General features: G+C 44.3%; 1 protein-coding gene and 1 long non-coding RNA gene across 2 annotated transcripts; both read left to right on the forward strand.

The window, feature by feature from the left end:
* The first annotated feature begins 3,657 nt into the window (after positions 1 to 3,657).
* Positions 3,658 to 35,929, forward strand: NOC4L (nucleolar complex associated 4 homolog). The gene is made up of 15 exons (XM_077293341.1): positions 3,658 to 4,008; positions 8,934 to 9,054; positions 17,474 to 17,580; positions 18,678 to 18,785; positions 19,738 to 19,887; positions 20,430 to 20,529; positions 23,978 to 24,012; positions 24,087 to 24,137; positions 24,226 to 24,337; positions 24,429 to 24,489; positions 24,673 to 24,783; positions 24,892 to 25,052; positions 26,069 to 26,151; positions 34,497 to 34,610; positions 35,378 to 35,929. The coding sequence occupies exons 1-15, from the start codon at positions 3,862 to 3,864 to the stop codon at positions 35,489 to 35,491; spliced, it is 1,575 nt and encodes a 524-aa protein (XP_077149456.1). The 5' UTR covers positions 3,658 to 3,861; the 3' UTR covers positions 35,492 to 35,929.
* Positions 35,930 to 43,100: 7,171 nt separating this feature from the next.
* LOC143812880 (uncharacterized) lies at positions 43,101 to 47,861 on the forward strand. Its single transcript, XR_013223598.1, has 3 exons — positions 43,101 to 43,954; positions 44,151 to 44,566; positions 47,113 to 47,861. It is a non-coding gene; the product is annotated as an uncharacterized LOC143812880 (long non-coding RNA).
* Positions 47,862 to 72,089: the final 24,228 nt, after the last annotated feature.

Below are 72,089 nucleotides of genomic sequence, written 5' to 3' on the forward strand. Positions count from 1 at the left end.
TTTTTTCTTGCCATAATACAAATTCTAACAGTCTATTTAGTAGGACTATCAGCTGTGTATCCACCAAACTTCTGCACAACACAACTGATGGTCCCAACCCCATTTATAAGGCAAGAAATCCCACTTATTAAACCTGACAGGGCACACCTGTGAATTGAAAACCATTCCCGGTGACTACCTCTTGAAGCTCATCAAGAGAATGCCAAGAGTGTGCAAAGCAGTCATTACAGCAAAAGGTGGCTACTTTGAAGAACCTAGAATATAAGACATAATTTCAGTTGTTTCACACTTTTTTGTTAAGTTTATATAATTAACAAATTATGTAGAATTATATTTCCACATGTGTTAATTCATAGTTTTGATGCCTTCAGTGTGAATGTACAATTTTCAGTCATGAAAATACAGAGAAATCTTTAAATGAGGTGTGTCCAAACTTTTGGTCTGTACTGTATATACACTGCTCAAAAAAATAAAGGGAACACTAAAATCCCACATCCTAGATATCACTGAATGAAATATTCCAGTTGTAAATCTTTATTGATTACATTGTGGAATGTGATGAGAACAATAAAACCTAAAAATGATCAACGTAAATCACAACTAATAACCCACGGAGGTCTGGAGTTAGAATGATGCTCAAAATCAAAGTGGAAAATGAAGTTACAGGCTGATCCAACTTCAGTGGAAATGCCTCAAGACAAGGAAATAATGCTCAGTAGTGTGTGTGGCCTCCACGAGCCTGTATGACCTCCCGCCAACGCCTGGGCATGCTCCTGATGAGGCGGCAGATGGTCTCCTGAGGGATCTCCTCCCAGACCTGGACTAAAGCATCCGCCAATTCCTGGACAGTCTGTGGTGCAACGTGATGTTGGTGGATGGTGCGAGACATGATGTCCCAGATGTGTTTAATCAGATTCAGGTCTGGGGAATGGGCAGGCCAGTCCATAGCTTCAATGCCTTCATCTTGCAGGAACTGCTGACACACTCCAGCCACATGAGGTCTGGCATTGTCCTGCATTAGGAGGAACCCAGGACCAACCGCACCAGCATATGGTCTCACAAGGGGTCTGAGGATCTCATCTCGGTACCTAATGGCAGTCAGGCTACCTCTGGCGAGCACATGGAGGGCTGTGCGGCCCTCCAAAGAAATGCCACCCCACATCATTACTGATCCACTGCCAAACCAGTCATGCTGAAGGATGTTGCAGGCAGCAGATCGCTCTCCACGGCGTCTCCAGACTCTGTCACATATGCTCAGTGCAAACCTGCTTTCATCTGTGAAGAGCACAGGGCGGCAGTGGCGAATTTGCCAATCCTGGTGTACTGTGGCAAATGCCAAGCGTCCTGCACAGTGTTGGGCTGTGAGTACAACCTCCATCTGTTGACGTCAGGCACTCAGGCCATCCTCATGGAGTGGGTTTCTAACCGTTTGTGCAGACACATGCACATTTGTGGCCTGCTGGAGGTCATTTTGCAGGGCTCTGGCATTGCTGTTTCTCCTTGCAAAGGCTGAGGTAGCAGTCCTGCTGCTGGGTTGTTGCCCTCCTACGGCCCCCTCCACGTCTCCTGATAGCGCCTCCAGCTTCTGGACACTACACTGACAGACACAGCAAACCTTCTTGCCACAGTTCGCATTTATGTGCCATCCTGGATGAGCTGCACTACCTGAGCCACTTGTGTGGCTTGTAGAGTCCGTCTCACGCTACCACGAGTGTGAAAGCACAACCAACATTCAAAAGTTACCAAAACATCAGCCAGAAAGCATTGGTACTGAGATGTGGGGGGTGGTCCCCACCTGCAGAACCACTCCTTTATTGTGTCTTGATAATCGCCAATAATCTCTATGTGTTGCCTATTCCATTTGCACAACAGCATGTGAAATTGATTGTCAAACAGTGTTGCTTCCTAAGTGGACAGTTTAATTTCACAGAAGTTTGATTTATTTTGAGTTATAGTCTGTTGTTTAAGTCTTTCCTTAATTTATTTGAGCAGTGTATATATGTATGTCCCCAATCCTGGTATACATGTCCCTTATTCTGGGCTCCATCCTGATATACAGTTCTGGCAAAAATTAAGAGACCATTACAAAATGTTCAGTTTGTCTGATTTTTCTCTTTATAGGTATATTTTGAGTAAAATGTTAATTGTTCTTTTATTCTATAAACTTCTGACATGTCTCCGAATTTCCAAGCAATACATTTTTTATTTTTTTCTGAAAAGGAGAAATGGTCAAACTTAAAAAAAACCCAGTGCTTTCAGAACTCAATGCAAAGAAAACCAGTTCATAATCATTTAGAAACAATACTAATGTTTTAACTCAGGGAGAGTTCAGAAATCAATATTTTGTGGAATAACCAAGATTTTTAATCAGAGCTTTCATGCGTCTTGGCATGCTTTCCACCAGTCTTTCACACTGCTTCTGGCACAAAAATTAAAGCAGCTCTTTGTTTGATGGCTTGTGACTATCCATCATGCTCTTGATTACATTCCAGAGGTTTTCACTGGGGTTCAGGTATGGAGACTGGGCTGCCCATGACAGGGTTTTGATTTGGTGGTTTCTTAATTTTTGCCAGAGCTGTATATGTTCCCTATTCTGCCACTGTAATTTACTGTATAGAAAAAAATAAACCACTATACCCATCTCCCATCCGCTCTCTGCCACGTGACGCCCTCTTCTGAAACTGGCAGACCACTTCAGCGTGCAAGCGGCGGGAGCGCATGACGTCATTGCCATGCGCCCCCAGCCACGTGCACGCCGACCTAAGCTGCTGGACTCCGATTGGGTCTCTACCCTGCAATATACACTTCAGCTGAATGTGCGTCCGGTGATGCACATCCAGCTGAAGTATTTGCTGATGTCATCGGGCCCATCACCGCCGGGCCCGATCGCAATGACGACCTCTGTGACCGCAGCAGTGCGCCCGTGTATCATATGTGCAGTGCAAGTATGGATGTACGTATCATGTCTACATACAACGCTAAGCATAATTGAGTCCCCCCCCTATTTGAAATAGTGAGATATTTAATAAATTCTTATAATTGCAAGAAAAATTTCCAAAATTTTGAAGACTGAGTTTTATGGAACATTTTTTAACCCATAACATGAATGTAAGGTTAATAATGTAACTTTCGTTACAGAATCTTCAGTTTTACTCCGATTACCCAATGTTTGGCCACGCAGGGGCGAATCGGACGCCTGCACTTGGTATTAACAGTCCGGAAAGGTTTATGGATAAAGCATAATAAAGACATGACGGGGACACAGTGTCACTTAGGCCGGTGTTCTCCTGTCCGCAGCATTTACTACGAGCAGGGAAATTATGACAGGTTCTGCACATTCACCATCTGCTTAAAAAATCGCAGACATCTCTTTTTTTTTCGTGGACTTTAGGACGTTTTTTTCTATCTTTACTGGAATTAGTGCAGTGTGGGCAGCCCTGATGGCGACCCCGCGCCCCAGGGTGTGCCATATAAATACCCACAGGGCAGCGCAGGCACTTGGCATAGCCATCAGGTTTTCATAATGCCCTGAACCCATTTGAAACTGACAACCTTCCAGATGATCTTTAGTAAAGGGGTCGGTCTGGAGACAAGCTATTGCTCTCTGCTATCAGCCATAACACTGGCATTATGGATGACGGCTCCACCACCTCTGCTAGCTGACACAGCTCCAATGCTGGACATGTGTATATGTGGGTGCTGTTCCACTTCCTAGCATCTCCCCGCTCTGAGCTCTCGCACACAACAGCCGGCGGATAACACCGGACACATTGCTGTTCCTTGGCTATAGCCGCCATACTGCTGTAAGCCACCCGCGCATGCGCATCAAAGAAGGCGGCTACATCCTCCACGTGACCAAACATGGCGGCGCGCAAGGTAAAACGTGCAAACCGGCTCCGGGGCCAGGACGGCGACTCCGTGAGGCAGGAGCTGGACACGAAGCTCAGGGAGGTGCTACAGAGCCGGGCGAATGCCAACTATGTGTTTGATATCCTCGAACACCTTGAGGTAAGAGAGAATGTGAGGCGGTGATGTGCGAGTCCTGTGCGCCTCCATTACCCCCTGCAGACCAGTGCAGAGACTTGTCCACAGTCCTCATTACCAGGGCTGTGCTTGGCGTACGGCTAAGATGGCTGCCGGGGTCCCACAGAAGGGACAGTGAACCCCAAGAAGGGGACTGCAGCCTGCAGGCATTGGTGGGACTCTCTCTGGATCATTGACGTATTGTGCCCCCTGTTAGGAAACCTCAGAGGGCTCTTGGGGACTGATAGCTAATTGGAGAGAGTGGAGTTGTCTCCATGGGATGGAGAAGCCCCCCATTAATGAATCACGTCCTGATCTGTGGGAAGGCTAGGTTTTCCCTATCCCCCATTCCATCGCTATCTGCTTGTGTGGCTTAGTATGCTAATGGGAGTGGGGGAGGGAAACCTTGCCAAAAATCCAAAATATGCAGTGTTCATAGGAAAATGTGCAAAGTTAGATTAGGGACATTAAACGCAAATACACAAAGGGCCAAAATTAAACTTGGACAAAGTCGTGGACCAACCTTAATATTAATGAAAAGTCTACAATTGAGGAAGTTTCTTTTATCCTAAAATATAACGTCAAACCTTTTCATATGTAAGCAATTAGAGGTTATTTCATTAACAAAGTACATTTTAAGTAGTAGAAGATATGAATATGTTCACACTAGGTGTTTTTTGTTTTTTGTTTTTTTTTTTGCCTGCAGCAAAATCTGATCTCTTGGCAGGAAAGAGGCTGCGGAAGAAGAAAAATATTTTTATATTTTTTTGGGATTCGTGTTTCACAGCGGTTATGGCATGCTGATAAAGTTTAGTGATGAGGAAAAAGCCCTATTCCATAGAATCATATTTTGGCACAAAAAGTAGCAAAACCTGTGAAAGACGTGAAATGCTCTATGAAAAGAAAAAAAAAAAGTGCAAAGCACAAAATCCTGATATAAAAAAAAAAATGGGTGCATGAGACTTCTGAAATCTCAAACTTTGCTAGTACTGTACACTGTGTGCAGAATTATTAGGCAGGTTGTATTTTAGAGGATTATTTTTTATTATTGATCAACAACTATGTTCTCAACCAACCCAAAAGACTCAAATATCAAAGCTTAATATTTTTGGAAGTTGGAGTGGTTTTTTTGGGGGGGATTTGGCTATCTTAGGAGGATATCTGTTTGTGCCGGTAACTATTACTGTGCAGAATTATTAGGCAACTTAATAAAAACCAAATATTCCCATCTCACTTGTTTATTTTAACCAGGTAAACCAATATAACTGCACAAAATTTAGAAATAAACATTTGACATGGAAAAACAAAACTCCCCAAATTAGTGACCAATATAGCCACCTTTCTGTATGATGACACTCAGCAGCCTTCCATCCATAGATTCTGTCAGTTGCTTGATCTGTTTACGATCAACATTGCATGCAGCAGCCACCACAGCCTCCCAGACACTGTTCCGAGAGGTGGACTGTTTTCCCTCCCTGTAGATCTCACATTTTATGAGGGACCACAGGTTCTCTGTGGGGTTCAGATCAGGTGAACAAGGGGGCCATGTCATTATTTTTTTCTTCTTTGAGACCTTTACTGGCCAGCGGCACTGTGGAGTAGATGGAGGCATGTGATGGAGCATTGTCCTGCATGAAAATCATGTTTTTCTTGAACGATACCGACTTCTTCCTGTACCACTGCTTGAAGAAGTTGTCTTCTAGAAACTGGCAGTAGGTCTGGGAGTTGAGCTTCACTCCTTCCTCAACCCGAAAAGGTCCCACAAGTTCATCTTTGATACTAGCTCATACCAGTACCCCACCTCCACCTTGCTGGTGTCTGAGTCGGAATGGAGCTCTCTGGCCCATCAAGAGTCACGCTCATTTCATCAGTCCATAAAACCTCTGAAAAGTCAGTCTTAAGATATTTCTTGGCCCAGTCTTGACGTTTTATCTTATGTTTCTTGTTCAAAGGTGGTCGTTTTTCAGCCTTCCTTACCTTGGCCATGTCCCTGAGTATTGCACACCTTGTGCTTTTTGTTACTCCAGTAACGTTGCAACTCTGAAATATGGCAAAACTGGTGGCAAATGGCATCTTGGCATCTTCACGCTTGATTTTCCTCAGTTCATGGGCAGTTATTTTGCGCCTTTTTTGCCCAACACGCTTCTTGCGACCCTGTTGGCTATTTGCCATGAAACGCTTGATTGTTCGGTGATCACGCTTTAAATGTTTGGTAATTTCAAGACTGCTGCATCCCTCTGCAAGACATCTCACAATTTTGGACTTTTCAGAGCCCGTCAAATCTCTCTTCTTCTCTTCAAAGTGCCCCCCAAACACAGTAGGACGGCTTCCTCCATCCATCATTACTGTCAACTGTATTGGCATCCATCTAGATCTATATGTCTCCATAGTTGGGCATCATAATATTGAAAACCAATTGTGTTTTTGTATTTATAGCTACAGTATTTTACAATGCGTTGAGGCACATTTACACAGGAAAGTACCGTATATACTCGAGTATAAGCCGAGATTTTCAGCCCATTTTTTTTTTTTTTATTTTTTTTTTTTAAGCTGAAAGTGCCCCTCTCAGCTTATACTCGAGTGATTGTCCCAGGGGGGTCGGGGGAGGAGGAGCAGCAGCTGTGACATACTCACCTGCTCCTGGCGAGGTCCCTGCATCTCCGGGCGTTGACAGCTTCTTCCAACGTTGAGCGGTCACATGGTACCGCTCATTACAGTAATGAATATGAACCCATAGGGGTGGAGCCACAAATTCATTACTGTAATGAGCGGTAACTGTGACCGCTCAACGCTGGAAGAAGCTGTCAGCGCCCAGAGAAGACCATCAGGGAAGTTGCCAGGGACCGTGCCGGGAGCAGGTGAGTATAATGAGGAGGGGAGCACTGCGTGATATTCACCTGTCCCACATTCCACTGTCGGCGCCGCTGTGTCTTCCGCCTCCTCTGCAGTGACGCTCAGGTCAGAGGGCGCAATGACGTGGTTAGTGCGCGCCCTCTGCCTGAACGTTAGTGCAGAGGACACGGAAGACACATCGGTGAACGAGGACCGGTGAGTACTGCAAGTGCTGGGGGCCTGAGAGGCGAGTATGTCAATTTTTATTTATTTATTTAATTTTTTTAAAATCGCAGCAGCATATGGGGCAAATGTCTCTGGAGCATCTTATGGGGCCATAATCAGCATTTGTGCAGCATTATATGGGGCAAATATCTCTATGGAGCATCATGGGGCCATAATCAACATTTGTGCAGCATTATATTGGGCAAATGTCTCTATGAAGCATCTTATGGAGCCCATATTAACCTTTATGCAGGATTATATGGGGCATATTTTAATATGGAGCATCTTATGGTGCCCATCATGAACTGTATGGAGCATTATATGGGGCTCCTGATTCAATATGGATATTCAAAAACACTTAACCTACCGATGTCTCAATTAATTTTACTTTTATTGGTACCTATTTTTACTTTTGACATTTACCGGTAGCTGCTTCATTTTCCACCCTAGGCTTATACTTAAGTCATTAAGTTTTCCCAGTTTTTTGTGGCAAAATTAGGGGGGTCGGCTGATACTCGGGTCGGCTGATACTCGGGTCGGCTGATACTCGGGTCGGCTGATACTCGGGTCGGCTGATACTCGGGTCGGCTGATACTCGGGTCGGCTGATACTCGGGTCGGCTGATACTCGGGTCGGCTGATACTCGGGTCGGCTGATACTCGGGTCGGCTGATACTCGGGTCGGCTGATACTCGGGTCGGCTGATACTCGGGTCGGCTGATACTCGAGCATATACGGTAATACAATCTGCCTGTTTGCACAAGCCGACCATGATATTAAATGAACGCTGACTTGCTGTTTCCAAGTCGATCAGCAGTTGTTAATAACCTGTTCAGACCAGAATTTTGGAGCACAGAACAATTGCTAATATTAGACATGGGGAAAACTGATTTGAAGCACTCCAATCCATCGGCCAGGTCAGTAAGGCTACGTTCACATTAGCGTCTTTGGGCGCAGCGTCGTCGACGCAACCCAAAACGCAATACACAACGCAGCGTTTTTTGACGCATGCGGTCAACGCAGAACAACCCAATAAAAATTAAATAAACCACCTTAAATTGCAAGAAAAAAAGTCACACACATAAAAAAAACAAACACACAAACCACAAACATTGCAAAGAATGAAAAAAATAAAATGGGCAGAGAAATTATATACTTACATCTCTTGAAGGCAGAGCTGTGTCTCATGTACTCTGTTTCCAGACGTGCAGGCAAGTGAAATACAATGCAATCACCCTTTTTTTTATATCTATGGGGTGGTCTTGTCACTGTCTAGACACTTCATCACTTGTTTTTCACTCAAAAGGCGCATGCGTCGAACAACGCGGGTCAACGCAGGCACCTGCGCCCTATGCGTTGTACATAGACAGTAATGTGGTTTTTTTTTTTGCGCATTTACGACGCAAGTGCGTTGCATGCGTTGTTTACCGGAAATGTGGCGCAGGAAAAATGCAACATGTAGCGTCGGCCGCGCCCTGTCTGGTGCGCCCAAATGACGCATGCGTCGTACAACACTTGACAACGCATACCGGCGCATGTCCATGCGCCCCCCATCTTAAAGATAGGGGCACATGACGCATGCGTTGGTATCCGTCGACGACGCTGCTCCCAAAGACGCTAATGTGAACGTAGCCTAAGCCTGCAAATCTTTACCGCCTAGCATTCCGGCTCTTGTTATGATTAGCCGGCTTCTGCTACATTGTGTGTGCACCACTCCACAATGATGATATTACGCTGGCCTGGTTATCCAAAAGAAGAGCTGGAAGCGAAATACTTCTGCATTAATCTCTCCTCTGCTTCGGTATCCTACACATCAACCTGCCATGAATAGTGTGTATTTTTTGCCTCTTGCAGTCAGAGAATGAAGATGACGTCCTTGTTGCAATTCGGACCTGCTCAAAACTCTTTGAATCTTTACTTGAGAAAGGAGAACTCCACATTGGCGACCTTCCAGCTGAAGACGAGAGCGTGTCAGGTGAGCACAACCTTCAAAGCTGCAGTAGAGTGAAACAACTCCATGCTGTTCCATTGATGTAAGGAAGATGGATCTAATCAAGATATAGCAGGGGAACCTTTCCCAAGTGTTTCAGTAGAAGGCATGACCTGACTGGACGAATGCTGCCGATTATTTGCCGGTTTGTGAGAGCAGTTCTGTTTTAAACTAATCTTTGTAACCAATGTCCAGATCGTACAGGTTATTCTGGTTAAATTAAGGGAGAAACTATCCAGCGGAAATAGAGGCTTTCTTTTAAAAGTAAAACTTAACTTATTTTTATACTTGAATAAATGTTAAAATACTGTTAACAGGACCTACTAGTTTCGACAGTCTTGTCTGACCATAAGTAAGACGGATTGTCAAAACTAGTTGGCCCTGTAACAGTACTTTATACTGCCTTGCCATGTATTTTTGGAGTTTTTTATTCTTTAATAAATAAGTTTTACTTATTAGAGAAGGCCTCTATTCCCGCTGGATCGTTTCTCCCTTCATTTTTTTGTACATGTGCAGCTGCTCTGACTGGATCTGTGAGTGGCTTCTGACAACTCCATTTCTCCTACGCCAAACTATTTGGTGAGCTGATCTAACAATTTTTATTTTTTTTCATTATGGTTAAATAACTAATAAAATTGATCCAACGCACAACAGAATGACAGGTTAGGGAATTGAGATCTTTCATTGCGAGGTGCGCTTGGGTAGTGCTAGGCAGCCCGCCTGATCTAAGAGTATGGGAGTCCATAATAGGCTGTAAGCCAGACACTGCGCTACATTTATCTGTGTGACTGGCGCCCTAAACAAGCCTTATCTGTGTGCGTTTAAAGTACTAGGCAACCTTTCCTTCTGTGAATAGCAGGCTTTTGAGTGGTTGTGATATCCGTAATTAGCGCCTGCGCTGCCTCTGCCTTTATTGTAGGGTCTGCTGAATCCTTTAGTGGTTTAGTATTGTCTAGCTGTTGGTAAATATCCTAACTGTAAAGAGAACCTGGCACAATGAATAATGCTGTTAACCTGCACATATGGTGTTTATCTGCAGGTTAACAGTGTTATGATGCTGCCCGGCAACCGCATGTAGCCGAATGCAGCAGGGAGAAAATGATTTTATTCTCCGTTCCCGCACTCAGTATTCATTCCTAAGGGCAAGGCGGCGCCTGATTCAGCCACCACTCTGTTTACTGCATGTAGAAAAGCCGCGGAGACACCATCACGTGTTTCTCAACGCAAGCAATGAATAGCCAGGTCTTTCACCGGGAAGGAACAACCACGGGAAGGGCAGCATCCAATAAAGGAAAACCACCTATGCCAAAACATGGTATCCATCCACAGACAGCTGTTTTGGGGTATTTGCCCCTCATCAGTGGGGAGTAGGAAACTGGCGATTAGGAGCAGTGCCTAGTGAAAAGGCTATGAAGGTACAGATGATTGACCTCGTGGAGACCAAAACATCCAACACTGCGGAGACACCATCACGTGTTTCTCAACGCAGTGATCCAGAACACTGCCCCCATCCCTAAAGGGAGATGTTTTGATCTCCCCGAGGTCATTCATCCTTATGTTTACACTCTTGTGTACTGAGCGGCTGCTGTAACCGCACCCCTGGCCCTGACTGACAGCCGGCCGCAATATAGAGCCGGTGTTGGTGTCAGGGCCGCTTTGTATACTCAGAGTGGTGACTGAACCGGCCCCACCCCATGACTGAATGCTGGTGGGGAGACTAAAGATCACTTTCTCTACGCTTCATTTGGCTACGTGCAGGTGCCGGACAGCATCATAACGCTGTTAACCTGCAGAAAACCCACATCTGCAGGTGAACAACATTATTCCTGGTGATAGGTTCCCTTTTAAAGTAAACCTGTCACGACATTTGACCTATCTATACTATTAATATGGGCATACAGGTCACAGAATGCAGAAAAAAGTTATCCCTGGATGCCCCATACCAGATGTTTTGTTGATAAATCATCTATCACCTTATCTAAATGACCTATTCCAGGCTATGGGGAGGATGGTGCCTTGAAGATTACTCTCCCTCCAGAGATTATTAAACATGAAGAGGGAGTTACCAGTGTCATATGTAACGGCCTCTCTCTGCTCTCCTGATCTCACTGCAGGGCTGTGCGTGATTATACCTGACACATCTGTAGGTTTCTCTGAGCTTCAGCTTCCAGGCAGACAGGGTTGCAATATTGTTACAATACAGCAGAGCTGAGAGAGAAGCAAACAATGTGTTTGCAAGAAGACAAATTCCAGTTCTCCTGTTCCGTGTTAGTTACATATCACACTGATATAGTCCATGAGCCGGGCCAGATATCGGTACCACCCGGAGTGACTAATTTTCTTTGGTATTTTTAGGTAGATGCATGTCTGTAGTTTATTTTTTGATATGATAGCCCTTACATATACGTAGCTTATTAACCCCTTCAGCCCTAGGCCTATTTGTACCCAAGTGCCTAAGCCAATCTGACCTGTGCCACTTCATGGGCTAATAACTTTGGAACGCTTTCACCTATCCAAGCCATTCTGAGATTGTTTTCTCGTGACATATTGTACTTCACGTCAGTGCTAAATGGGAGTCAATATATTTTACCTTTCTATATAAAAAAATGCTAAATATTCGGAAATTTTGGAAAAATCGGCAATTTTTTAACTTTGAAATTCTCTGCTTTTTACAAAAATACTGATACCCCCCATAATAGTTATTAATTTACACTCCCCACATGTTTACTTCATATTGGCATCATTTTGAAAATGAAACCTTATTGTTTTACGACGTAATAGGGCTTATAGTTTTATGCGCAATTTTTCACATTTACAGCAAAACCCACTTTTCAAAGGACCAAGTCACTTCTGAAGTCACTTTAAGGGGCTTACATAACAGAAACCACCCATAAATTACCCCATTTTGCAAACTACACCCCTCAAGCTGTTCAAAACTCATTTTTAAAAACTGTTAACCCTTTAGGTGTTCCACAGGAATTTTAGCAGAATGAAGGCGAAATTTCAAAATTTCATTTTTTTTCCAGATATTACATTGTAATCCAATTTTACCTGCAACCTAGCAAGGGTTAACGGCAAACCCAAACTTGGTTACCCTAATTCTGCAGTTTATAGAAACACCCCACATGTACTCGTAAACTAAAGTATGGGCACACAGCACAGCTCAACACGGAAGGAGCGCTATGTGGTTTTTGGGTGGCGGATTCACTGGAAGAAATCTAGGGGGCCATGTCACATTTGAAGGCTGCCTGAGGTACCCCCACAGTGGAAACACCAAAAAGTGACCCTATTTTGGAAACTACACCCCCAAGGAATCTTTTAGGGGGTATAGTGACCACTTTGACCCAACCAGTGTTTCACAGTAGTTGGAAACACTTGGTTGAGAAAATGGAAAAAGTGCATTTTTTACATGAAGGTGTCATTTTAGGCTCATTTTTTTATTTTTAAGAGGTGTACCAGCAAAAAATGCACCCCACTATTTGTTCACCAATCTCTCCCGAACACAACAACACCCGATATGTTGTCGTACACTGCAGTATTGGGGAACGGCAGGCCTCGGAAGGGAAGGAGCGCCAAATGACTTTTGGAGTGCAAATTTTACTGGAAGAAATCTAGGGGGCTATGTCACATTTGAAGACACCCTGAGGTGCCCCAACACACGCACACACACTGACACATACACGTACACACTGACACATACATGGTCGAGACCATGCTGGCCCTGGTTCGAGCTTCAAGAGAAGGCAACTGGATGCTTCACCTAGGAGCAATCCGACAGATGATACCATGGTGTTTTGCCTATGACAAGGTCAACTATGCCCGATACCTAACCTATTACTATGCCACAATGTCTCGGCTGCCCATAGAACACCCAGAGGTCCATGAATACTTCATGCAAGGTGGCTTTTCGGTCCAGATCGGTAGCAAGAATCCTTTTGGACGAATTCCTGTGGACCAGACCATTGAAGAGACAATCAACAAAGACACCCAGACACCAGGGGGCACAAAAGGCTTCAGCCTCAAAGTTGGAGCTGTTTCCAGGTTCTACCTGACATCAGAGTACCGCAGTATGTACTTGAGGCAGCTGAGGGCCCTGGTAGGCCAACAATATACTGACTTCAGCCATTCAGACCTACAGGTGTCTAGGATTAGAAGAGATGAAGCCGACGTCCAATCTTTCGTTCAACTGCTGGAGACAGGTTGGGTGAACCCCTTCAACAAAGAGCATAATGGTGAACTTATCAGTTTGTCAACAGCGACTGTAGCACCACCAGATGTAGCCAAAGACCTTCAAGGGGCATACAGTATAGGAGAGGATGCATATCAAACATTCAAGGATGAGCGTTTGGGTACCGATAAGCCAACTACATTGTTTCATGACAAGATGACGAAGAACAAACTTAAAACGTTCTCTAACATCCAAATGAAGACACGCAGACAAGGTCTTGGCAAGGAGGTAATTTTGAAGGCTGACAGAAACCTATTTGGCCAGATGATACTTGTAGCTGAGAACAGAAAGCTACAAATGAGTGATGTCTTGACTCATCTCCTGGGTCCATTGCCATGGGCACTTGCCAATGGTGATGGGTCTATCCGCAAGACCAACAAGGCTGCCCTCGCAAGGGAGTTGGAGAGGAATGCTCGTCCTGCAGAAGTGATCCCCGAGCCCTCTGCAACCATCATTGATGGGATGAGCCTGGTTCAGAAACTGAAGGGAAACAATGCAACATTTGGCCAGCTAGCAGGCACAGCAATGAGTCGCGCTATCCATGAGGGTGCTAAGAGCAAGCGCATTGATATTGTCTTTGACGTCTACAAGGAGACATCCATCAAAGATACAGAAAGAGTCAACAGATATGAAGGCACAGGGATCCATTTCAAGAACATTCAACATGGGCACAACATCCAGCAGTGGAAAAAGCTTCTAAGTAGTTCCTCCAACAAGGCAAGTCTCATAAAGTTTCTGGTAGAAGAATGGAAGGCGAAACACCACAGGGAGAAGCTTGAGGAGAAGGAGCTGTATGTCACATGTGAGCAGCTCTGCTTTAAGATCACCAAAGAACAGTGGGAAGAGGCTGCTGACCTTAAGTCAAATCAAGAAGAAGCAGACACACGCCTCCTTCTCCATGCTCTTCATGCAGCAGAATCTGGTTACAAGTCGGTCATCATCACTTCGGAGGATACTGATGTCATGGTCCTGTGTCTGGGCATGTGCCACAAAATCCCATCCCACCTGTTCCAGAAATGCGGTACACAGAACCGGACAAGATTCCTGGATATCACCACTCTGAGCCGAACATTGGGAGGCAGCGTATGTGATTCATTGATTGGTATGCATGCATTTACAGGCTGTGACACCGTCAGTGCATTCGCTGGCCGTGGGAAGATGACGACACTCAAGCAGTTGAAGATGAACAAGACATACCAGGATGCCTTTCAGGAAGTTGGTCGTTCATGGGAAGTGTCTACCGAACTTTTTGAGAAGTTACAGGAAATCACCTGCCACATGTACCTGCCAACTACCCAAACAACTGAGGTAAACAGGCTCCGTTATCAGCTGTTCTGTGCCAGACGTGGAGTGGTAGAGTCAAGTCAACTCCCTCCTTGCCAGGACTGCCTTTTCATGCATGCACTGCGTGCAAACTACCAGGCTGCGATCTGGAGGAGAAGTCTGCAGAGCCAGCCATGGGTTGCAAACCCAACAGACTGCGGTTGGATGATAGATAACGACGGAAAGCTTGTTGTCAAGTGGATGCAAGGGGCACCAGCACCAGAAGCTATTATACAGCTACTGTCCTGCAAGTGTGTGCGGTCATGTGAACTTCCTCAGTGTACTTGCCTCAGCAATGGCCTGAAGTGCACAGACATGTGCAGATTACAGACATGCCAGAACAAGGGTACTGAAGACGAGCCAGTAGAACAACAGTCAGATTCAGAGTCCGATGTTGAAGATATTATGGAGTAACATATATATATATATATATATATATATATATATATATATATATATATATATATATATATATATATATATATATATATATATATACATGACATGTTCAGTGTGTATTTACATAACTTGGATTAAATTTTGTTACAAATACTACATCTAGTCACTCCGGGTGGTACCGATATCGTCATATTTGGTTCTTGGCTCATGCTAAAATTCCTGTGGAACACCTAAAGGGTTAACAGTTTTTAAAAATGAGTTTTGAACAGCTTGAGGGGTGTAGTTTGCAAAATGGGGTAATTTATGGGTGGTTTCTGTTATGTAAGCCCCTTAAAGTGACTTCAGAAGTGACTTGGTCCTTTGAAAAGTGGGTTTTGCTGTAAATGTGAAAAATTGCGCATAAAACTATAAGCCCTATTACGTCGTAAAACAATAAGGTTTCATTTTCAAAATGATGCCAATATGAAGTAAACATGTGGGGAGTGTAAATTAATAACTATTATGGGGGGTATCAGTATTTTTGTAAAAAGCAGAGAATTTCAAAGTTAAAAAATTGCCGATTTTTCCAAAATTTCCGAATATTTAGCATTTTTTTATATAGAAAGGTAAAATATATTGACTCCCATTTAGCACTGACGTGAAGTACAATATGTCACGAGAAAACAATCTCAGAATGGCTTGGATAGGTGAAAGCGTTCCAAAGTTATTAGCCCATGAAGTGGCACAGGTCAGATTGGCTTAGGCACTTGGGTACAAATAGGCCTAGGGCTGAAGGGGTTAATAAGCTACGTATATGTAAGGGCTATCATATCAAAAAATAAACTACAGACATGCATCTACCTAAAAATACCAAAGAGAATTAGTCACTCCGCTTGGTACCGATATCGTCAAATTTGGTTCTTGGCTCATGGACTAATAACTCTGCCTCCAGAGCTTATTTTACATGAAGAGGAGCTATCTCCAGGCAGCCTCCTCCTCAGAGCCTGGAAGAGGTTATTTATGTAAAGTGATAAAAGATGATTTCTCAACAACAAGGCATCTGCTATGAGACACACAGCTAGGACTCATTGCCAGTCTATAACCTGTATGCCCATATTAATAGGTTAGATGGGTCAAATGTGGTGACAGATTCCCTTTAAGTGTTAATCCCGCTTTATTTGCCAGCAATTTGAATATTTGGTCATAGATTCTTCCTAAGATGTCTGGCCTGCTCTAACTGATTCTTGACATCGCCTTGGTTTTGAATTTTTAACAATTGTAGTTTTTCTCTATTAATTCTCCTTCTGACATACGTATTGTAACATGCAGAGGTGTGCTTGTGGCCCTCCGCCACAGACTTGACATAATGAGAAAATGGATGTCAGTTGAATAGTCATTTAAAGGGGTTGTCCGGTCCAAATCAATAAGTCTGCAGTCGCTCAGTGTGTCTGCAGCTTATGAATCCCCCAGCGCACACACTGTGCACTTCGGGGATTTGCCGGTTTCAGACCTGGCACCGGAGGGTATGTATGAGTTACACATACTCCCATGCAGTGTGTGAGGCCTCGCTCTCCATACAGTTGTTTGGAGCAAGGCTGAGCCCACTGCCCAGCAGTATGTATAGCTCGTGCATAATGTCTGAAACCGGCGAATCCCCGCAGCTCAGTGTGCACACGCTGCGGGGGATTCATAAGTCTGCACCGGACAACCCTGTTAAAGGGAACCTGTCGCCCCCAAATGGAAGTTGAGCTAAGCCCACCGGCATCAGGAGCATATCTCCAGCATTCTGTAATGCTGTAGATAAGCCCCCGATGTATCCTGAAAGATGAGAAAGAGGTTAGATTATACTCACCCAGGGGCGGTCCCGGTCCGGTTCTGGTCCGATGGGCATCGCAGTCCGGTCAGGGGCCTCCCGTCTTCTTACGATGACGTCGTCTTCTTGTCTTCACACTGCGGCTCCAGCGCAGGCGTATTTTGTCTGCCCTGTTGAGGGCAGAGCAAAGTACGGCAGTGCGCAGGCGCCGGGAAAGGTCAGAGAGGCCCTGTGCACTGCAGTACTTTGCTCTGCCCTCAACAGGGCAGACAAAGTACCCCTTCGCCGGAGCTGCAGCATGAAGACAAGAAGAGGACGTCATTGTAAGAACATGGGAGGCCCCGGACCGCGACACCCATCGGACCGCAGCGGGACCACCCCTGGGTGAGTATAATCTAACCTCTTTTTCTCATCTTTCAGGATACATCAGGGGCTTATCTACAGCATTCCAGAATGCTGTAGATAAGACCATGATGCCGGTGGGCTTAGCTCAACTTCCATTTTGGGGGTGACGGGTTCCCTTTTAACCTTTCTAGTTAAAGTGCTGTTTTCTTTCCAGATTGAGTTAGAAGGCTTATATGTTTGGTTTTATCTTGCTATCAAATATTTTTGGTTTATAATATATTTGTGTAAGTTAATTTTGGAAATCTTTGTATGGACAGAGTCGCTGAGTGCAGAAGAGAAGTACAAGATATGGATACGGCACCGCTACAACAGCTTTGTGTCCTGTCTAGTTGAGCTCCTTCATGCTGCTACTTTCCAGGTTCAGGTCGGTATGGCTGTGTAGATCTTGTGTTATTCCAGGAAGGTCTATCAGTAGTAAGGTTACTAAAGATGTTTTCCAACTTCATCTTTGTTCTTCTTTTGGCTAACCCCTGCCTCTACATTTCTGGCTCTGTCACTGCCCCCTGGTATTTGTTTACAAGGCTGCTGTGGTGATTTGACTACAGCATGTGTTAGCTGCAGCCAATCACTTGTATCATGTACATCCACTGATCCTTTGATGGACTGCAGTGGTCATGTGCTATAGCTATAGTCGTGATGTAACCACAACAACCTTGTAAATCAACAATGGGCAGAGATATAGGGTCATTCTGGTTTCCATTAAAAACTGGGGCCACTTCTCAAGGGTGATCAGTGTAACTGAGACCAATGCATATGGCCCTTACTGTGATAAAAAAAAAAAAAATAGTGGGGGCTATAATTGAAATGTTTTGTTTCATTCATTTTTCATCTTAAACCCCTCTGGGATTGTGATGGGGGTTAGGCCGGTTTCACATTTGCGTTTGTAGGAGCTGCGGAGGGCTGCGGACTTCCTCCATGAAGCCCCGCCCTCGGCCGCACCTCCGCCTCTAGCTCCACCTACTTCTGCATGCGGCCGGCATGCAGCCTGCGTACCTATCTTTAACATTAGGTACGCGGGTCGTGCCGCTGTATGCAGATGCTTCCGCATGCGTCGTTTTGACGATGCGGCGACCAGCGTAGAACGCAGCTTGTAGCAGTTTTTTTTTTTTTTTTTTTTTTCCGCATCGTCAAAACAACGCATGCGGAAACATCCGCATACAGCCGCACAACCTGCGTACCTAATGTTAAAGATAGGTACGCAGGCTGCATGCAGAAGTAGGCGGAGCTAGCGGCAGAGGTGCGGCTGAGGGCGGGGCTTCACGGAAGTCCGCAGCTCCTACAAACGCAAATGTGAAACTAGCCTTATAGAGTTTACTTTTCCTCCACAAAGGCTTAGAGTTTGAGACTTGCAGAATAAGTTGTTAGAGGCCACTAGTCTGTTCTTTTGTATACTTTAGTGTTATAAGGCATGTTAATGTAATATTGGATTAAGCTCCTACTGCCCTTTATGTCCTACTACAGGAATTGGCAATGTGCACACTTATGAAGGTTATTCAGCTTGAAGGAAAGTTCCCTTTGGAAAGCGCCATTTGGAGGGATAGTTACCGGTTTCCACGTCGCTTGTTGAAGGTAAGCCAGTTGTAAAGATCAGCAAGAATAAAGAGGGGCTGACAGCACTCACTCTATTGGGGCGCCCGTTCCATGTCCAGGGAACCTTCCTGGATACTCCAAGACCATCCAACTTCAAATGAACAGCGCTCCACTCGGGTGTAGAAATCTTCAAAAAGTGCTTTTATTAAGCCATGACACAACAGTTGTTAAGATCAGGGCTTCGGAGTCCTTTTGGTGGAGTCGGTATAAAATGGACAGACTCTGACTCCTAAAACATAATAAATTGGGTTCAGTAGTACAGTGTGGGATGTGCTGCAAATGTTTTCATTAGAATTTGGGAAAGTTGTGAAATGTCCTTTAAATGTCTGTTCTGTTCCTGATCTAAGGATCCCGACTTTTAGGTGAGATGAATCTGTGCTGCACTTCATGTACATGCTCAGTACTGAGGCAGGGCTGTGGGATCGGAGTCAGGGGTTTGGCTTTCCGACTCCATAGCCCTTGTAAAGATATAGCAGGTGAAATAAATGTTAAACATGTCACTGATTTCGTAAGTAAATATGTTTCTAAAGGTGCTATTGACATGAAATTCTCGCCAGATGTCTGTAACAACCCATCCAATTCACACAGGCAAATAAATCAAACCATAAATGTCCATAAAAGAAGTTGTGTAATACTGAGAAATGACACAGGGAAAAAGTATTGACACACTTACTGAAATGTAATACTTTGTACAGCAGCCTTTTGTTGGTAATGACAGCTTTGACACCTGTATGGAGAAACCAGTCACACAAAGGTGTGATCTTTGTCCCATTCTTCCACACACACTCTTCAAATCCTGAAGGTTCCTTGGTCTTCTTCTATGAACGCTGAACTTTAATTCCTTCAATAAAGTGCTGATGTTTTCAATATTTCATCCTCCATATTCCATGTCATTCTGATGCTATTTATGGATCTTCATTTTTTTCTGTAGCTTGCTGTAGATAGATTACTCCAAGAGGAGAAAGATTCTTCCCCTTTAATATCTCGGTTCCAAGAATACCTGGAATATGATGACGTCCGATACTACACCATGTCTGTTATCAATGAAAGAGTTACACAAGTACACCCGAACACCAAAGAGGTACGTTTTTGGACTGTGACCTTGGTAGCCGTTTTATTCTGGCTGTATTCACAAGTTTGACTTTGTTGCATTTTTTTTGCAATTATATTCCAAATGTGCTGCAGAAGCACTCTTGAGTTCATGATATTGCAGTAAAAACAATGTAAAAACCTTGACAGCAACAAGGGAACAGCCTTAATAGTAGTCAGTTTGATTGGAGTTGTGGGCAAGTTTCATACAGTCACTGAACAAGCATGGAGTGCTGGGAAGTGCTGAGAACCTCTCTGAATTTAGATCACTGCTGAGGCTGATATACTGACTGTAACAGTGGATCATTAGATTAAGAAAAGCAGTTTGTTTACAAATTTAAAGAACTTGTTGTGAACATGAAAATTGTGTAATGTTTTGGATTGTGGCCAACGCTCCTCTTGTTATATTGGTTAATGGAGTTTTCTCATGATGGCTTATTTTAAAGTCGGGAGGGTAATTACTGGGAATTTCTGCGGTGAAACAATTTCTTTAAGTTAATAAATGTTTAAAAATGTTGTCTTTTTACTTTTCAGCCTTTACCAACGTTTTTTCTGAACAATGTTTTTGGCCTTCTTTCATCCATTAACATGTCAGCAGAGAGTGAATTATCAAACTTCCTCATAGCTCAAAAAGGTAAGAATACGTTGTATGTAGAGTTTAAAGGGCACCTGTCACCCCGTTTTTTCCGTATGAGATAAAAATACTGTTAAATAGGGCCTGAGCTGTGCATTACGACAGTGTATTTTGTGGACCCCGATTCCCCACCTATGCTGCCAATATACGTTACCAAAGTAGCCGTTTTCGCCTGTCAATCAGGCTGGTCTGGTCAAAAGGGCGTGGTGTCTTCCCCCAGATCTTGCTTAGTTTTCCGTTGGTGGCGTAGTGGTGTGCGCATGTCCAAGGTCCCGAATCCACTGCACAGGGGAGTGAAGAGCGCGATGTGTGCTATTTCATTGGTGCTCGGTGGGGGCGGCCATCTTCCTTTGGCCGCGCGTGCGCAGAAGCGGCGCTCTGCTGGCCGCGGCTTCAGGAAAATGGCCCCGGGATGCCGCGCGTGCGCAGATGGAGATCGCGGCGGCCATTTTCCTGAAGCCGAGATGCAAATTCTGCTTCAAGTAAATGGCCGCCGCGATCTCCATCTGCGCACGCGCGGCATCCCGCGGCCATTTTCCTGAAGCCGCGGGCAGCAGAGCGCTCCATCTGCGCACGCGCGGCCAAGGGAAGATGGCCGCCCCCACCGAGCACCAATGAAATAGTGCGCATCGCGCTGTTTTAACTCCCCTGTGCAGTGGATTCGGGACCTTAAACATGCGCAAACCACTACGCCACCAACGGAAAACTAAGCAAGATCTGGGGGAAGACACCACGCCCTTTTGACCAGACCAGCCTGATTGACAGGCGAAAACTGCTACTTTGGTAACGTATTTTGGCAGCATAGGTGGGGAATCGGGGTCCACAAAATACACTGTTGTAATGCACAGCTCAGGCCCTATTTAACAGTATTTTTATCTCTATACTGAAAAAACGGGGTGACAGGTGCCCTTTAAACCATGATACTTCTGTCATTGAAGAAGACCCTTGGTAGTCAGTGATTTATGAAAACTAGTATGAGGGGAAAAGTGCGGGGCTTCACCATAGTAACCAGTTAACCCGCCATTGTCCTCTTTAGCCGGCATCTCATTGATTGCTGTGGGCAACGCCATAACTTTTCTCTTGTATGACTCGGCAAAATCCTGTTGTTATGATGAAAATCTTAATGTTTTCCCACAAGTAGTAAGGTAATGGTGACCTTACAACATACACGCTGCATTTCAAGCTCTGCTCACCTAGTTTTGTTTTTTATATGAAAGGCTCCAACTAGACATGAGACGGATATATTCGGGTATACAGGTACACTGACAAATTGTCCCAATAGATGCCAAAAGACACTCTTTTGGCATCTAAGTGCTCAGGGGCGTATTGGGAACATTAGAAAGAAATTCAGATTAGTGATGAGCAAACGGTCTCGGATAAGGTGTTATCTGATCATGTTTGTGTGATAACCGAGTGTTTTCAGCGTGCTCGAATAATATGTTCAAGGCCCTGTGACTACATGTCTCCCGGCTGTTCGACAGCCGTAACACGTGTAGGGATTGCCTAACAGCCGCGAGACATGCAGCTGCTTGGACTCGAACATATTATTCGAGTATGCCGAAGACACTCGGTTATCACACGAGCATGCTCAGATGACACCTTATCCCAGCACGTTCACTAATCCTAATGTCCTCTTGGAAATCTCCCATCACCATATTCAAATGACATGAACAAAAAAAATACACTCACTTAATGCTCCCCATTGTGAGGCTGGAGCATCAAGAAGCAGCACATTGAGAATTAGGGCTCATTTCCACATGCGAGGCACACGTCCGTGTCTCGCATGTGTAAACCAAGCTCTGGTGCCGGCACTTGGGAGCGGAGCGTGCGGCCGCATAGGAACACATGGAGCTGCACGCTCTGCTCTGGAGTGCCGGCACCAGAGCTTGGTTTCCACATGCGAGATACGGACATGTGCCTCGCATGTGGAAATGAGCCCTTAACACAAGCCTTTGCAGGTTTGAGGTGCCTTCATTCACTGCTTGCGAGGCTGCCATTGAGACCTGTTCAGGGACTGCCTAGCAAGGCTGCTTGCTCATGGGGCTTATTAACCCTAATGTTCTGTTCGGGTCATAGTGACCCGAACAGACTTTTTGCGGCCCTGTAGATTTTTTCTGTTAGTCTATAAAACTTGAGACTCCTTGACTTTTCCTCATTTGGGGAGACCTACCTATGAGTATTTTATTTTTTATTTTTTTCGTTTACTTTTTGCTACACGCAAAAAGTTACACTTGTTGTGTTCGGGTCATAGTGACCCGACATTGTTTTTTTTACAGCTGTGAGGCCATATTTTCAGTGAAATAAAGGATTTATAACCTCAGTTGGATCTATTCATTGCATCTACTATTATATATCAATTGATTTATTTCCTAAATTATTTCAATGGGGTCGTACACGCGCTCTACCGGGGGTATGCATTGAGATCTGCGCACCATAAAAATGGCTTTATATTGATTATTTTTGGTGCGCAGTCTATTCTAAAATGTAGAGTGCATCTGGAGAGATCACTAGGTGTGCACTACACGTGTATATTATGCGCAGAACGGACTGCTCAGAACGCGCTGTCTAAGAGGTTTTTTTTGTAAAGCTGAGCTGTAAAGTCTTGCAAATAATTTTTTTTTGCTAAGTAAGTCTGTCTTCCTGGCTTATCTGCTTGTTTTCAGAAGGGTTCTTATCTTCTCTGCTCTTATCAGTACACATGTTTTGTTTTTTGTTTTTTACAAAATGTGTAGTTTTCGTTTTGCTCATTTATCTGTTTTTTCAGAATAAAAACAAAAAAAAAAGATTTCTAGTTCATTTTTCTTTTTTTTCACTACCAAACATGTTCACAAAGAGTCTAGTAAGCAAAAAGTATAAAAAAAATGGAGTGAGTGTCTAAAATCAAGGTTTAATAAGCCGGGTCATAGTGACCCGGAACACTACAAGTGTATAGTAAATGTGAACAAAACAGCAGGGTTAATTAGTAAATAGATTGTGGATCAGTCAAATGATTTCAGTGCAAGGTGCTGAAGTCCTCCAATCCCTAGTGTTCAGTGACAAGTCCTCAAATACCTGGTCTTTTTGTGTGCAAAAGCTGTACCATGAATTCAGTCCTTGTCCTGTTGGAAGCCTACTTCTGCATATGTGTCAATGATTGGATTCTGATAAGACTCATTTATATAGGGTCCTTGGGGAGTTGCTCAGGACCTGAGTTTCCGTATGTTTAGTGGGGAAAATAGGTTTTCCACTGTTCCCTTCAATCATGTCAGGGGCAATTTTGTTTCCCTTAAAAAAAAAAAAATCATCTATAATCGAATCTGTTCTATAAACATGTCTTCCCTGCTGATCGAGCTACAGATTTTGTATATGATATATTTAATAACTGTGAATGGAAGTGTTTCTTGTCGTGATAATTTGTCTGCATCACTTTTTTTTTTTTTTCTTTCTTTCTTTATTATTTCTTAAATAGAAAAAGTGGATGATTGGAAGCCAGCAAAACTGAAGGTAAATCCTGAAGTTTGTGTATATTTCCTTCAGATTGTTGACCTGATAGTGGTGGCTCATGGTTTATCTTCTAGGAACATCAGAAGACCTTTGAGAAAGTCTGGATGAGCTTCCTCAAGCACAAAGTATGTTCTTGGAATAATGCTTTATTTTTCTTTCATCATTACAATTTAAATATCACATTTCATTCTTGTGTCTGCCATTGTCTTCCAGCTATCAGTGAGTCTATACAAGAAGGTGCTCTTGATCCTCCACGAGTCCATTTTGCCTCACATGTGTAAACCTGCTTTGATGATAGACTTCCTTACAGTGGCATATGATGTTGGTAAGCAGAAATACGATCTCTAGTTTTCTTAGAATTTACAATTGCCGTAATTACTAACAAATCCCTTTCTATCTTTTGAACACTTACTCAGGTGGAGCCATAAGCCTTCTTGCATTAAATGGACTTTTTTTCCTGATTCACGAGCACAACTTGTAAGTAAATGGCATTAATATTCTAAGTCTTTGCAGTGTTTGTATTCCAGCGTGCCTTGTCTTTGCAGTTGTAGACTTTCACAAGTATGGTTGAGAATAGTGCAGGACATTCAGTCATTACCCACATTCTTCACATAGGCAGAAGTCTATTATTAATGTGCTGTATTTTGCTTGATCTTTCAGAGAATACCCTGACTTCTATAAAAAACTGTACTCCCTGCTGGATCCATCAGTTTTTCATGTGAAATATCGAGCCCGCTTCTTTAATTTGGCCGACTTGTTCTTGTCATCCACGTAAGATTTGCAACTCCTTTTTATTTAAAGGGTTAACTACTTAGCAGTTACTCAGGCATTCTTTTCTGAATGCTCTTACAAGTGCCGCTGCTTTATATATTCTTCTAGGCATTTACCTGTGTACCTTGTTGCTGCCTTTGTCAAACGTCTCTCACGACTATGTCTGACTGCACCACCCCAAGTCCTGATGATGATTATTCCATTGATTTGTAACCTGATCCGAAGACATCCAGCTTGTCGACCCCTCATTCATCGTCCGTCCGCTGAAGGTCAGAGCAGTTCAAATTAAAAGGAACTGTCCCCATTTTTTTTTTCTCTTTTAAACTATGTCCATCACTTTTTAAGATCATAAGAATGAGGATCCTGCATACCTCAGTGTTTTATACTTGTCCTACTTTGCATGTAAATTGTCTGGTCCAATGAGCACCGCCTCGATCCCTTAAAATGCCATGTCTTCTAACTGTGCATGTAACTGGATGATTTCTCCCTGTGATCCACATAGTGCCCAAAGTCTCGCGCCTGCACAGTGAGGTGCTCCTGCGAGTCTGATTGAATTTTGCAGATGCGAGACTACGTGGATGTCAGAGAGATTTCATCTATTTACATGCTATTAGAAGCGGTGGCGTTTGAAGCGACCGATGGGGCTCTGATCACAATTTGGAAATGCCCATTGGACCGGACTGTGCGATTTAGTGCGGGACAAGTATAACACACTTTCTGAGGATATAAAGGGGTTGCAGAATCCTCATTCTTATGATCTTAAAGATAAACCAGGTCCTTCATCTTTAAGATCATAAGTGAAAAAACAGGTGACTGGTTCCCTTTGGGAGTTGAGAAAAGGCTTTACAGGCCCATGGACCAGTGGCCAGACCCGTTTTCTGTGAACATTCTCTGCCGGTACTTGAATGTTGACATCGTGGTTGCACAAGACCTCCGCTATGTCGTACAGTAAATGTTTTGATTTTTGATGCCCTAGACCAGTGTTCCCCAACTCTGGTCCTCAAGAGCCATCAACAGGTCATGTTTTCAGGATTTCCTTAGTATTGCACAAATGATTGAATGCTTGCCTGTCCAGGTGATGCAATTATCACCTGTGCAATACTAAGGAAATCCTGAAAATGTGACCTGTTGGTGGCTCTTGAGGACCAGAGTTGGGGAACACTGCCCTAGACCAAAATCATGGGTTTAATATGATGGATATTGTGGTTTTAAACATTTGGTCATATAGGTATGCTAGATAGAGGGGATTCTGCGTAACAATGCTGTGCTGTTTCACTTGTTTTAGGTTTGACATCAGATCCATTTGTCATGGAGGAGCAAGATCCAGCTAAAAGTTGCGCTTTGGAAAGTTCTCTCTGGGAGCTGGAGGTAAGCCTTCTAACGCTGTATCAAGCCTGCCAAAACTCAAATTATTATAAGTTGTATACTTTTTAGCTTAACGTAGGGGTGGAAAAAAATGCATGTACTGTACTTGTCAAACCTTTTTATCAAGTGTGCACTTAATTAAGAAGACATCACCTTAAATCTGTTGTTTGTTGTCTAGGTCCAAATTAATTTGTCTATGCACATAACCCTTATGTTGCAGGTTCATGCATTACTTTACCAATTACTAGACTGATTTTCGGCACTGTTTAGATTGGCAGGTCTCAGCCTGGTCTGCTATGAGATAAGGAGCAAGGGACAAGGTAGATGGCTTCTGAAACGCACATTCATCTTCTCAGTCAAGCTTTGAACAGTGTTTTAGGAAGGGAGAAGTCCGTGTAGTGAGAGAAATATATACATGCCCTTTACCCTCGTTGAATTGCGTTGTTTTTTTTTTCTTTCAAAGTTTAACATCTCACACTGTGCATCTCTGGATATATATCGGCTGTAGAGACAAGATAATGAAGGCACACAGTGAAGGCTTACAAGATAGCCTGCTCTGTTTTACATAATTGTGTGTAAATGGAAATTGAATGCATAATGTATTTCACTTTAGTTTTAAAGACTTAATCTAAAAAATGGTTGAAATTGCAAAGTGCTTGGAAAAATAACCGACTTTTCAATTTACTTACTAAAAATCCTCTTAATTCTCAAAAACATAACGGCTTTTTTTCCCCAAACTTGTAGTATTGACTATCTTAATATATAGTTACCTTGTAATGTCCTCACATCCTGTTCCATCCAGATCCCAGAATTCCAAGCGTCAGAAGCGTATATATGTGTGTGTGTGTGTGTGTGTGTGTGTATATATATATATATATATATATATATATATATATATATATATATATATATATATATATATATATATATATATATATGCACCGTCTCGAACATGCCGCCGACGGGATCAGCCGAATGATTCACTGACCGCTGCCACCTTTGTACAGGAGGCGCGCATGCGCAGTTTTAATGTGACTGCCGCTATCTGTCTGATTTACTGATCCTGTGCGAATTCTGCGCAGGTGCAGTGAATCATTCACCTGATCCCGGCGGAAGATGTGCGACGTGTCTACAGGCAGAGGAAGCCGGTCACATTAAAGGGGTTTTCCCACGAACGAAAGTTCATTTCTCTATCGCCTCTCATTGGGGGACACAGAAACCATGGGGTGTATGCTGCTGCCACTATGCAAATAAAAAAAAGTTAGCTCCTCTTCTGCAGTGTACACCCCACCGACAGGAAGTAGGATATTCAGTTTAGCTTAGTGTCAGTAGGAGGTGGACACGGGTCTTTCATTAGACCCTTATCTACCTCAATGTGCGAGAACCTTCCTTCCAGTTCTCTGGCAGTTGGTGACGACGGACGCCAGCCCGCTCGGCTCAGGCGCGTGGCTTTGTCACCTGTTTTATTCAGGGTCGTTGGTCGGCGCAGGAGTCCTCTCTGCCGATCAATGTCCTCGAGTTCCGATCATTCTGTCTTTTCTTCACGGGGTAAGGATTCTCAGGAGTCTGCCAATTCGAATCCAGACAGACAATGCCACAGCTGTGGCATATGTCAACCACCAGGGGTGAACTCTGAGTTCTCTGGCCTCGGCCGAGGTTTCCAGGATCCTCCTTTGGGCAGAGGCAACGGTCCTGGTGAGATCCGCAGTGCATGTCCCAGGCGTGGACATTTAGGCCGCCGATTTTCCTCAGCCACGAGGGCCTCGCGGCAGGGGACTGGTCCTTACTTCAGGAGGTCTCCCATCGGATTGCTCTTCGATGGAGGACTCCGGGAAGTGGACCTCACGGCGTCCCGATTGAACAGGAAGGTCCCTCGGGTCGTCCCAAGGTCCCGCCATCCTCTCGCAGTTGTGTTGACGCTCTGGCCATTCCTTGGTCGTAGTTCGTGCTCCCCTATCAGTTCCCTCCCCTTCCCTTGCTTTCCAAGCTGTTGAAAAAGATCAAGGCGGAAGTGGTGCTGGTCATTCTGATTGCCCAGGAGTTCTTGGTTTGCGGAGATCGTCCATCTTCTCGCGGACGCCCCCTGGCGCCTTCCAGACAGACCCGATCTGCTGTCTCAGGGTCCGATCTGCCACCCGAATTATCGGTCGCTCAGTTTAATGGCGTGGCTGTGGACACCGCAGTTCTCAGAGCATCCGGCTTTTCGGTCCGGACGATTCACACTATTATCCGGCCTAGGAAGCCTTCATCTTCCAGGATCTACTATCGTACCTGGAAGGCTTACTTCTGTTGGTGCGAGTCCAACCGCTTTTCACCTATGTCCTTTTCCGTGCCTTTCCTTTTGGTTTTCCGTCACGCAGGACTGGATTCGAGCTTCGTTCTTAGTTTCCTAAAGGGTCAGGTTTGTGCGCTCTTCTTCCCTTTCAGAAGACGTTATCATCTCAGCCACAGGTTAAGACCTTCCTTCAAGGAGTAGCCCACGCTGTCCCTCCGTACAGGGCCTCTGTGGATTCATGGGATTTAAAGCTTGTGCTGGATTTTCTGAGGGGTTCCCCCCCTTTGAGCCTCTCAGGGAGTTTTCCCTGTCAGTTCTATCTCGGAAGGTGGCCTTTCTTGTGCCCTTCACTTCGATCCGCCGCGTTTCCGAGTTGGCGGCTATTTCTTGCCGACCTCCTTTCTTGGTTATCCACCAGGACAAGGTGGTCCTCAGGTCTCCTCCTTCCTTCCCAAGGTGGTTTCACCTTCCACCTCAACGAGGACATCGTTCTACCTTCCTTTTGTCCAGCTCTGACTCATCCTCTAGAGCAATCGTTGGACAGGCTGGACCTCGTCAGGGCAGTGAGGATCTCCCTGGCTAGCACGGCCGCTTTCCAAAAGACTGATTCTCTTTTCGCCATCCTTGATGGCACGCGTAGAGGCCTGCCAGCTTCCAAGGCGACTATTGCTCCCTGGATCACAACGGCTATTTTGGAGGCTTACCGGGTCAAGAACAGAGTGCCCCCTCCTGAGATAAAGGCTCACTCTACCCAGGCAGTCGGCGCTTCCTATGCGGTATGCCACAGGGCTTTGTTTGCAAAGCGGCAACCTGGTCTTCCATCCACACGTTCGCCAAATTTTACAAGGTCCATACCTATGCTTCGGCGGACGCCAGCCTGGGCAGAAGGATCCTGCAGGCGGCAGTGGCGAGTCCTTTGACCTGATGGAAGTCTTTTTCCCACCCCAGGGACTGCTTTGGGACGTCCCATGGTTCCTGTGTCCTCCAATGAGAGGCGATAGAGATAACAGGATTTTTGGTTGCTTACCGTAAAATCTGTTTCTCGGAGCCTTCATTGGGGGACACAGCACCCTCCCAAGTTATTTATTATTTATTTATATAGCACCATTAATTCCATGGTGCTGTACATGAAAAAGGGGTTACATACAGGGTTATAAATGTTTACAGTAAACACATTTACAGTGACAGACTGGTACAGAGGGGAGAGAGGACCCTGTCCTTGCGGACAAGTTGAACAGCTCTGTTTATTGTGTTATACTGTTAACGTTTGAGTTCTTTGAACACTGAGTGTTTGAAACTGTTAATCTGTGGCGCTTCTGAATTTGTTTGGTTCTATATAAATAAGATTATTATTATATTATTCTCTCTTTTACACTTTGCTTCTCCCACTGTTTTCTCACTAACTGAATATCCTACTTCCTGTCGGTGGGGTGTACACTGCAGAGGAGGAGCTAACTTTTTTTATTTGCATAGTGTCAGCCTCCTAGTGGCTGCAGCATACACCCATGGTTCCTGTGTCCCCCAATGAAGGCTCCGAGAAACAGATTTTACAGTAAGCAACCAAAAATCCTGTTTGTGTTTTTTTTTTTTTTTTTTAAATTGCCTGTATCTGACCGTGTACTGAGCAATACCACATCTCCTGGGCAGGGGAGGAAGCAAAAGACAATACTGAGATTACAGCAGGGGATCACAGTGGATTTCTCTTGTCAGGTGAAATATTTCACTGACTGTTTTTAAACAATATTTTACCTCACAAAATGTATCCTCTGCGATTTCCTGCTGTAATGACAGTATAGTCTTTTGCTTCGTCCCCTGCCCAGGAGATGTGGTATGCTGTGTACACGGAGAGACAGACAATTTTTAAAAATAACTTTCATTCATGGGAAAACCCCTTTTAGGCTATGTGCGTTTTTGCTGCAGATTTATCTTGGATTTACTGCGGTTTTTCGGCAGATTTCACTGCGGTTTTACAACTGCGGTTTTCTATAGGAGCAGCTGTAAAACCGCTGCGGAATCCGCAGAAAGAAGTGACATGCTGCGGAATGTAAACCGTTGCATTTCCGCACAGTGTTTTTTTTCTGCAGCATGTGCACAGTGTTGTTTGTTTCCCATAGGTTTACATTGTACTGTAAAGTCATGGGAAACTGCTGCGGACCCGCAGCAAAATCCGCAGCGTGTGCACATAGCCTAAAAAAGCAAATATCAACGCCAACATGGCTCCTCCTAAAACGTATGCCAATAACAGACATAACCGCCCTCCCGATGCACTCCATTTTTTGTGATCTGGGGTTGGGCTTATTTTTTGCGTGCCGGGCTGACGTTTATAATGATACCATTTCGGTGCAGATACGTTCTTTTGATCACCCGTTATTGCATTTTTTTTTTATTTTTTATTTTTTTTGAAAGGGGGGTGATTTGAACTTTTATATCTTGTATTTTTTCATATTTTTAAAGCATTTTTTTTTTACATTTGCCATGCTTCAATAGCCTCCATGTGAGGCTAGAAGCTGGCACTACTTGATTGGCTCTGCTACATAGAGGCGATGCTCTATGTAGCGGAATTACAGCATTGCTATGAGCTCCGACCACAGGGTGGCGCTCGCAGCTATCCGGCATCAACAACCATAGAGGCCTCTGGTTGTCATGCCGACGCACCGCTGACCCTGATCACGTGACGGGGGTCAGCGGTGCTTGCATTTCCGGCCCAATGGCCGGAAGCGCTTGTTAAATGCTGCTGTAAGCAGTTAATGCGCCTATTGTGGGCACATGTCAGCTGTTCAAAACAACTGACATGTCCCGGCTTTGATGCGGGCTCACCGCCGGATCCTGCATCAAAGTGGGGGTTCTGCCATCGGACGTACTATTCTGTCCGATGGCAGAAAGGGTTGTCTATTACTAGGACAACCCTTCTTGGTCAAAAATGTTTGGCCCCATAAAATAAGGCTTATACTACCCTCCCGTGCTGGTGCCTTTCCCGCGGTGTTGGCAGTTGCTCTCCCCGGGGCTCTTGTGCATTGTTGGGCCTCTGCAGCTGGTCCCGGATTTTGTCTTCATGTTCTATTTATCCAAAGACGAGGTCAATGATGCCGGCGCTGGAGTCATGTGTCACAACATCAGGAGAGCGACTGCTGACACCGCAGGAATGGCACTGACACGGGAATATAAGCTTTATTATTTTATGGGGGCTAAGAGAGGGGCATGACAAAAAGTTGTCCAAGTAGTGGACAACTTCTTTAACCTAAAGGCACCAAATATCACACACTTTTAATGCTGAGAGAGCGTCATTGCCTATGTACTAATGTGATTCAAAGGGGAATCAAACCAAGGATTCCACACCTTACCAAATTTTTAAGGAGTCTGGTATTTATATAGCACCCTGTCGTAGGAAGCTGCAGAATTTACCTTATTGACGCAGTGTGAAATTTGTGGGGGGTTTCTATCCATCCATCTCATGGCGATGGTGTTACAAATCAAAAACAATGTTTCCTTGAGAAGACTGCGAGGGTAGTGAGACCAGGTCTCCTCATCAGATTCCCAATAAACACACCTTATGGCTGAGTGGTACAGGGGACTTTATGACCTCTGCGGATAGCAATAGGAGGGATTTTTAATGTTGGAAACCACTAGCCGATCTCCTCGGCATTGAGCGTATCACTTATAAGTTCTTTGCTACAGAGCTTGTAATCTCTGCTCTGAAACCAGCTAGCTTCCTGGATCTGGTCAACCTTTGGCCTGCAGTTCTTCAAAGCTGAAGAGGACAGGCAGCCTCTGTCTGCCACACTGGAGACCACATACATCAGGTCAGCAGCGCAGCAATACCGTTGGTCCAAACTGTATATCTGTTAGGAGGAGAGTTGAGCAAATTTTTAAAAATTCGGTTTTGATTATGATCGGCAGCGGATATTGTGTTTGCAATATTGGCTGAACACAGCCGAACGTCATTGGAGTCAATGGGAGTCGAAATGAACAAATATGTTCGGAACCGATCATCAAACATAAATTCGGCATGAATAGGTTACCAATAGGGCAAATTCAGATTCAGTGACCAAATCTGAACATATTAGCTCAACTCTAGTTAGGAGCACACTACCATCCTGCATGTAGGAAGCCAAGTGGCAGATGAGTGGTGAGCTCCTGAAGATTGATGTTAGAAAATCCCCTGTAATAATAGTTTAATTAGTCCTCCTTAATTGTTGTAGCTATTTCATTTTGTATTTTAAAGGGAACCTGTCACCCCCCCCCCCCCCCCCCCCCGGGCGTTTGTAACTAAAAGAGCCACCTTCTGCAGCACTAATGCTGCATTTGGACAAGGTGGCTCTTTTAGTTATGCTACTTGCGTACGCTGAAATAAACACTTATAAAATGTGCCCCCTCATACCGTGAAATCGCCAGGAAGGCGGGACTTTCCTTCCTAATCAGACGCAGCACAGCCGTCATTCATACCCCCTTGTTGCTGTGCGCCGCCTCCTCAGCGTTGTTTGAATCTGTCCCGGAGCCTGCGCTGTTATGTTATCCCTTGGGCATGCACCGTCAGCGCTGCCCGTCTTCTGACATCATTTGATGTCAGGCTGACTGCGCCTGTGCGGCCGCGCTGACCGAGATCCCGCCTCGCAGTGTCTTCTGATTGATTCACACTGCGGGGCTGGGATTCCTGGGCATGCGCAGTGCATATCTTCACCTCTCACTTACCTCCCTCCACCTTCTTCAGACTGTGCGCCGTCAGCTGATCCCTAATAGCATGCCACAGCGATTATGGATATAACTTCTTATACCCCAATATGGTGCAGTCTTGTCTGATTAGTGTCTTTGGATCTGCTTCAGGGCTTCCTCTCTCATCGCAAGCGTCGTCCTCCTGCCCTGCTTCATATGGATGGCGCATCCTACTTCATTCCCACAGTGTCCCCAATCGTGCTCCTGCACAAGTGAGCTTCTCTGACCTGCTGAGGGCAGAGCAAAGTACTTTAATGTACATGGAATGTAAGTAATGTAATGTACATAAGGCCTCGCTCACCATCCCTTCAAAATGTTTCTCTTTATTGAAGTCTAAGGGGTAACATTTCCCCTTGTGGAGAGTGACATACCAGCCATGGCATGCTATTGTAAGGAGGCTTATTCGCCGTGCAATGCTCCTCTGGGAAACCTAATATGCAAATTGCCTCTTCAGAGAGGAAGAGGACTTGAACTCTATAGCGCCACCTGTTTCTAAGTCCTCTTTCTCTCTGAAGAGGCAATTTGCATATCTCTTTATTGAAAAAATTCTTTAAAGCAGCAGGTTACAGAAGTGAACGGAATAGATGTTGGGAACAACTGTTGTGTCTAATAGCGCTTCATTGGGTCCTCGCAAAGTACTGTAATGTGAATGTGTTGAGAGGTCAAAGGGCGCCAATGACTTTGAAGTAAAACCGGCGCTCGCGTGCACTACAATACTTTACTCTGCCCATCAGCAGAACTGTGCCTGCTCAGGAGCATGATGGGGACACTGTGTGGATGTAGGACATGTCATCCACATGAAGCAGGGTAGGAGGATGACGCTTGTGACGAGAGACGAGGTGCCAAAGTGAGACCAGCGACGCCCATTGAACCAGACCACACAGATGACAATAAATTTATTTTTTGTATTATGTAGAGGGAATTGGGGACTTACAGATTACTAGAATACTGCAAAAGAGGCATCAAAGGTGGCGGCCATACTTTTATATTGGGAAAACTTGACCGGTTCCCTTTAATGGCTACTCTACAAAAGTCATGCTGACTTTCTGCTGTGGCCACTAGAGGGCGCTTATGAGTTTACTTCAAACTGCTACATATAGAACTTGATAATTGCCAGTAAGCGCCCTCTGTTGGTTTCTCTGGGATATACAGGTAAGGAGACTTGTTTTTGAGGGGGAAAAAAAGCTCTACAAAGATATGAAAAAAAACAATACAACAATTTTCGGACCCAATAATGTAGATTCTCTTTTTTTCTTTTTTTTTTTTTTTTTTTTTAAACCACAGCTCCTTTTCCCCATCACAGCTCTGCCATTCATTGATTCTTAATTTTTTTCAAATATGTACTAATTTGTATTAAAAATAGGCTTTGCAGAAGCATTACTACCCAAACGTTGTGAGAGCTGCCAATGTCATTAGTCGGGCCCTGTCTACACAAGAGAGTGACATCTCTGAACTCCTGGAGCTGTCATCATATGCGGTAAGAAAAACTCTGCACATACTGGGAATTACCATATTAACAAACCTCTTTGCTGTCGTTTCATAGTAACTAATTCCAGCTGATCAGTTGATGATGTCTAAAGAGACTAATCGTCTCCGCCACAAGGGACGCGTGCCGGAATAACAATGTCTAGGTCCATGCACTGTGCACAGGGTACAAAACATTATGATTAGGCTCTAGCTGGATACAACCAGGCCCTGTAGATGTAGCTGAATTGCTTTCCTGTGTGAAGTGCCACACTTGTATACCGGCAGTTTTATCGACCCTGATGAGACGATCTAAGCAGTTTAAAGTAATCTGTCTCTGGGCTCAATTCCTTTGCTGCCCATTTCATTCATTTCTGTTAGTTCAGCACAGTTTTCCTATAAGGTGTGGCGCAGTAATAGTAAATGGCGCACATAAAGTGATCACTCCGGAATATATAAACGGTTAAACTTCTGCTGCAGTCCTGTCCCAGCTCAGCCTTGTACTCGGCTCTGAGGCCTTACATTGAGGTCTATTAAGAACTGTATAAATGGACTTGGCTGCAGTCAGTCTTGCCTCTCTCATCCACTCTTAGCTGCCATGAGTCCATGATCACCATTACAAGGGAAGCAATTAAAGTTGTTTTGCCGTATTCCTCTTCACCAAGGGTCTTTACCTCTTTAGGATTTCTGCTTTGCTGTAGACAAATTGCCATTTTCAGATTGTACATCCAAAGGTAGCGATATTATGAGTGTACAGTGAATTCCTTTTCTGTCTTTCAGCTTTTCGAGAAGGAGATGAAGAAGAAATTCCATACTGTGCCTTTAGAGTTTGAACCTGCTCAAGGTCTTCTTGGCAAGAAGCATGATATCACGGCAGAGCACTTTTCTCTATGATCGGAAACCGTTGTGTGCAGATTTCTTATTCCACTCATCAATATTGTTTATGTATTATATGGACATAATTTTCTTTTCTAATACATTTTTTTTTTTGTTCTGACGAGCTGTACTGTTTTTTTTTTTTTTTTGTTTTTTTCTTTTTCTAATCTGAATAATGTGATATCTGCTGGATGATGTGTGAATAATGTGATATCTTGCTGGTCGTTGTTCCTTAGCAACAGTCTTTTCTTACTTTAGGGGACAACAAAGTACCTCATTATTCTGTTTGATCCACAGTAGTCTTTCCAGCTGTTTTTGTTCCAGGGTTATGGCTATTTAGTCATCTATTTCCCTCCCTGTAAGCAATGTGATGGCAGCAAGTTGGGTAACATGGTCAAATAGCTTAGATTTGTTTTGAGAGAACTGTTATGCTCGCAGTTAAAGGGTTAAATATTATGCTGCTTGAGGGTTTTTTCTTCCTTCCCTGCACCATACACGGTGGCTACCATCTGTGTGATACAGCCAGCATCTGTTTCTCCAATCACTGATGTGTAACCATTTAACTATGACTATTGATCTTTGAGAGTGGCATTTGGGGCGACTAATCCTGGTGGGGCTTTCGTTTAGTGGGCACATTATTGTGCCAATGCAGTCACCATTTTGCTACACTCAAGACCATCCCCTGGCAGACAACCATATAAGAACAAAATTCAAATTTGTTTTTAACCCCTCCACCCAAGAGCCTTTTTTCACCTTCATGACCAGGCCAAATTTTACAATTCTGAGCAGTGTTACTTTGTGGTAATAACTCTGGAACGCTTCAATGGATCCCACCAGGGATGGCCTGGGAATTAAGTTCAGCCCTGGCATTTGAAATCACAGAGGTCCTTGATGTCCCACGCCCGAGCACTAGGTGGAGTATATTATAATATTACCCTGCCTGTAGGAAATCAATATTTATTACAATACCACCATACTGATCTTTTAAAGGGGTTGGGGTTAAAGTCTATGTGACTTTATACTTCTGAATCCTCATAGCGCACACGGTGAGGAATCTCCGGTGATGGCATGGAGAGCGGGTTGTCATGGCTTTTGCTAATTTCACTTCTATTGAGCGAGGCTGTGCACATCCAGTCAGCACATGATCGCATTTATAAAAATCGCATACATGCGGTAAAATGATCAGGTGCAAAACTACAGTAGGTGCAAGGGTTGCAATCACACTCGAGCCCTGGAGCCTAGGGGGCCCCAAAAGTCCCTTTGGCCAATATAAAATGACTAATGCTGTTAAAGAGTTGCAATAATTGAGTGCCCCATTAGAGCTTTTGCTTTTTTGCTCAGGAAAGGTGACATATCAGAACGGGGACCCAACTTTAAAGGATACCTTGATGTGGCAGTTGGGTTCACATATTGGCCAATCTATGCACTTAAGTACCTTCTTTTTTACTCTATTTTTCATAGCAATTTTGCAGATTAATATTTCATATATACACTATATAGCGCATGTTTTCCTTTTTTCCCATTTTATATGGCAGTAATGCAGTTTCAATATTTTAGAATAATCATTCTTGGTAATTCATGGTGCAACCTTTACAGCTTTTCATGTTACCGTGTTGGTGCTGGCCTCAGCAGGTCGCAGACAAAAGGGATGCCCGTGGCCTGCTGGGGTAAGTGATGAAGCCAGCAACTTTGTGCTAACAGTGTGGGCATCCGGAGGATGCAGATCCTGATAACAATGTAGCAGCCAAGGTGGACCAAGACCAGACAGGCCCTTCTGGCATTTGCCAGATAGTGACAGAAAATGCCGGACTGGCTATCTATCTGCCCTCCAACTGTAGTGCGGGGGTTTGTCACTCTACCTGTCCTCCATGTGTATTGCACAGGTCTGTCACTCTCTATATGTCCTCCATGTGTAGTGCTGGGTTGAAAACTATTAATCCCCCAGATATGGATTACAATGTGGGACAGAATGACGTGTCACAGGCTACATCTAGCTCCATCGTGTCTAGAATGGAGTTGCTTCTGAGGTATGAAGTCAACGGAAAGGGAGGAGCCTCATGGATAGAGATGTGAAGGGGGAAATGAGAGATGTCGGGGGGGGGGGGGGGGGTAAAGAGGAGTGAGGTCCTGCTGCAGTACGAGGCTTTGTATAGGGAAGAGTGAGGCGCTGCAGGTGCAGGCTGAGTATAAGGCCACGTTCAATATTTTACCTCAGTATTTATAAGCCAAAATACAGAAGTGGTGACGTGTTTCTAATAAACTTTTTTTCTCTGATTGTTTTACTCCAAGTTTTAGCTTACAAATACTGTGGTGAAAATACTAACCAAATAACGTGTGAACAAGGTCTAAAGGAGAAAGGTGTGGTGCTGCAGAAGTAGGCTCTGTATGCGATAAGCTTTATTCCAATTAGTGCAATTTCTCATGGGATCAAGTGTTTCCAATTGTATATGGAAGAGTGTGTGGTGCTGCCGGAGGAGGAGACGACTATACAGGAGAAAAGCTATGCTGCTGAAAAATGCTGTGTGTAAAGGAGGAGCAGGAGGTTGTGTATAAAGGAGGAGTGTGAGGTGCAGAAGAAATAAGGCCCCTTAACTGCCACCGTTAAGTCATCGGCAGTTAAGGGGTTAATATTGTGTTAAAAAAACCTTTTGTTTCAACAAAATGGCGCCAGTAAACCTGCGAGACGCGATACAAACCACAGAGCAGGATATACTATATACAGGTGGAGATGACATACAGGTGTACAGTTATATGAAAAAGTTTGGGCACCCCTATTAATCGTAAGCTTAATGTTTTATAAAAATTGTTTTTTTTGCAACAGCTATTTCAGTTTCATATATCTAATAACTGTTGGACACAGTAATGTTTCTGCCTTGAAATGAGGTTTATTGTACTAACAGAAAATGTGCAATCTGCATTCAAACAAAATTTGACAGCTGCATAAGTATGGGCACCTCACCAGAAAAGTGACATTAATATTTAGTAGATCCTCCTTTTGCAAAAATAACAGCCTCTAGTCGCTTCCTGTAGCTTTTAATGAGTTCCTGGATGAAGGTATTTTTGACCATTCCTGTTTACAAAACAATTCCAGTTCAGTTAAGTTTGATGGTCGCCGAGCATGGACAGCCCTCTTCAAATGATCCCGCAGATGTTCAATGATATTCAGGTCTGGGGACTGGGATGGCCATTCCAGAACAGTGTAATTGTTCCTCTGCATGAATGCCTGAGTAGATTTGGAGCAGTGTTTTGGATCATTGTCTTGCTGAAAGATCCATCCCCTGCGTAACTTCAACTTTGTCACTGATTCATGAACATTATTGTCAAGAATGCTGATACTGAGAGGAATCCATGCGTTCCTCAACTTTAACAAGATTCCCGATGCCGGCATTGGCCACACAGCCCCAAAGCATGATGGAACCTCCACCAAATTTTACTGTGGGTAGCAAGTGTTTTTCTTGGAATGCTGTGTTTTTTTGCCACCATGCATAACGCCTTTTTGTATGACCAAACAACTCAATCTTGGTTTCATCAGTCCACATGACCTTCTTCCAAAAAGAAATTGGCTTCTCCAAATGTGCTTTTGCATACCTCAGCTGACTGTTTGTGGCGTGCTTGCAGAAACGGCTTCTTTCGCATCACTCTCCCATACAGCTTCTCCTTGTGCAAAGTGTGTTGTATAGTTGACCGATGCACAGTGACACCATCTGCAGCAAGTTGATACTGCAGCTCTCTGGAGGTGGTCTGAGGATTGTCCTTGACTGATCTCACCATTCTTCTTTGCCTTTCTGATGTTTTTCTTGGCCTGCCACTTCTGGCCTTAACAAGAACTGTACCTGTGTTCTTCCGTTTCCTTACTATGTTCCTCACAGTGGAAATTGACAGGTTAAATCTCTGAGACTGCTTTTTGTATCCTTCCCCTGAACAACTATGTTGAATAATCTTTGTTTTCAGATCATTTGACAGTTGTTTTGAGGAGCCCATGATGCCACTCTTCAGAGGAGATTCAAACAGGAGAACAACTTGCAAGTGGCCACTTTAAGTAGCTTTACTCATGATTGCATACACCTGGCTATGAAGTTCAAAGCTCAATGAGGTTACAAAACCAAAAAAAGTGCTTTAGTAAGTCAGTAAAAAGTAGGTAGGAGTATTTAAAACAAGAAAATGATAAGGGTGCCCATACTTATGCACCTGTCAAATTTTGTTTGAATGCAGATTGCACATTTTCTGTTAGTACAATAAACCTCATTTCAAGGCAGAAACATTACTGTGTCCAACAGTTATTAGATATGTGAAACTGAAATAGCTGTTGCAAAAAAAAACAAACAATTTTTATAAAACATTAAGCTTAAGATTAATAGGGGTGCCCAAACTTTTTCACATAACTGTATATACAGGTCCTTCTCAAAAAATTAGCATATAGTGTTAAATTTCATTATTTACCATAATGTAATGATTACAATTAAACTTTCATATATTATAGATTCATTATCCACCAACTGAAATTTGTCAGGTCTTTTATTGTTTTAATACTGATGATTTTGGCATACAACTCCCGATAACCCAAAAAACCTGTCTCAATAAATTAGCATATCAAGAAAAGGTTCTCTAAATGACCTATTACCCTAATCTTCTGAATCAACTAATTAACTCTAAACACATGCAAAAGATACCTGAGGCTTTTAAAAACTCCCTGCCTGGTTCATTACTCAAAACCCCCATCATGGGTAAGACTAGCGACCTGACAGATGTCAAGAAGGCCATCATTGACACCCTCAAGCAAGAGGGTAAGACCCAGAAAGAAATTTCTCAACAAATAGGCTGTTCCCAGAGTGCTGTATCAAGGCACCTCAATGGTAAGTCTGTTGGAAGGAAACAATGTGGCAGAAAACGCTGTACAACGAGAAGAGGTGACCGGACCCTGAGGAAGATTGTGGAGAAGGACCAATTCCAGACCTTGGGGAACCTGAGGAAGCAGTGGACTGAGTCTGGTGTGGAAACATCCAGAGCCACCGTGCACAGGCGTGTGCAGGAAATGGGCTACAGGTGCCGCATTCCCCAGGTAAAGCCACTTTTGAACCATAAACAGCGGCAGAGGCGCCTGACCTGGGCTACAGAGAAGCAGCACTGGACTGTTGCTAAGTGGTCCCAAGTACTTTTTTCTGATGAAAGCAAATTTTGCATGTCATTCGGAAATCAAGGTGCCAGAGTCTGGAGGAAGACTGGGGAGAAGGAAATGCCAAAATGCCTGAAGTCCAGTGTCAAGTACCCACAGTCGGTGATGGTGTGGGATTCCATGTCAGCTGCTGGTGTTGGTCCACTGTGTTTCATCAAGGGCAGGGTCAATGCAGCTAGCTATCAGGAGATTTTGGAGCACTTCATGCTTCCATCGGCTGAAATGCTTTATGGAGATGGAAGATTTCATTTTTCAGCACGACCTGGCACCTGCTCACAGTGCCAAAACCACTGGTAAATGGTTTACTGACCATGGTATTACTGTGCTCAATTGGCCTGCCAACTCTCCTGACCTGAACCCCATAGAGAATCTGTGGGATATTGTGAAGAGAAAGTTGAGAGACGCAAGACCCAACACTCTGGATGAGCTTAAGGCCGCTATTGAAGCATCCTGGGCCTCCATAACATCTCAGCAGTGTCACAGGCTGATTGCCTCCATGCCACGCCGCATTGAAGCAGTCATTTCTGCCAAAGGATTCCCGACCAAGTATTGAGTGCATAACTGAACATTATTATTTGATGGTTTTTTTGTTTGTTATTAAAAAACACTTTTATTTGATTGGACGGGTGAAATATGCTAATTTATTGAGACAGGTTTTTTGGGTTATCAGGAGTTGTATGCCAAAATCATCAGTATTAAAACAATAAAAGACCTGACAAATTTCAGTTGGTGGATAATGAATCTATAATATATGAAAGTTTAATTGTAATCATTACATTATGGTAAATAATGAAATTTAACACTATATGCTAATTTTTTGAGAAGGACCTGTACTATATACAGGAGATGACATACAGGTATATGCTGAGGGGAAAATGAGAGGAGTGAGGGGGGGGGGAGGGGGGATGAGAAGTGCGATAACTAACCACAGTTAGTTACTATGCTCGGGCAACGCTGAGCTCTTCAGCTAGTTTTTAATAAAAATGGGAAAGTGTGTTTTGTCTTATTTCAAATAAAGAACTTTATACTTGCTGTGTCTTTATTTACCATATAGATGCCTCTCCATTACTAAGTGATGGGCTTGATGTCATCTGACAATACAAAGGTGACATCAACTCCAAAAATATGAACCCCACTTGCCACTGCTACAGGGCAAGTGAGAAGAGCCGGGCAAAAGGGCCAGAATAGGCGCATCTAATAGATGTGCCTTTTCTGGGCGGCTGTGGGCTGCTATTTTTAGGTTGGTGGTATTCATGGCCCCTTACCAGACTGAGAATACCGGCCCCCAGCTTTCATCTTTAGGTTGGCTGCTTGTCAAAAAAAATTAAATTATTCAAATAATTAAAAAACGTCGTCCAACCGTTAGACGGAGACCTGGAGATGGGTACAAGCCACAATGTCTTGCACCCCCTGTGAAATTTGGTGGTGGATCGATGATCTGGGGATGCTTCAGCAAGGCTGGAATTGGGCAGGTTGTTCTTTGCAAAGGACGTATGAATCAAGCCCCATGCAAGGTTATCCTGGGAAAAACAGTTGATTCCTTCTGCTCAGGCAATGTTCCCCAACTCTGAGGACTGTTTTTTCCCAGTAGGACAATGCGCCATGCCACACAGCTAGGTCAATCAAGGTGTGGATGAAGGACCACCACCCCATCAAATCCCGGTCATGGCCAGCCCAATCTCCAGACCTGAACCCCATTGAAAACCTCTGGAATGTAATCAAGAGGAAGATGGATAGTCACAAGCCATCAAACAAAGAAGAACTTAACATTTTTGTACCAGGAGTGGCATAAGGTTACCCAAAAGCAGTGTGAAAGACTGGTGGAAAGCCAAAACGCATGAAAGCTGTGATTAAAAATCATGGTTATTCCACAAAATACTGATTTCTGAACTCTTCCTGAGTTAAAACATTCGTATTGTTTCTAAATGATTATGAACTTGTTTTTTTTTTTTGCATTATCAGAGGTCTGCAAGCATAGCATTTTTTTGTTATTTTGACCAATTCTCATTTTCAGAAAATAAATACAAGATTTATTGCTTCGAACTTCGGAGACATGTTGTCAGTAGTTAATAGAATAAAAGAACAATTTTACTCAAAAATATACCTATAAAGAGAAAAATCAGACAAACTGAAAATTTTGCAGTGGTCTCTTAATTTTTGCCAGAGCTGTATGTGTGTGCATCCCTATAGTTTCTGTGGTAGAGAGATCAATAGTTTTGGATGATTACCATTGTCCTCTCACTGGTTGCACCGTTGCTTCCAAATAGCCTATTCAAAAATTCAAAGTATGTCACTGGGTGGGAAGGGGTTAAACAGGCAGTTTGGATGACATCACAAAGCACATAAACATATGACATCACAATTGGCATAGAATGTGCAAAGTGTAAAACCTGAGCCATCTTGTTTGATTAAAGCCTGACAGCTTGATGGAAACAAGTCCAGGTAGGGAACTCTTCTCACTCACAAATTCTATAGATGGTGGGTTAGTAGTGGGATTCAGAACTACATCCTTCACCTGAAAATCTTAACAAGAACCGCTGTATCATGTGTGCTATGATTGTTATAATGAAAAAAAAATTGACTAGATTCCAAGGAAAATACGAACATTTTGGTTCTTTATTAAGCCAGTGTGAGCCCTGCCCAACCGGGGTTACCAAGCTGGACAACCCCTTCCCAAATGCGGACTTGCTGGCGATCAACTGATCATGTGTCGTTCATCTTGAAGACCCTCAGCAATGGTCTGGTTTTGCCCTCTGTGACACCCATATACTTTAATAAAAGCATATAGGAAGGGGTGGGCCAGATGAGACAACTCCACTTGGTTCCATTTTTGGGTAGCTTTGCCATTAATGTGAAAACGTTATTGTAACAAGTTTAATTGCAGACTGCTACAGTTCTCCATTGTCAGCTGTCTTGGTCCTGTCAGATCTGGGGTGACCGGGAACCGACGGTTTATCGTGATCAGGAATTGCAGTATGGCATCCTGTGTTTTCCTTTACTTCATAGAACAGTAGGTGATACGGATTAGAATAAAATGGTGGAAATGTTTAGGTTTTAACGTGCATCATGACTCAATTAGAAATCAGGCTGGTGGTTATTTGCAGCCTGTGATTTTTTTTTTAATTCTCTTGATGTTGGAAACTTGATACATAACACACCAGTGGCAGTTATTAAGACGGGACATGACATCACAGGGCACATGACATCATAGATATCACCTGACCTCACAATTGGTACGGAATGTATAAAGTTATTATCCTGAACCACATTGTGTCCCCAGAGGGTGCAGTTGAGGAAGACAAGTCCTGGTAGGTAGCTGCTCACTTAACACTAAGGCCCCATTCACACATTGTGTGCCTTTGGGTTGTTCGTGGTGATGTTTAGAACTGCACCATTTACCCCTAAAAAATGTCAGCAAGCATCTCTGAGTGACGTGTTGTCTCTTAAGTATCAGAATGATTCCGTAAATAGGACCTACCATTTAATCCTTTTTTGTAATGATAGGTGTTATGTCTCATCTAGATGAGCAGCTGTAATGAAGCACGGACAGATGACGATGGTGCAGCAGAAACAATGGACAACGTAGTAGCTTGATGCCAGCAGGAGGACCAGAACTAGAACCACAGGATATCATGAGCAGAATTGATTAAATGGCAACTTGCGTAATAGAGTTACAGACTCAGATCAGAGTGGCATCAGTTTTTCTTGGACGTGGAGAGGGGAAAAAAAAAAGTTTCTCCTTTTCTGTTATGTGAGTCTGTGAAAACCGGATCGCACTCAGATATCATCCAAGTGGGGTCCAATTTTTTCACGGGCCCATAGACTTGCATTCCCAATTTTGACTTGTCTCCGATTTCTTTCCATGGACCACTGGGTCTGAGGAAAAACTGACATTTGCACAGCCCCATAGAATATCATAGGTATGAGTGATATCTGTCAAAACCACAGATGGTATTCAGATGACCAAATTGGTCGTGTGCACGAGCCCTTATGTGGAGTTGATAAGTGGGTGACAGGGTCCTGAAAAACCCACTGATCGCTCCAAACAGCTGCTCTATAGCATGCTGCTCAACACAGAAGCACAGAGCTCTGCCTGACCGGACTCAAATCTATGTACAGGCTTGATAGAAGGTCTATTAGTCTGTATTCAACTCTGTGCACAGGCTTATAGAATTGCACAAATACATACAAACACATTTATTTATTTTACTCGCTTACATAGCACCATTAATTCTACAGCACTGTATACATACTATATATATAAATAAATTATATATAAATAAATATATTTATACGTATATATTTATATATATTCTCTCCGATTTTCACAGACTGTCAAAATGGAGAAACTTCCCCCCCCCTCTCCACCTGTGAGAGAAACGGATGCCACTTTGATCGCACTCTGATCAAAGCCTGATCAAAGTCTTTAACTCTATTTTATGTATACATATGTAATTTGTGGACTAAGGCTATGTCCCCACAGTCAGTAATCAGCAGCACTTTGGACGCAGCACATGTCCGCTCCGTCCAAAGTGCTGCCGGCTTTTGAACGCCGGTGATTCCGCATGTGTACATTGAACCGTGCGGAATCACCGCGTCCTATACATTGTACGGGTGATATTTATCTTGTGGAGACTGAGTCTCCACAAGATAGACATGCTGCGGTCTGGAAAGAAGTGCCACATGTCAGTCTCCGCAGGTGTCGGTGCACGCATAGTGGGCATGGCATTTCTTGAAATCCCACTATGCTGTAACATCTGGATGCTGCGAATGTACGCAGCATCCAACCTGCAGCGTTTTCTGACCGTGGGAACATACCCTCAGATGCACCTGACCATAAGATGCACCCCAAGTTTTGGGGTGGAAAATAAGAAAAAAACATTTTTAAATAACATGGGGATGCGTCTTCTAGTCTGGTTTAAAGGTAGCTTGCCGGGGGGCAGCTTCACAGGAGGCAGGGTCACTGCTTCAGCAGGCTGGCGGTGGCGGCAGCAGTGGGCCAATGCTGCTGGCCCTGGGCTCTCCTAAGATGTTTGCGCAGGTGAGTGGAGTCCCCTTTCTCATTGATTTCCCTGTGGTGGGATTTGGGAAGATGGCTGCCGGAGAGCCGCGCATGCTCGGATTGAGATCTTGGAAGACGAGATCTCGTCTCCAGAGATCTCAATCTGCGCATGCATCACCTTTGGCAGCCATTTTTTCAAAGCTCATTGCAGGTAAATCAATGGAAAAGGAGACTGCTCACCGGCGCCATCATCATATGAAAGCCTAGGGCCAGCAGCATCAACCCACTCCTGCCGCCTCCGCCAGCTTCCTGAAGCAACGACCCGGCCTCCTGTGACCTCGCTCCATCGCAGTCGCCACTTCGACAAGCTACCTTCAGATTATAAAACGCACTCATTTTCCTCCAAAAATTGGAGGGAAAAAAGTGCATTTCATAATTTGAAAAATTCAGTATGCCTGCAGAAGCAGGGAGTTGCTTTGTGTATGGTCAAGTGTCAAGTTTGCATCCTTAACGCCGGCCTTGCAAAGAAGTTTAGAAGCCTTGTGGTGCATAAAATTTCCCCATGTGTGGCTTATTCCCACTGGTAGACTCAACTTCAGATGTTCAATGAGCGATCTGTAATAAATCATTCAGTGTGCAATATTCTCGCCAGCACATGTCCTATTTACACAGGAGGATGTGTCACCAAGAACAATGATCTTTTTGTGAGGCAGAAAAGATCATTTCATTGAACAAGCATTTTGCTCATTCTTTGGATGAACTGCACCCTGTTTAGATGGTACAATTATCATGAACGAGTGGCCCTAAGGCTTCTTTCACACTTCCGTCGGTACGGGGCCGTCACAAAGCGTCAGTGCGACGTTAAAATTCGGCACAATGTGAGCAGCGGATGCAGTTTTTCAACGCACCCGCTGCCCTTTCTAAAGTCCCGGGGAGGAGCTAGAGATCTCCGCCAGGGCATACGCGCTCCAAAGTGCAGGATGCAACGTACGAAAAAACGGTCCCTTGAACGTTTTTTCGTGATGACTGTCCACCAACCCGACGCATCCAGTGCACGACGGACGTGACATATGGTCATACGTCACGATTCGTCGGCAATACAAGTCTATGGGGGAAAAAATGCATCCTGCGGGCACATTTGCAGGATGCGTGTTTTTCCCAAAACGACGCATTGTGACGGATCTAAAAAGACGGAAGTGTGAAAGAGGCCTAGGAAACGATTGTTCACAGTAATCGTGCTGTGTAAATGCACCTTTGGCAGCAGAATATCAATTGCTAATTAGATCAGCAAAGTAGTCATAGAATTAGATTGTAAACTAGGAGCAGGGTGTAGATTATTCTATAAACTCTCAGGGGCAGCCTGTATATTAGATTGTAAGCTCTTTCAAATGTTACACAAATAAATATTTCAAATTTTTTGTTTCCTGGTTGGATGTGCCGACATATGCCATCTGGTCATTTCAGTATCGCTGTAATGACCAGCGGGTGCGGCACCCACCAGCATGTCTCCAGGCTGAACTGAAGATCGCAAGCTGTCAATATAGTGAGCTCCTATACTCCCCCTCCCTCATTTACCTGTACATTATTCTGTATGCTCTCAACTGGATGTATATTGTATATTAGATTGTAAGCTCCTAGGAGCAGGGTGTATATTGTATATTAGATTGTAAGCTCCTAGGAGCAAGGTGTATATTGTATATTAAATTGTAAGCTCCTAGGAGCAGGGTGTATATTGTATATTAGATTGCAACTCCTAGGAGCAAGGTGTATATTGTAAGCTCCTAGGAGCAGGGTGTATATTGTATATTAGATTGTAAGCTCTTAGGAGCAGGGTGTATATTGTATTTTAGATTTTACAAGGTGTATTTATCTTTTCACTTCCAAATCGACGCTCCTGAACTTATAATACATGTAGATATACAGCAATATGCAGCAGGACTGATGTGATCCAGGGAAATATCCGATCGCCACAACTGGGGTCAGGAAGGAATTTTTTTCCCCCCTGAGGCAGAACTCTCCGGGGGGTTTCTTTGCCTTCCTCTGGATCTTTCGATCCAGTGGCTCTCAGCCGGTCCTCAATACCCACAGTTAGTTCTGTGTTCTGTATAGGGCCTGACCTGAGAGTCATTGTGATCATGGTTTAATTTCTTAAAGGGCCAGTAATATTTTTATTACAGTGTTGCTTATTGCTATTCCAATAAAAAAAAAATTAAGAAAAAATAAGTGTCGAGGGAGTTTTTTTGTATTTACTTTCTTTTTACACAGTTGCAATGACAGGAGTGATCATTACTACCCTCAATACTCTACAAGTTGAACCAGGAATTATAGGGGGGTGCCATTTACAGAAGGCAGACCACATATATCTCCACCCATTGTGGTATCATAATGTCAACTCCTGTCCTAAGTTACATTAACCCCGTAGTGACGGAGCCAAATTTTTGAAATCTGACCAGTGTCACTTTGTGGTAATAACTCTGGAACGCTTCAACAAATCCCAGTGATTTTTAGACAGTTTTTTTGTGACCCATTATACTTAATGATAATGGTAAATTTAGGTCGATATGTTTTGTGTTTATAAAAAATATCAAATTTGAGGAAATGTTTAAAAATTGGCAATTTTCAAACTTTGAACGATTATCCCTTTAATCCAGATAGTCATAGCACAGCAAACCATTAATAAATAAAATTTCCCACATGTCGACTTTACATCAGCACCATTTGAAAAATGTTATTTTATTTTGTTAGCATATTAGGAGGTTTAAAATTATAGCAGTATTTTTTCAAGAAAATGTAAAAAATTTATTTTTTAGGGACCTATCCAGGTTTGAAGTGCATATTAGGGGTCCCATATGTTTGGAAATCCCCCAAAGTTATACCATTTTAAAAACAGCACCCCCTGACATAATGAAAACTGCAGTCATGTAGTTTATTAACCCTTCAGGTGATTTTCAGGAATTAATGCAAAGTGATATGACAAAAATGAAAATGTGTATCTTTACCACCTAAATGCCGCTAACTTCTGGACAGGTTACAACAGCCGTCAGACTCTTAAGGTACCTTCACACTAAACGACTTTGCAACGATAGCGATCCGTGACGTTGCAGCGTCCTGGATAGCGATATCGTTGTGTTTGACACGCAGCAGCGATCTGGATCCTGCTGTGATATCGCTGGTCGTTGCTGAAAGTCCAGAACTTTATTTGGTCGTCAGATCGGCGTGTATCGTCGTGTTTGACAGCAAAAGCAACGATGCCAGCAATGTTTTACAATGGTAACCAGGGTAAATATCGGGTTACTAAGCGCAGGGCCGCACTTAGTAACCCGATATTTACCCTGGTTACCATTGTAAATGTGAAAAAAAAACAGTACATACTCACCTTCTGATGTCCGTCAGGTCCCTGGCCGTCTGCTTTCCGCACTGACTGTGAGCGCCGGCCGGCCGTAAAGCACAGCACAGCGGTGACGTCACCTCTGTGCTCTGCTTTTACTTTACGGCCGGCCGGCGCTCACAGTCAGTGCGGGAAGCAGACGGCCAGGGACCTGACGGACATCAGAAGGTGAGTATGTACTGTTTTCCTGACGGACATCAGAAGGTGAGTATGTACTGTTTTTTTTTTACATTTACAATGGTAACCAAGGTAAACATCGGGTTACTAAGCGCGGCCCTGCGCTTAGTAACCCGATGTTTACCCTGGTTACCCGGGGACTTCGGCATCGTTGGTCGCTGGAGAGCTGTCTGTGTGACAGCTCTCCAGCGACCACACAGCGACGCAGCGATCGGCATTGTTGTCGATATTGCTGCAGCGTCGCTTAATGTGACGGTACCTTTAGGCCGCTATTTGGTCATGAATTGCCATGGCAAACATCAGGACCACACAATCATGATCTGAAGGCACCAACTGGGATAAAGAGGAAGCCCCCACACTCTGTTAACCATTTATAATAATGTAGTCACTATTGACAGCAGCATCTAAAGGTACCGTCTCACAGTGGCACTTTTGTCGCTACGACGGCACGATCCATGACGTTCCAGCGATATACTTACGATCTCGCTGTGTCTGACACGCTACTGCGATCAGGGACCCCGCTGAGAATCGTACGTCGTAGCAGATCGTTTGAAACTTTCTTTCGTCGCCAAGTGTCCCGCTGTGGCGGCATGATCGCATCGTGTAACAAAGGTGTGCACGATATTGTATACGATGTGCGCACAGTAACCAACGGCTTCTACATTGCAAATACGTCATGAAATTATCGCTCCAACGCCGTGCATTGCGAAGTGTGACCGCAGTCTACGACGCTGGAGCGATAATGGAGCGACGCTGGAGCGTCACGGATCATGCCGTCGTAGCGACCAAAGTGCCACTGTGAGACGGTACCCTAAAGGTACCTTCACACGAAACGACTTTACAACGAAAACGACAACGATCCGTGACGTTGCAGCGTCCTGGATAGCGATATCGTTGTGTTTGACACGCAGCAGCGATCTGGATCCTGCTGTGATATCGCTGGTTGTTGAATAAAGTTCAGAACTTTATTTGGTCGTCAGACCGGCGTGTATCGTCAGGTTTGACACCAAAAGCAACGATACCAGCGATGTTTTACGCTGGTAACCAGGGTAAATATCGGGTTACTAAGCGCAGGGCCGCGCTTAGTAACCCGATGTTTACCCTGGTTACCAGCGTAAAAGTAAAAAAAACAAACAGTACATACTCACCTGCGCGTCCCCTGCCGTCCGCTTCCTGCTCTGACTGAGTGCCGGCCCTAAAGTGAAAGTAAAAGCACAGCGGTGACGTCACCGCTCTGCTGTTAGGGCCGGCGCTCACACAGTACAGGAAGCGGACGCCGGGGGACGCGCAGGTGAGCATGTACTGTTTGTTATTTTTACTTTTACGCTGGTAACCAGGGTAAACATCGGGTTACTAAGCGCGGACCTGCGCTTAGCAACCCGATGTTTACCCTGGTTACCCGGGGACCTCGGCATCGTTGGTCGCTGGAGAGCGGTCTGTGTGACAGCTCTCCAGCGACCAAACAGCGACGCTGCAGCGATCGGCATCGTTGTCTCTATCGCTGCAGCGTCGCTTCGTGTGAAGGTACCTTAAGGCGTTAAAAAGATTTGGAAGGTGCACACACTGATCGTGGCTGATGCAGCAAGTTGTCAGCTATTATGTACAGCCGACAGCTGCTGGATTGTCACCTGTATGGGGAGGATATTCTCTTATATCTCAGATCAGTTAAAAGACGTATTGGCTGTCATTAAGGGGTTAAAAATGTAATCGAGGCAGTGCCCTAAAGTAGCATATGTCCTACTCAACAAACTACCCACTAGAAGACTGAAGGTAAGGACACAGCACTGCAGAATACAAGAGACACAAGTAGTGTAGGATTGGGGTGCCAAGGGCCCTCCAGTAACCAACCCCAGGGCCCCACTTTTCTGCTGATAATGTGACATTATCCTCAATCACAAATTTATATAACAATAAACTGGGTAGATTATTACATGAATAAGATGTCACCTTTATCTGTACATAGTGATTCAAGTGTATATTGCCAAGTACTGCTCATATAAGAGGGTAGTGGCTCACTCTTGCACAGTAACCCACTAGGGGATTTTCCTGTTCTCCTGTGGGCCAGTCATAGCCTGGGTATAATGTGTGTAGTGTATGAAAATATAATACTTCGGGTTTGTTGTGGTGATCTGTCCAGCTACATACTGTAGGTACAGACATAGTTAAAGCTTGAGACTGGCCCATAGTGGGATAGGAAAGCCCTAGTAAAACAGGACTACTTCCTGATAGTCAGATAGGGAAGTAGGCAGTGGAATGGGTCACTGTGCTCCAGATAGTGCCGATGTCTTGCGAGATTTCTGAAGTCTCGTGAGACTTCGGCACTTCTACCGAGGAGCACGGTGACCCGCTCCACTGCGCAGGTGCCAGATTCCCAGCCCCGCAGTGTGAATACATCGTAGCACACTGTGGGGCGGGATCTTGGGCCTCCGCTACACGCAGGTGCGATATCCTTACCTGATGCATGCATGGCGCATGCCCGAGAACTGATTGCAGAGCGCAATTGCTGGTGATGTCTTGAGAAAGAGAAGAGGCGGTGCCCGGAGGCCAGAGGGGCATGATGGACGGCTGTGAGGCGGTTGAGTCACAGGGAGAAAATATACCTCCTGACTAGTGTTGAGCATTCCGATACCGCAAGTATCGGGTATCGGCCGATACTTGCGGTATCGGAATTCCGATACCGAGATCCGATACTTTTGTGGTATCGGGAATCGGAATCGGAAGTTCCCAGTGTATGGTTCCCAGGGTCTGAAGGAGAGGAAACTCTCCTTCAGGCCCTGGGATCCATATCCATGTAAAAAATAAAGAATTAAAATAAAAAATAGGGATATACTCACCCTCTGACGCGCCCTGGTAGTAACCGGCAGCCTGCTTTGCTTAAAATGAGCGCGTTCAGCACCTTCCATGACATCACGGCTTCTGATTGGTCGCGTGCCGCTCATGTGACCGCCACGCGACCAATCACAAGCCGCGACGTCATCCCTCAGGTCCTAAATTCCCTTCTAGGAATTTTAAGCAAAGAAGGCTGCCGGTTCACAGCGGTAAGGTCCAGGCTGCGTTGGAGAGGTGAGTATATCAATATTTTTTATTTTAATTCTTTATTTTACACATTAATATGGATCCCAGGGCCTGAAGGAGAGTTTCCTCTCCTTCAGACCCTGGGAACCATCAGGGATACCTTCCAATACTTGAGTCCCATTGACTTGTATTGGTATCGGGTATCGGCGAGATCCGATACTTTGCCGGTATCGGCCGATACTTTCCGATACCGATACTTTCAAGTATCGGACGGTATCGCTCAACACTACTCCTGACTCAATAGAGGTATGGTGGGAAATTTAGGAAAGTCATTATTTCAGCGTTCCTGATAAATAACGTGCGCAGCCCACGTTGTATATTACGCAGCCCACGTTGTATATTGCGCAGCCCATGTAGTATATTGCGCAGCCCACGTAGTATATTGCGCAGCCCACGTTGTATATTGCGTAGCCCACGTATATAGCAATGTGGGCATGATATCCCTGTTAAAAAAAAAAAGAATTAAAATAAATTGTATGACAGAGGCCGCGACCAATGAATATCAGTGACAGACAGACAGAAAGACAGACAGAAAGACGGAAGTGACCCTTAGACAATTATATAGTAGATTTTACCCTGCCTGCAGAAATCAAGATTTACTACAAAATCGGATCCTGTGATTCCCTTACGGATAGTTTCTGAGCTACACTACTTAGGTATTATAATTTCGGCTAAAATAGAGGACTATGTGCGGCTCAACCTGACTCTTTTGCTTGGGAAATTTCAGGAGAAGATTGGGGCCTGGAAGAAACTATTTCTGTCTGTGGCAGGTAGAGTCAATCTGATCAAAATGATACTTATGCCGCAGCTCCTCTATATACTGCATAATGCTCCAGTATGGTTGGCACAGAGCAAATTTTATAGAATTAATACTCTATTTAGGGATCTGATTTGGAAGGATGGACAGGCACGCATCAAATAAGAGCATCTGCAGAGATCAAAGGACAAGGGTGGTTTGGCGGTCCCTATCCCCTGGATATACCCCATGTTCCAAATTATTATACAAATGACATTTTTCTTGGATTTTCCTAAATGGTCGGTGCAAATGACAGACAGTCTAATAAAAGTCATCACCCGTTAGAGTATACATCGAATTTTATTGAAGAAACCTCCCAATGATAACAGTATAATCTCCAAAATGAACAACAACTCAAAATACACTGCTCCAAATTATTAGGCACAGTAGTATTTCTAAACATTGGATATATTTTAAAGAACTGAAAATGCTCATTTGTTTAATTTGCAGCATTAGGAGGTCACATTAATTGAACAAAAAAGCTATTTAACTCCAAAACCTCCTAACAGGCCAAGTTACATGTTAACATAGGAACCTTTCTTTGATATCACCTTCACAATTCTTGCTTCCATTGAACTTGTGAGTTTTTGGAGAGTTTCTGCTTGTATTTCTTTGCATGAAGTCAGAATAGCCTCCCAGAGCTGCTGTTTCGATGTGAACTGCCTCCCACCCTCAAAAAGCTCTTGCTTGATGATACTCCAAAGGTTCTCTATAGGGTTGATGTCAGGGGAAGATGGTGGCCACACCATGAGTTTATCTCCTTTTATGCCCATAGCAGCCAATGACTCAGAGGTATTCTTTGCAGCATGAGATGGTGCATTGTCATGCATGAAGATGATTTTGCTCCCGGAGGCACGTTTCTGATTTTTACACCATGGAAGAAAGTTGTCAGTCAGAAACTCTATATACTTTGCAGAGGTCATTTTCACACCTTCAGGAACCTTAACCCCTTCATGACCTTGGGATTTTTCGTTTTTCCGTGTTCGTTTTTCACTCCCCTCCTTCCCAGAGCCATAACTTTTTTATTTTTCCGTCAATTTGGCCATGTGAGGGCTTATTTTTTGCGGGACGAGTTGTACTTTTGAACGACATCATTGGTTTTAGCATGTTGTGTACTAGAAAACGGGAAAAAAATTCCAAGTGCAGTGAAATTGCAAAAAAAGTGCAGTCCCACACTTGTTTTTTTGGTTGGCTTTTTTGCTAGGTTCACTAAATGCTAAAACTTACCTGCCATTATGATTCTCCAGGTCAGTACGAGTTCATAGACACCCAAAAATTGCGCCATTTTCCGATACCCGTAGTGTCTCCATTTTTCATGATCTGGGGTCGGTTGAGGGCTTATTTTGTGCGCGCCGAGCTGGCGTTTTTAATGATAGCATTTTGGTGCAGATACGTTCTTTTGATCGCCCGTTATTGCATTTTAATGCAATGTCGCGGCGACCAATAAAACGTAATTCTGGCGTTTCGAATTTTTTTCTCGCTACGTTGTTTAGCGATCAGGTTAATGCTTTTTTTTTATTGATAGATCGGGCGATTCTGAACTCGGCGATAGCAAATATGTGTAGGTTTGATTTTTTCTTTTATTGATTTATTTTGATTGGGGAGAAAGGGGGGTGATTTAAACTTTTATATTTTTTTTATTTTTTTCACATTTTCTTTTACTTTTTTTTTTTTTTACTTTTGCCATGCTTCAATAGCCTCCATGGGAGGCTAGAAGCAGGCACAGCACGATCAGCTCTGCTACATAGCAGCGATCTGCTGTTCGCTGCTATGTAGCAGAAAATCAGGTGTGCTGTGAGCGCCGACCACAGGGTGGCGCTCACAGGTGCCGGGGATCTGTAACCATAGAGGTCTCAAGGACCTCTATGGTTACAATACTGAAGCATCGCCGACCTCCGATCATGTGACGGGGGTCGGCGATGCCATCATTTCCGGTCGCCCGGCCAGATGCGGTAGTTAAATGCTGCTGTCTGCGTTTGACAGCGGCATTTAACTAGTTAATAGGCACTGGCAGATCGCGATTCTGCCCGCGCCTATTGCGGGCACATGTCAGCTGTTCAAAACAGCTGACATGTCCCAGCTTTGATGCGGGCTCACCGCCGGAGCCTGCTTCAAAGAGGGGCTTCTGACCTCGGACGTACTATCCCATCCGAGGTCAGAAAGGGGTTAAAGGGCCCTACCAGCTGTTTCCCCAAGATTCCAGCCCAAAACATGACGACTCCACCTCCTAGCTGACGTCGCAGCCCTGTTGGGACATGGTGGCTAACCACCAACCATCATTTTCTTTGCTCTTCACAAATACTTGCTACTGCTGTGCAGCCAATCAACAAGATTTGTCAGTGTGGGCACTTCCGGCTCAATCACAGAATTGGCATGGCTGTGATTGGTGGGGCCCACTGTGTTACAACAAAAAATAGAAATAGTGCTAACCAGAGCCAGTAAAGCTGTGGGCTACTGTCCCCAGATGTAAGCGTTATCTTTTCTGGTTATCAAAAATAGAGAAGTCCCCACCCCGTTTTTGTAATTATTGCCCCCATTACTAACACCATAGTTAGATTGAAATAAAGACAATGCCATAATGAAGTCCTTTATGTGAATGAAACACTCCCTCCATTTCACCTATTTGTTACTGTAAAATTAAAAATAAAACACCATATTCCTCACCTGTCTGGCGATAATCCATATGTCCCACGATACTCCAACTCTGCTAAATCTGGATTGCATGAGAACTTATTCAAAAGCGCTGACGTCAGAGAGGTCACCGGAGTTCATCAACAATGAACACCGCTCATTTTAGGCTGCTTTCACACTAGCGTCGGCCCGACATGCCGACGCGCGTTGTGAAAGAAATGCCCGACGTGGGCAGCGGAAGCAGTCTTATGATGCTTCCGCTGCCCCATTGTAAGGTCCGGGGAGGAGGGGGCAGTACTACTCTCATCAGTGTCGCCTGTCTTGATCCTATCACCAAGAGCAGGCTTACGCTGATGAGAATAGTAGTACTCTCATCAGCTGACGCCTGAACATTGGTAACCTTTTTTAACCACCTGTCAGAGCTACTGAGCTTTCTCACACGTAATCTGCTTTACAGCGTGGGAACCGCAGCACTGTGACCGGCGGTAACATGTAAAGTGTCTGCAGGTCAGAGAGGCTGTTTCCCACGCAGTCACACAGATGACAGTGTGGAAAACGCTGGATGTTCGGGCCCCACATTAATTTCAATGGGGTCTGGATACCGTTCTGGTTGCCAAATCGAACTTTTAAAAACAAGTTTGTCCGGACCCGAACATGCAAGGATTTGCCCATCACTAATAGTAAACTATGTTTGCTACAGTGACCCAATACATGTAATCATGGAAGCTCCTTGGAAAAAATTCATTGGGGCATGAACAAGTGATTGCTTCTTTGGTTTTACTATTTTCTTTCAATATAAAGTTTTCTTTTCAAGGCTTAAAACTAATTCTTAAAACAACCAATTGAATACTAAAGAATGTAACTGCTTGGTTGATGAGTGTTTCACAGTCCATTTTAAACTTACTTCTACTTAGCCCTTTAATTAACCCCTTTTCGTGATCCTTATAGAGACTTCGGTTTCTGCAGGATGCTGGTTAGCTGAATCAGTGGAGGCCTTTAATGAAGAAACAGCCTGTCTCCTTATCAAAGCCAGCAGCCTGCTTCTCCCGGTGTCTGACGCCTCCACAGATAATTGATGCTTTAATAATGCTGGATATTAACGAGGAGGTTTGAATGGAAGGGCTAGTGCTAACAGCGCCATAAATCACTCAGTTTTATTTAATTTTATCAGATTTCCAATCTGATTTAAGGAAAAGGAGGCACTGTTGGAGCTTTCAGCAAATAATTAGATACAAGGACACAGCAAAGATTCACTGTGGAAATGACTATTAAAGAAAGTTGTTAGCAATGTAATCTACTCGTCTATATGCATAATCCACTGGCTAATACTGAGATTAGCTTATATTTGAAAAGTTATCTATTTTAAGGACCAGTTTTAGAGAAAAAGTGGCTATTGGTAACAAGGAATGTAGGACCTCACCCTTGCCACTTTTTGGACAATAATTGCAGCCCACTTAATGTCACCATATAATGCCAAGTCAATACTGCCAAATACACCCCATGTAATAGTACCATACAGTGCCAAATAACATGGAGAGTATGCCATATAGTTCACACATAGACAGATAATTCAGCACTATCTATCTAGCTATCTATCTGAGCAGCAAAAAATGAAAGCAGCACTCCAAAGGCTGTGGCAAAAAGTCGTTTATTTAGCCCATATTATGGGGCTTCAAATTTTGCTGCTCATCTGGATGGTTTGGTCCTTGCCATGGAGGCTTTGCATCCATATTTTCATGATGTTGCTCTTTTTCTTCATTTTATTTTATCTATCTATTTATCCATCTATTCATCTATATTTTTCTACACTCTAATGAAAGTGGTGGAACCACTGTGTCATGGACTTAGGACAGCCTGGAGGGGTGTGATTAGGCAAACATCTGACTCTTTGCTTGAGCCCCTGTCACAGGTGCTTGAAGCTGCACCTGTATCTGAGCCCATGGAGGTTGGGTGAGTCTCAGTCATGGAGAGAGAGAGAGAAAACACCGCAGAGACAATCAACTGTGTTTTTACTGTGGAGCCTCTGGACATTGGAAAAGGAACTGTCCATCCTGCCCTTATTCTGTGAAACCATCTGAGAAACGACTGAGTCTGGGCAACAATCGAGGAGGTTGTCTAGACCTCCCAGGTACATTTTTTCTCGCTTACAAAAATAGTTCTCCAGGTGGAATTGGAACTTGCTGACAGTCCTGTGGTGACCACCGCTTTTGTTGACAGCGGTTCTTCCATTAATTTGATTGACGCCCAAATTGTGACTCATAATAAGATAGGGATAGTTAGGCTGAAAAACCCTGTTAAAATTGTGGCTGTTGATTCGTCCCCTCTTACCCGTGATGGAATTTGTTTCAAAACTGATGTTTTTTCTCTGAAAGTGGGTTCCACTCACATGGAGCAATTAAGTTGTTTTGTATTGAATAATCTGCCTTCAGGACTGGTACTGGGAATGCCTTGGCTGCAACGCTAAAATCCTGCCATTGATTGATCCAGAGTACCTGAAAGACTTCGAAGACATGTTTTCCAAGAGTGAGGCCGAGGCGTTTCCACCACATCGACCCGGTGATTGTGCTATTAATTTAATCCCAGGAGCCAAATTACCCAAGGCTCATTTATACAATTTGTATAAATGTATGGGCCCGAGCACCAAGCCATGAAAGAGTACATCACTGAGAGTCTCCGCAAAGGGCATATTCGGCCTTCTGTTTCACCCTTCGCAGCAGGGTTTTTCTTTGTGAAGAAAAAAGATGGTGGTTTGCGACCATGTCTCGACTTTCGGGAACTGAATAAGATTACTGTAAAAAACACGTATCCTCTTCCTCTGATTCCTGATTTATGTAATCAACTCACTGGGGCCAAATGATTTTCTAAGCTTGACTTACGAGGGGCTTATAATCTGTTAAGGATTCGAGAGGGAGATGAATGGAAAACAGCGTTTCTGACTACCGAGGGCTTGTTTGAAAATTTGGTTATGCCCTTCGGTCTTACTAACACCCCTGCTGTTTTCCAGAGTTTCATTAATGTTGTTTTTTCTGACCTGATTGGGCGCTATGTTGTCATTTACCTGGATGACATCTTGATATACTCAGAGGACAGTCAGTCTCACTTACACCATCTTTATACAGTTATGGTGAGTCTAAGGGAGAACTATTTATATGCAAAGCTGGAGAAGTGCTCATTCTTTATGCAAGAACTGTCTTTTCTGGGATTAATTGTATCTGGGGAGGGGTTCCGCATGGATCCGGGGAAGGTTCAGGCCATTTCTGATTGGGTGCAACCTCATGACTTGAAGGGGTTGCAGCGATTTCTGGGCTTCGCTATTATAGGAAGTTCGTTAAAGGGTTTTCGCAGGTGGTGAAACCCTAACGGGCTTTACACTCAAAGAGGCAAAGGTAAAAAATTGGTCCGTGGCCGCAAAAAATTAATTCCAGACACTGAAGAAATGTTTTACTTCAGCCCCCGTGTTGATACAACCCAATCCATCGAGACCTTTTATCGTGGAGGTCGACGCTTCGGAATTGGGGGTGGAGGCAGTGTTGTCTCAGGGCCCGTCCACCCTTACTAACCTTAAACCCTGTGCCTTTTTCTCTAAAAATTTTTCTTCGGTTGAGAGAAATTATGATGTCGGCAACAGGGAATTGTTGGCAATTAAATTGGCCTTCGCAGAATGGAGGCATTTTTGAAGGGTCATCACTAATCATAAAAATTTGGCCTATATCGAGTCCGCTAAGAGATTGACCCCCAGACAGGCTCGGTGGGCACTTTTTTTTCTCGGGTTCATTTTACCATTACGTTCCGACCAGGGTCTAAAAATGTAAAGCCGGATGCCTTATCCCGAAGTTTTGATTCTGTGTCCCCTCCAGAACCTCCTTCCTCCATTCTTCAACCGGGAGTGGTTGTGGCTGAAATCTCGTCTGAGTTACAGAGAGAGATTTTGGAAGCACAGGCACAAGCTCCCAAGAATAAACCCTCAGGCAAATTGTTTGTACCCAATCATTTTCGTCTCATACTTCTGCAAGAATTTCATGATTCTGTGTTGAGTGCACACCTTGGGATTGCAGCTACCCGGGGGCACTAGCTAGGAATTTTTGATGACCCTCTATGGGTACTGATATTAAAAAGTTTGTGAATACTTGTGGGGTGTGTGCTCGCTCTAAGAGCTCTCTGGTCCGGCCGGCCGGGGAATTGGTACCTTTGCCAATTCCGGATAAACTTTGGACACACCTGTCCATGGATTTTATCACTAATCTTCCTCCTTCCAAGGGCAACTCTGTATTCTATGTTATCTTCTGCTAAAACCTTAGCTCGTTTGTTCATTCAACATATAGTTCGGTTGCATGGGGTCCCTGTGAATATGGTGTCTGACAGGAGTGTGCAATTTGTTGCTAGATTTTGGAGGGCTTTTTGTAAAAAGTTGGGGGTTACGTTGTCTTTCTCTTCTGCTTATCACCCGGAATATAACGGTCAGACTGAAGGCACCAACCAGTCCTTAGAACAAATTTTGAGATGCCTTGCCTCTTTCAGACAGGATGACTGGTGTGAGGTATTACCCATGGCAGAATTTGCGTTCAACTGTCGTATTAATCAGTCTACTGGCAAATCTCCTTTTCAGGTCAATTATGGGTTTGTTCCACAATTTGGAGAATTTTCCCACATGCATTCTGGTTGCCCTGGTGCTGAGATTCTGGTGCAACAGTTAAGAATCCTTTAGAGGGAGGTTCAGGGTAATATCTCCAAAGCTCAAAGGAGGTACAAACATTTTGCGGACAGGGGGAGGGGGTCGGCTCCTACACTTACTGTGGGGGAGAAGGTGTGGTTGTCTACCCGTAACATCAAACTTAAAGTACCCTCTATGAAGTTGGGCCCCAGGTTTATAGGTCCATACAAGATTATAGAGGTGATCAACCTAGTGGCCTATAGATTACAGTTGCCCGCCTCCTTCAAAATATCTAATGTCTTTCACTGGTCCCTATTAAAACCTGTGGGGACAATTAGAGAAGATTCCTCATCCAATATTCCACCAGTGTTGGTAGAGGGTCAGCCGGAGTATGAGGTAGGGCGCATCATTGATTCACAGTGGATATGTTGAAGACTTCAGTACTTAATACATTGGAAGGGATATTCTATTGAGGATCGGTCATGGGTTCCGGCCAGTTCTGTGCATGCTGATCAACTGGTGCGGGCTTTTCATGCCAGGTACCCTGAGAAACCTGGGGGTCCAGTGGCCCCCCATTAAGGGGGGGTATTGTCATGGTTAGGACATGGTTAATGTCCTGTTCTCTTAGGGTTAATGTTGTTAGCCTCTCATTCAAGATGGGAGGGCTATTTGTACTCGCTCCTAACCTGGTATCCTTGTCAGCTATAGGTTTACTTCAGTTTGTATGCTTGACCTCTGGAGAGTGTGCCAGCTTGCATAGTGTTCTTGCTTCCCGTGCTTTACTCAATTCGTTTTCCTGGATTACTGACCCCTGGCTTGACTTCTGACTATTCCCTGACTCTCCCTGCTGGTATCTCGTTATCTCCTGGCTACGAAGTCTCCTTGTTTGACTATTCTTTTATGCTTGTCTCTTCTCTGTTTCCTGGTGTCTGGCTCTGCCCTCTGACCTCCTCCCACTCTGTCACATGGCTAAGGTCCTGTTGATTTTCCTGATCACTCTGTCACATGTGTAAGGTCCCATTGGTGATCAGGATAGTAACTTGGCATCTAGTCCAGCTAAGCTGCTGCTAGGTGCAGTTTCCCCTGCTGCAGCAATACTCGGGCGTCGTGACACTCGTGTTTTTGTAGCCATGGCAGGCCTAAGGGCAGAGGTTGTTACAGGCTTGATAATGCATAATGAGGGATCTTCTCCAAGTGTAATATTCCCACCTGAAGTTCCACTGGTGCGGAAACGAAAAGGACATTCTCAGAGGTCTCCTATCCACAGACGATATCACCAAAGCATCATGTAAACATTGGATAAAGATCTGATACCGGTCCACAATGGCTTGTTGAATAAAATTTCCTGTGGAATCAGAGTCCAGATAGGCCAATTCAACGAAATGGATATTGCAACACAAAACGGATACAGACAGAGTCAGTGGAGGAGAGGAGTAGTCCTCACACAGGATAGCCTCTCCAACAGACCCTAGACTCTGGAGTTTCCCAGGTTTTTCTAGACAGTAGCGGATTAAATGTTTGGGACTGCCGCAATAGAAACACCTTCCCTCAGCCCAACGGACCTCCTGACGATTCTTGGCCGGCTTCACCTTGTCAATTTGCATAGATTCAGCTGAGATCCACAGCATGATCAGAAATTGGTAGGTAGGAGTTAAATGCATAGACCTTATCTTGCGGGTCATCACTTTGGAGTGCTCCTGAAATCTGATGTTGATTTGGGTAGACAGGAACACCAGGTCATCCAACAAGGTAGGAATAGCACAAATGGCTAGCTCTTCGTTAATGTTCTTCTCGCGAGACTGCTACATCATCACAGGTCATTGTCTCGCAAGGCATTACTGGGAACGGGAGCTGCCGGGAGCATCGCTAAAGCCAAGACTGGATCCGGGGGCCGCCAGAAGGTGAGTATATATCTATTTTTTATTTTATTTCTTTGTTTAACAGGGTTATGGTGCCCACACTGCTATATATTACGTGGCTGTGTTGTATGCTACGTGGGCTGTGCTATATACTAGGTAGGCTCAGTTGTGCTTTATACTATGTGGGCTGTGTTTTATGCCAAATGGGCTGTGTTATATACTACGTTGGCTGTGCTATATGCTACATGGCTGTGCTATATACTACGTGGCTGTGATATGTACTACATGACTGTGTTATATGCTACGTGGGCTGTGTTATATACAATGTGGCTGTGCTATATACTATGTGGCTGTGCTATATACTATGTGGCTGTGTTATATACTATGTGGCTGTGTTATATACTACGTGGGCTGTGTTATATACTATGTGGCTGTGTTATATACTACGTGGGCTGTGTTATATGCTACATGGCTGTGCTATATACTACGTGGCTGTGTTATATACTACGTGGGCTGTGTTATATACTACGTGGGCTGTGCTATATACTACGTAGCTGTGCTATGTACTACGTGGCTGTGCTATATGCTACACATTTTGCTCTTTTACAAATGTTCTACCTTAATACTTTCTAATGTTTGTAAAATGGTAGACACACCAGGCTTACTGGACCAAAAGAAACCATTAGCCGCTGGACTCAAAACAGGTGGTCGCCACCCCTGTTAGAAGCAGTAAATAGAAAAAAAGGGGGGTAGAGACCGCGCATAAGGGAGTACACGTAGAAATATAGAAAATGTGCAGTGCCACAGCACATGGAAGCATATAATGGACCTAGGAGATCCCTTAAATAACCGTGAGCCCTGTCAATAGGAGAAACAGCGACCCACAAAAGAGCCTAAGCGAAATAACTGCTGAAATTGTATGTCATACATGAACAGCAACGCGCTGAACTTAAGTAAAATGAGCTCGACACATAGACATATGTAGTAACTGTACCTGTAACTCCTGTGTGCCACGTGGAGGAGATGTAGATGTGCCGTACAGTGTAGCTGTATGCTGAGCCGGCGTGCCCAATACGGAGCTGAGCGTGGCGCTGTAAGATGGAATATCCAACGTCAGGTGTAGGGATGCAGTGGGGGTCTGCAGGTTCCCGGAACAGTGCTGTACGCAGGGGTAGCAGGAGGGCTACGTAGAGCCAGGGCTCTACGTAGCCCTCCTGCTGCGCCACGCCACGCTCAGCTCCGTATTGGGCACGCCGGCGCTTGAATTCCGACTCTGCATACAGCTACACTGTACGGCACATCTACATCTCCTCCACGTGGCACACAGGAGTTACAGGTACAGTTACTACATATGTCTATGTGTCGAGCTCATTTTACTTAAGTTCAGCGCGTTGCTGTTCATGTATGACATACAATTTCATCAGTTGTTTCGCTTAGGCTCTTTTGTGGGTCGCTGTTTCTCCTATTGACAGAGCTCACGGTTATTTAAGGGATCTCCTAGGTCCATTATATGCTTCCATGTGCTGTGGCACTGCACATTTTCTATATTTCTAAGTGTACTCCCTTATGCGCGGTCTCTACCCCCCCTTTTTTTCTACTTTCTAATGTTTACTTTAAAAAATTTTCCATAAAAAAATTGTCGGATTCAATGTATGCAGTTTTTTATTTGCAGCAAGTTTAGCTAACAATAAAATGCTTACTGGTAACTGAGGAAGAGGGAGTAGGTCACAAAAATTGACATATAAGGGGTTGACTTATATAAAGCCTCTCTGCTGTATGGTATTGTAGAATTTACAATAGCTGTCACTCATGTAAGAAGTGAAATCTGGCATTGTACTATACCTATATTTCTCTGCTGTACATCATGAATCGTGGTATGTATTAAAGGGGGGGGGGGAGCCCACTAAGACTCTTTAGCCCGGGGCCCTCAAAAACCTTGAGCTGGCCCTGAGTGAACCCCAAACACACTAAAATAACAAATAAACCACAAAACAGGTACTCACCTTCCCGGGTTCCTGAGTTCAGCACTGTATAGCTGCCACTATTCAAGTCTTCGTGTTTTGGCTGCAGCAGTGACATCGTGGCGATAGTGCACATCACTGCTGAAGCCAATTACTTAGCTTAGTGGCTTAACCCTTATACCTTGGTGTTAGGAAAACCACACATGAGACAGAGAGCCGGGGGATAACAGCTAGCTGTATGTGTCACGTTACCGTTTCTTATCACGTGTGGATGGAGGGAAGCTCTCGTATCATTCTGGTCCGTCTCCACATGCAACATGACGTGGCTTCCATGGCAGAACAATGACAATGGCTAAAGGTCTGTAGCTAGCTTTTAACCCCTTCATGACTGGAGCCTTTTTCGGTTTTGCCTTTTTCTCTTTTCGCTCCCCTCCTTCCCAGATCCATAATTTTTTTATTTTTCCATCGATAAGGCCATGTTAGGGCTTATTTTTTGCAGGACGAGTTGTACTTTTGAAAGTCACAATTGGTTTTACCATGTCTTGTACTAGAAAATGGGAAAAAATTCAAAGCGAGGTGAAATTGCCAAAAAAGTGCAATCCCACACTTGTTTTTTGTTTAGATTTATTGCTAGGTTTGCAATTATGATTCTCCAGGTCATTACGAGTTCATAAATAGAAGAAAACAACCGCACTCAAGTTATAGATTTGCATCATAAATGTGAGAATTTTAATAGGAACATCACAGTGGTATAATCAATTGTTGAGGTAACGTTTCGAACCTTTCGTGGGCCTTTATCAAACCTCACTTCAAGAAGGAAAACTGGACGACTGAACACTTGTTGGGGCTGGACCGATACGGAGAGTCCAAACTTGGGTCAGCTAAGAGATTCTGGAGAGCCAGTCCTGATAAATCGTCATCCAGGACAGCTAGAGAAATATGAGACGCAGGGGTGCGTGTGAAGGGCTCCCATGGTTCTTGTGGAATATTGGACTTAACCCTGAGATTCATGGTACTCTCATAATTCATCTCTAGGTGTTGGTGCCTAAAGGCCCCGTCTCACATAGAGAGATCGCTAGCGAGATCGCTGCTGAGTCACTAGTTTTGTGACGCAACAGCGACCTCAGTAGCGATCTCGCTATGTGTGACACGTACCAGAGATCAGGCCCCTGCTGCGAGATCGCTGGTCGTGTCGGAATGGCCTGGACCTTTTTTTGGTCGTTGAGGTCCCGCTGACATCGCTGAATCGGTGTGTGTGACACCGATCCAGCGATGTCTTCACTGGTAACCAGGGCAAACATCGGGTTACTAAGCGCAGGGCCGTGCTTAGTAACCCGATGTTTACCCTGGTTACCAGCGTAAATGTAAAAAAAAAAAAACAGTACATACTCACCATCTGTTGCCCGTCAGGTCCCTTGCCGTCTGCTTCCTGCTCTGAGTGCCGCCATAAAGTGAGAGCACAGCAGTGACGTCACCGCTGCGCTCTGCTCTCACTGTACGGCGACACTCAGTCAGAGCAGGAAGCAGACGCCAAGGGACCTGACGGGCAACAGATGGTGAGTATGTAGTGTTTGTTTTTTTTGGTAACCAGGGTAAACATCGGGTTACTAAGCGCGGCCCTGCGCTTAGTAACCCGATGTTTACCCTGGTTACCCGGGTGCTGCAGGGGGACTTCGGCATCGTTGAAGACAGTTTCAACGATGCCGAAGTCGTTCCCCTGATCGTTGGTCGCTGGAGAGACCTGTCTGTGTGACAGCTCCCCAGCGACCACACAGCGACCACACAGCGACGCTGCAGCGATCAGCATCGTTGTCTGTATCGCTGCAGCGTCGCTGTGTGAGACGGGGCCTTAAGGGTACTGTCACACAGTGCCATTTTCAGTATCGCTCCAGCGTCGTATACTGCGGTCACACGTTGCAATACACGGCGCTGGAGCGATAATTTCATGACGTATTTGCGATGTAGAAGCCGTTGGTTACTGTGCGCACATCGTATACAACCTGTGTCACACAATGCAATCATGCCGCCACAGCGGGACACTAGACGACGAAAGAAAGTTTCAAACGATCTGCTACGACGTACGATTCTCAGCGGGGATCCGGATCGCAGTAGCGTGTCAGACACAGCGATATCGTAAATGCATCGCTGGAACGTCACGAATCGTGCCGTCGTAGCGATCAAAATTGCACTGTGTGACGGTACCCTTATAGTGTCTACACTTTCCCTTTGATGTGTGCTGCCTTGCACAAAAGACAGCAGGGGGTCCTAGCTCTGCTCCTCCCTGCCTTCATTAACATGTGGCCTCTAGTTCTCTGGCCAAATGGCGAAGTTCTGCTTTTTTGGGGGATTTGTGTACTTCTTCCTAACGTGGCAATGTGTGCTGTTGACGTAACATCACTGCTGCAGCCGATACTCAAGTGGGGGCAGAGAGCCAGTGCTGGACATGAGAGGATGAGTACCTCCTCTGTTTATTATTTTAGATATTTGAGTGCCCTTTGGGTTCACTTTCCTGAAAGTGGAAGACCCCTTTAATTGTATATTTTTATCAATTAACAAAATGCTAAGTAAATGGACAAAACAGAAATCTAAAATAAATCAATATTTGGTGTTACCACACCTTGAAAACAGCATCAATCATTCCAGGTAAGACTTGCACAAAGTCAGCTATATTGTAGGATAGCATATATATGATATGATATTGAAATTGACAACATAAGGAGCATCTATTTATATAATTACCTTAAATTGTCTGTCATCCACTTCCGTCTGGATGTCCTCGAATCCCACAATCCACCGAGCCGCACCGGAAGTACGCCGACCACCATATTGGAATGCCCAAGTGATGGGTATTCCAATATGGCACCTGCTGGTGGTACCAGGCCCTTGTGCAGTACCACCAGTGGGTCATCGCCGGACCCCCCGCTGCTGGGACACTGCGCAACCCTCACACCGCGCACACCTCACAACGTGCACATACCTCTCACCGTGCACACCTCACACCGTGCACACACCTCACACACCTCCCACTGTGCATACACCACACTGCGCACACACCTCACACTGCGCACACACCTCACACTTCACACACCTCACACTTCACTTCCGACAATCCTAGCGGCGGCGGTCATGTTGGCGGATCGCTAATCACATGGATGAGAGCAGGCGCTGCAGATGGATCCCGGAGATGCTGCTCTCCGTGCTGCTGATCTCAGGGCTCCTGAGTGCAGAGGTGCAAGGAGCGGAGAGCGGCGGAGACAGTGAGAGGCAGGCTCCAGAGGGAGGCGAGGCTCTGGGAATCACCAGCTGTAACAAGGCGCGTCCTCTGTGGAGAGGAGGAAATATCGAATACTATGTATATGTATATAATACAGGGGATGGCGGTGTGTATATCTATTTATATAATTTACCACCAGCGGACCCCCTGCTGCTGGGACTCCCCCGCCGCAAGAACCCCATGCCGCAAGGACCCCTCCCCACCGCTGGGATCCAGGCTGCCGCTGGGATTCCGACCGCCGATAGGTGGGTGAGTACACGGGTGGGGGGTGAGAGATTCTCAACGCTGCAAAGCCTGCCCCTATTGCGACAATACCACCCTCACGATGCGATAGCATCGGGCCTCCATCTAGTCAGTAATAAAGTGCATGTGCAAAGTATAAATAAATAGAGATAGCCCTATTATAGTAATTTTGGAAACCAATATCAGCAACTCCAATGGTGATCAATAACTCCCATATGAATTAGAGCAAACTACAACGCCGTTTCGCTCCCGCTCCCGGAAGAAACATGAGCAAAATGGTGTTGGGGTTTTGGGAGGCACGGCACTTCACTCTTCTCTATTCTGGTCCCTTCTACAATTCTCAAGGTAATGTATCTGTAACTACTACTAATAATAATATATTTACTTAATGTGCTGTTATTTTGATTTGATTTCCATGCATACTCTGTCTTGATGCAATATGTCTGCTAGTTTCCTTGTTACCTAACTTAGAAAATGTTGTATACTAAATATTCTCATGCTATTTTGTGGCTGTAATGCTGTCTTTGTACTTGCTGATCTGAAGAAGAACCATTGGGCCCAATCAATTATTATTATTATTATCATTATTAATAAATTATTATGTTTATTTAACATAATAACCTGTATATTTTATCTGTACATACATTTACCACCAGTTCTCTATGTGCCAAGCAAAGGGATATATAAGGTATATATTTTATCCTTTTATAGATTTTCTAAATGATATTAAACAGACAGTGATGCAGTCCTCCACAAGAAAACAATTGATATGATCGTGGAAGTCCAATAAAGATGCTGTAGCAATCCTATCACAATCCACTGCCATTACTTTTATATTGATTCATAATTTACATGCAAAACCAGGACATTTTCTCATAACACTTGTGTAAAGTTCTACTCATTTTCACCAACTTTCCAAAGCTTATATCTATTAATCATTTAAGAGAAGATGCTATTAATGAGGCTAACCTACACTGGCATTCAGCCAAGGATGTATAATAAATGATATCTTTAAAAAGTCCCAGTGGAGAAAACTAGTTAATTCATAAGAATGTAATTTAAAATTTTCCATCAAGGTTACACAAGGAAAATGATATCCTTTATAGGACCATCATCTGAATAAATGTAAAGGTAATCTGTCAGCTCATGCCATCCCCCAAACCTATTATGTGCGTCTTTGTCATAAGAACATAACTGAATCCATGCCTTTATTACACTAAGCTGCTCTTATTTTGCCAAGAAATCTACTTCCTTTTTAGTTTACTCGTTTATATAGAACCATTAATTTCTACAGCACTTTGCGGAAACCTTCGCTGTCCCCATTGGGGCTCACAATATAAACTCTATATCTGTATTGTCTTTGGAGTGTGGAAGGAAACTGGAGCAAGTGGGAAACCCACACAAACACAGTGAGAACATACAAATTCCTTGTAGATGTTGTCCTTGGTGGGATTTGCACCCACGACCCCAGCACTGCTCAGCTATGGTGCTAACCACTGAGCCACCATGCTGCTCATTTGCATATCACTTTATAAGTGATCTGTAAATAAGACAGGAAGTGCTCTGGGTGGGACACATACACAAAAGTGCACAGTGTATATGGCTTGTTTGAATCCATTTTTTACATGTAGATTTGATTCTTTTTTTGTTGTTGTATGCTCTCAGAGGAAAGCCCATAATTCCATATGATAAAATGAGGAATAGAGGAATAGAGGAATGGCTCAATATTATTATTCTTGCCAAGTGATGAAAAGCAGGAAATGTACAGAAATAAATGTTGTGAAATACACTGATCAAAAAAATAAAGGGAACACTTAAACAACAGAATATAACATCAAGTAAATAAAACTTCTGTGAAATCAAACTATCCACTTAGGAAGCAACACTCTTTGTCAATCAATTTCACATGCTGTTGTGCAAATGGAATAGACAACATATTGAAATTATTGGCAATTATCAAAACACACTCAATAAAGGAGTGGTTCTGCAGGTGGGGACCACAGACCACATCACAGTACTAATGCTTTCTGGCTGATATTTCGGTCACTTTTGAATGTTGGTTGTGTTTTTACACTCGTGGTAGCATGAGACGGACTCTACAACCCACACAAGTGGCTCAGGTAGCGCAGATCATCCCAGATGGCACATCAATGCGAGCTGTGGCAAGATGGTTTGCTGTGTCTGTCAGCATAGTGTCCAGAGGCTGGAGGCGCTACCAGGAGACAAGTGAGTACACCAGGAGATGTGGAGGGGGTCATAGGAGTGCAACAACACAGCAGCAGGACCGCTACTTCATCCTTTGTGCAAGGAGGAACAGGAGGAGCATTGCCAGAGCCCTGCAAAATGACCTCCAGCAGGCCACAAATGTGCATGTGTCTGCACAAATGGTTAGAAACTGACTCCATGAGGATGGTCTGAGTGCCCAATGTCCACAGATGGGGGTTGTGCTCACAGCCCAACACCGTGCAGGACACTTGGCATTTGCCACAGAACAACAGGATTGGCAAATTCGCCACTGGTGCCCTGGGCACTTCATAGATGAAAGCAGGTTCACAGTGAGCACATGTGACAGATGTGACTGAGTCAGGAGACACCGTGGAGAGCGATCTGCTGCCTGCATCATCCTTCAGCATGACCGGTTTGGCAGTGGGTCAGTAATGGTGTGGGGTGGCATTTCATTGGAGGGCCGCACAGCCCTCCATGTACTCGCCAGAGGTAGCCTGACTGCCATTAGGTACCGAGATGAGATCCTCAGACCCCTTGGGAGACCATATGCTGGTGTGGTTGGCCCTGGGTTCCTCCTAATGCAGGACAATGCCAGACCCCATGTGGCTGGAGTGTGTCAGCAGTTCCTGCAAGATGAAGGCATTGATGCTATGGACTGGCCTGCCTGTTCCCCAGACCTGAATCCGATTGAACACATCTGGGACATCATGTCTCGCACCATCCACCAAGTTGCACCACAGACTGCCCAGGAGTTGGCGGATGCTTTATTCCAGGTCTGGGAGGAGATCCCTCAGGAGACATCCGCCTCCACATCAGGAGCATGCCCAGGCATTGTAGGGAGGTCATACAGGCACATGGAGGCCACACACAATGCTGAGCATCAATTCCTTGTCTTGAGGCATTTCCATTGAAGTTGGATCAGTGAGATATTAGTTGTGATTTACATTGATAATTTTTAGGTTTTTTCTTCTCAACACATTCCACTATGTAATGAATAAAGATTTACAACTGGAATATTTCATTCTGTGATATCTAGGATGTGGGATTGTAGTGTTCCCTTTATTTTTTTGAGCAGTGTATATATAAGCAACTTAAGTGAAAAGCTAAACTTATATTACATGTTTCATAGAAATAAGCTGTTCTTTTGTCTGAATGTCTTTGTGTGCTTCTGAAGCTGCCATCATTTCTCACTAGTCTAGAAGTGAAATTACCATCATTTAGAAACAATTTTGTCCATGCTTTAAAAACTGACACATACATTTTGCAAGAAGACGATTTTCCACTTCAGAGGAAAATGGCTTTAATAATGAATCTGGAGTGACTTGCTGTTAGTGGGGCTTCTCTATTAGTATTGGCCGAGAGAGCAAATTCACTGGCATGCAGAGCGTCAAAAGTTGCTATGTTATGAGAAATCGCGGCACATGCATGCTAAGTCATTTTATATTCTGGTTGCAGAGAAGTGTCTCCGCTGAACACAATGTGGAAGCCTCTGGAATAAGAACCCGTGGAGAACTTTCACAATTATTGCTAAAGATATATCTGACAATGAACAAAACTCCAGGGGAAATGTGCCAGGCCACAGAAAGCTAAACTGTACAGGGGAATAAAAGAAACATTCCCAGGAAAACAGTCTACTACTACAATGTCAATATGGCATTAGTCTTTACGTGCCTAGTGGGGAGCACATGATAAAATCTTTTGAGCATCCCCTTTGCAAATTTAGAAATATTAAAGTGGTGGTCCGGCACCTAAAATTGATTTTCTAAATATCTATCTTTACACCCTATCTAGTTTTTTAATTTGCTTTATTAAACAATACTCTACACTTATCCCTATCTAGCTAATCCCTAAATGTGATATTTTACTGTACTTCCTGTGACGTTTTGTTTGAGAGGATTCTCAAATGTGACTTCACTGGAGGCTGGGGTAGCCTCATCATCCCTCTTGGAACATGACATTACAGGGGGCAGCGCTGCAAAATTCCCTAGTTTCTGCATCACTGACCTCTCTGTAGATGTCCTGAACCTTGGATGATGGACGCTGTGGGAGAGGTAAGTGCAGCGCTAGCACTCAGCTTCTGTCTCTGCCACAGCCATAGCTTCTGTGAAAGAAGATGTTGTCATTGAGCAGAGATAGAAAAAGTGAGTGTAGCCAGTGCCT

This window comes from Ranitomeya variabilis, chromosome 1 (genome assembly GCF_051348905.1).
Source record: "Ranitomeya variabilis isolate aRanVar5 chromosome 1, aRanVar5.hap1, whole genome shotgun sequence".
NCBI classification, from domain to species: Eukaryota; Metazoa; Chordata; class Amphibia; order Anura; family Dendrobatidae; genus Ranitomeya; species Ranitomeya variabilis.

Excerpts from the sequence above, each read along its gene's own strand:
- NOC4L (XM_077293341.1), top strand. The coding sequence starts at position 3,862 with ATGGCGGCGCGCAAGGTAAAACGTGCAAACCGGCTCCGGGGCCAGGAC. Across the intron at positions 4,009-8,933 it reads ATATCCTCGAACACCTTGAG|TCAGAGAATGAAGATGACGT; the intron begins GTAAGAGAGAAT and ends TGCCTCTTGCAG. Across the intron at positions 24,138-24,225 it reads TGAGCTTCCTCAAGCACAAA|CTATCAGTGAGTCTATACAA; the intron begins GTATGTTCTTGG and ends ATTGTCTTCCAG.